General features: G+C 55.3%; 2 protein-coding genes across 2 annotated transcripts; both read left to right on the top strand.

The window, feature by feature from the left end:
• Window positions 1–11,285: 11,285 nt before the first annotated feature.
• On the top strand, window positions 11,286–36,303 carry LOC130473439 (protein-glutamine gamma-glutamyltransferase E-like). Its single transcript, XM_056844959.1, has 12 exons — window positions 11,286–11,646; window positions 11,852–12,094; window positions 14,676–14,794; window positions 15,462–15,590; window positions 16,913–17,090; window positions 19,080–19,215; window positions 27,183–27,286; window positions 27,984–28,229; window positions 29,244–29,540; window positions 30,811–30,971; window positions 32,300–32,433; window positions 36,156–36,303. The coding sequence occupies exons 1-12, from the start codon at window positions 11,286–11,288 to the stop codon at window positions 36,301–36,303; spliced, it is 2,256 nt and encodes a 751-aa protein (XP_056700937.1).
• A 12,582-nt stretch (window positions 36,304–48,885) lies between these two features.
• Window positions 48,886–64,266, top strand: LOC130494037 (protein-glutamine gamma-glutamyltransferase E-like). The gene is made up of 13 exons (XM_056867669.1): window positions 48,886–48,940; window positions 51,049–51,222; window positions 51,903–52,145; window positions 54,482–54,600; window positions 56,767–56,895; window positions 57,243–57,423; window positions 57,580–57,715; window positions 58,442–58,545; window positions 58,631–58,873; window positions 60,272–60,571; window positions 61,360–61,517; window positions 63,264–63,388; window positions 64,107–64,266. The coding sequence occupies exons 1-13, from the start codon at window positions 48,934–48,936 to the stop codon at window positions 64,264–64,266; spliced, it is 2,079 nt and encodes a 692-aa protein (XP_056723647.1). The 5' UTR covers window positions 48,886–48,933.
• The last annotated feature ends 5,037 nt before the right edge of the window (window positions 64,267–69,303 follow it).

Genomic DNA, 69,303 nt, shown 5'->3' with positions numbered 1-69,303 from the left:
GGCTGAGGGACTTGGGAAGGTTCAGCCTGGAGAAGAGGAGGTGGAGGGGGGACATGATTGGTCTCTTGAAGTATTTAAAGGGCTGTCAGAGGAGGGCAGGGAGCTGTTCTTGTTGGCAGCAGAGGAGAGGACTCATAATAATGGGTTTAAATTGCCAGCGAAAAGGAAATGGCTGGATATCAGGAAAATATTTTTTACAATAAGAGTTGTTCGACAGTGGAATCAGCTGCCTAGGGAGGTGGGTGAGCTCCCCCTCACTGGCAGTCTTCAAGCAGCGGCTGGACTCAAGCACTTGTCAGGGATGCTCTAGGCTGATCCTGCATTGAGCAGGAGATTGGAGTAGATGGCCTTTATGGCCCCCCTTCTATGATTCTGATTCCACAGGGGGGAGCAAATGGACACTCCACCTGCAACCACCGTGCAGTTTCCCTTTTGCACCAGGATAAACGGAGGTTTATTTTGAAGCCGGCTCAGAGGGGACAGAGGCAAGAGCCAGAGGAGGCTTCCTGCTGGGCATGCAGGACAAAAAACCCCTGTGGAAGCAGCCTGAGATGCTGGAAAGTAAACCAGCACGCCGAGTGTGGGGCCATAGTCATGTAGCAGCCAGCCTCTCCCCCTGCAAAGGGCACATTGTTTTGCACGGAGAGCAGGTAAGCACTCCAGCAAGTGTTAAGTCCGCGTGGGGAGGACACATGAGGTTAGAGACAGAGTTCCAACTACAACGTGTTTATTGAAGAACAGAACAGAACTGGAGAACTGTGTAAACCGGCCCCGCTTATATGCCCCCCTGGCCAACTGCGGCCACTCCCCCCCTGATCCGTGATAGGGGGGAACAACCCCGGGTTGCCAATGGCGTGTGCCGGCTTAGGGCCAATGGCAAGTGCTGGCTTGAGCCAAAGGCGCGTGCAGGATTAGGATCCTTCGTCGGGGACTCAAACTCCTAAGTTTCCCCCTGCATATCGGCCTAACTATGTACATACATAACAGCAAGAACTAGGTCAATGGGGTTCCTGGAGGCTGTTCCTTGGAGAAGTCAGCGTGCCCTGGGAACTGTCTGCGTAGTAATCAGCTGCAGCCGGTGCATCTCATTAGGTGATCTGAATATGCACCAAGCTGTTGTCCCTTTCATTTGGCTAAGCTGCCTCATTAAGGCTGCTTGCAAACATCCCTCAGCGGCCTGGCGGGGCTTCCGTGGAAGCCGCTTACTATCTGCTGAGAGATGCAGACGGCCTCTGGCTGAGGTCTCTTGCAGGGGAAACCGGCTGCGTGGGTTTGCCAGACACAGCACCGATTAGCTGGAATATGAGAGAGAGGAGTCAGCCACCTCTTCCCCGTTGCACCTTTTCAAAGATCTTAAAACTGATAGGCAGTTCCTTTTCTAAAGAAGGGGGCAGGCAGACACTTAACTGCCTAAACACAGAGGCTGGGCTGATGCCTGTGAGCTAGTACGGAGGAGAGGGGTCGCAGGCACACACACACACACACACACACACACACTCCCCTCCCTCGACTGAGAGCTGATTCCGCAGCCAGTGGGCAAGAGGTGGCCTTTCCAGGTGAAGGTATTTGGGACAAGTGCCTTGTGGCACCTTCAAGCTGAATGAGCTTATTGCAGCCAGAGGGGTCAGGAGGCAGAGGCCGCCTCCTTTCCTCGGCTGCAGGGACAGGCAGGTGCGGTCGGTGCGTGTGTTTCACATTTCTGGTACAATCCCAAGAAAAAATGAATCAGCTACTGCCGGATGAGTTTCCTGCAGCCCTTTCACAATGCAAATTGCAGACATTTGATGGTTGAAGATTTCATCAAAATAGTTGACAAACACAAGGCCAAATCCTGCCGCCTCCACCCCCACCCCCCTGTTTACTTCAAGCCAGACCTCCCAGTGCCGAGTGGGGCCCAGAAGCTGCAAGGAAAGGTTGGCAAACATCTCCGGGCTGTGCCAACTTCCAGCTCGGTCTGCTCCTGGGGCGAGTTGCTCCAGCCCTTCCGCCACTTCCCTAACGGGTTGGCTCTGAGCCATGACCAACCCAGTCACCTCCTACAGGTTCAAGAGGGAAGGGAAGGCCCCCGCCCCCTGCCCCCTTCATCAGATTGGGGGGCAGGGGGAGTCCACGGCCCATACGCAACACGCTCGGTGTGTCTCTGCACAGATTCACACCTCCCGCACAGGCTGTGCAGTGCCCTGGTGCGCGAAGCACACAGACAGACAGTTCTGTGCGTCACTAAGAGCGATTTATTTAATTACAGACAGGCAGGGCATAACTGAGAATGTGTGAAGCCGTCACAAAGCCCTCGTGGATTTCCCGCCCTGTCTTTGGGCCTCTCTCACTCCCAAGTCCTTGGAATGAAACGGCAACTGGCTCCTGCCTGAAAAGCCGTCGCCAACCTCTTGCTGAATCTCAGTGCTGCAAAACTGCTGGAAAGCTGCCGTCAAGCCCACTGCTGGGAAAAGCAGTCAGGCCTAACAAGCGGAGCCGGGGCTGGGGCAGAGGGTCCGTGACCAGCCATTCTTCCCTTGGCACAGAGATGAAGGATCTGGGAGGGAGGGAGGGAGGGGGGCTGTCAAGGGAGGCTGTGCACCCCTCACGTTTCCCAGCGGCTGGGAGGATAAATAGGAAGCTGACAAGCAAAGCCGGCAGCCATGGCGGAAAGAGATCCATTCTTGTGAGCAGCACCCAGCTTGCCATGCTGACGGCCCATGGCCGAGGAGGAGCGCCTTCCAGGCTGTGCTTTGGGTGCGACAGGGAACCTCCAAACAAGGTTCTTGCATTGGTTCTTGTAGGTTATCCGTGCTGTGTAACCATGGTCTTGGTATTTTCTTTCCTGACGTTTCGCCAGCAGCTGTGGCAGGCATCTTCAGAGGAGTCACACTGAAGGACAGGGTCTCTCAGTGTCAAGTGTGTAGGAAGAGTAATATATAGTCAGAAAGGGGTTGGGTTTGAGCTGAGTCATTGTCCTGCAAAAAATATCAAAGGTAATGTGCTCACCATTGTCCTGTAAGTAGCAAGATAATGTGCTAATGAGGGTGTGGTATGTTAATATGGAACCATTGTATCCTGAAGTGATCTGTTAATGTGTGAAATCCAAAGCTAATCTCCATGGCTATTGTGGACTGTAGTCTTTGTTAGTCTGGAGGTTTTCAGGACGGGAAGCCAAGCCTTATTCATTCTTAAACTCTCTTCTTTTCTGTTAAAGTTGTGCTGACGTTTATGAAATCTGACAAAATAGTTGGTAGAATTGTCCAGTCTTTCAGTGTCTTGGAATAAGACCCTGTGTCCTGTTTGGGTCAGTCCATGTTCAGCCACTGCGGATTTCTCAGGTTGGCCAAGTCTGCAGTATCTTTCATGTTCTTTTATCCTTATTTGTATGCTGTGTTTTGTTGTCCCAATGTAAACTTGCCCACAGCTGCAAGGTATACGATATACTCCTACAGAGGTGAAGGGGTCTCTTTTGTTTTTTGCTGATCGTAGCATCTGTTGTATTTTCTTGGTGGGTTTAAACACCTTTTGTAGGTTATGTTTTTTCAAAAGTTTCTCCATCCTATAAGTGACTCCTTTAATAAATGGCAAGAATACCTTTCCTATGGGAGACTGTTTTCCTGAGTTTTCTGATTTTTGTTTGGTTTAATGGCCCTTCTGATTTCATTCTTGGAATTCTTTCTTGGAAAAGAAAGAAAGAAAGAAAGAAAGAAAGAAAGAAAGAAAGAAAGAAAGAAAGAAAGAAAGAAAGAAAGAAAGAAAGAAAGAAAGAAAGAAAGAAAGAAAGAAAAGAAAAGAAAAGAAAAGAAAGAAAGAGCCATCACTTATGAGGATGTGAAACATAACACAACAAGATTTCCTGGAAACTCAGGGCAGGAAAGCCATCAGGTGAGGGTATGATTCTCCCTTCTCTGCGTCCAATTACCTTTACCTTCCAGCCACTCATGGCTGAGACAGCTAAGTGGAGCAAGAGGAAGGAAAGCCCAGTTAAGCCCAATTGAATCAGCCGTGAGGTGGAACGCTGATCTCCCTCTGACTGCCGCTGGGCCTGAGTCAGTGGGGGGCGGGGGCGGGGGGGGACCAAGAGGGAGTCACTCTTGAAAAGCTGGATGGAAACATTCGGGGAGGGTGTGAGTGGAGACCTGACCCTGATGCCCCAGGCTAGCCGGATCTCATCAGATCTGAGAAGCTAATCAGTAGGGTTGCCCACCTCCAGGTGGTGGCGAGCAATCTCCTGCTTTTACAACTGATCTCCAGCTGATAGAGAACCGTTCACCTGGAGAAAATGGCCGCTTTGGCCATTGGACTCTATAGCATTGAAAACCTCCCACCAGTGGCAAAGAGGGACCTGGTAACCCTACTAATCAGGGTCAGCCCTGGTCTGTACTTGGATGAGAGACCACCAAGGAAGTCCAGGGCCGCTACCCAGAGGCAGGACATGGCAAACCACCTCTGAATGTCTCTTGCCTGGGAAATCCTACCTGGTCGCCATAGGTCAGCTGTGACTTGACAGCCAACCCCCCCACCCCCCAGGGCAAATTAGGGTTGCCAGATCCAGGCTGGTAAGTCCCTGGAGATTTCAGGGGTGGAGCCTGAAGAGGGCGGGGTTTGGGGGGAGCCTCAGCAGTGTTTAATGCCCCAGAACCCACCTTCCAAAGCGGCCATTTTCTCCTGGGGAACTGATCTCTGCTGCCTGGAGACTAGTTGTAATCCCAGGGGATCTACAGCCACCACCTGGAGGTTAGAACCCAGGGGCAAATGCGCAGGCACAGGTAAATCATGCATCATGTCTGGCAGCCTTGCTCTGGGTTTGCTTTGGATGCTCAACTTCCGGTGTGAAAGTCAGTCAGGGCGGACACTCAGACCACACCTTATGCGCTCAAGAAAGCGGCCGCCGTGGATGAACTATTCTCAGTGTGATCTGGCCTCTGTGCTGGAAAACGGGAGGTCTGCAGTAGCCGGCAACCAGCGAAGGCCTCGGAGAGCATGGCATGGTTTGAGGGCTCTGCGCTTTTTGTTGAGGGCGCTCTGCGGTTGTGAGACCCCTGGCAAAAGGCCCTCTAGGCCCCTCGGCATGGGGGGAAGGGGTTGCTTCTGAAGGAGTCCAGATATGCCAACAGGAGGCACTTGGGGAGGGGAGGCACAGCGGGCACGCTGACCTCCAGAGTCCCTGGCCGGGAAAGACCAGCCAGGGCCCAGTGCCAAGTGCGCTTCTCCCCCCCACCCCCCCAGCGGGAAGGCCTGACCCCAGCACGGTGCAGACAGATCGGTCCTGGGATCACGTCAGAGCACCAGAGGGAGTTTCAGAAGTCTCTCTGCTCATGAGTGAAACATGAGGTTTATCACGAACCCAGGAGTGGCTCAGCCTGCTCCTCTCTGACTCATGAGTCGACACACACACACTCACACACACACACACACAGCTCCTTCCGCAGTGTGGTTCGACACATGGATGTTGCTCGAGGAAGCGCTTGCTCAACCCTCCTGCAGCGGTCTCCATCTGATGCAAACGGCTGGGATGCAGAAGGCCCAGCAAAGGCAGGAGACGCGAATGCAGCCGCAGCTCTGTGGAAGGCGGCGGTGGGCCCGGCAAGGCCGGTGGGAACACCCGCGACGCCAGCACAGATTGGCAACCCCAGCCAAGGTTTTAAAAGCCAGGCTTTTTGGTTGGGGCCATTTCCATGAGAAGACTCTGACCTTCCTCTTTGTGAAGTAAAACCGTTGACCCCCCTCGGGTCATGCCCACCCTCCAAGGGCTTCGGCACCCATGGAGGGCCCCCACCTGCCCCTGCCGGCCAGGAGAGAGCCAGCCAGGAGAGCAGAGCCCAGCACTCTGGGGCTGGAGGCCGCCTCCTCCTGCCCTCCTTCATGGGGGGGTGGGGGGCCAGCAAGGTAAGCTGGGCGGTGGCAGCTTGGCTGGGGTGCCGCTCGCCACCCGCCAGCCTCTCCTGGTGCCCCTCCCCCACCCCACCGCTCTCCAGTGCCCTGGGCAACTCTGCGGAGTGGGTGGGCTCCTCCGCCTCCCTTTCCACTCCCTATTTATACCCCCCCCCGGCTCACCGATGGTGACTCTGGACATCAGTGTCCTGTCCTCATAACAACGAGTGTGGTGTAGTGGTTAAGAGCGGTGGTTTGGAGCTGAGGCGTCTGATGTGGAGCACCGGGTTTGATTCCCCACTCCTCCTCCACATGAGCGGCGGAGGCTAATCTGGTGAACTGGGTTGGTTTCCCCACTCCTAGGCATGAAGCCATCTGGGTGACCTTGGGCTAGTCACAGTTCTCTCAGCCTCATGAAATGTTGCAACCCAATTATCTGTAGAGTCCAATAACTGACAATTGAGAGGAGGTTGGATGAAACTAACGCTCTTTATTTGATCAAAGATAGAACCGGGTGTGCGACTGCGTACCCAAATGCAGACGGGAGACCGACACCCCACCCCACCCCACCCCCAAGAGGCAAGCAATAAGATTTATAACTTTCAGGCAATTACGTTTTACAATAAAAGAGACTTTTCGAACATGCGATGTTCTCCACTTGCGATACATATTTCAGCGATCAGCAATTCTTCACACGCAGGCGCGTCTTTTAGCTTGTCAGTTTCACTATCCGGTAACAAGACTGTGCTGACTTCAGATCAGAGAGTTCTGCGCGTTCTCTGAACGGGAGGGGGAGAAAGAGCCCTTCAGCCTTGGGAAGGGGGGGGAGGTCTCAGCGGGCGATGCTCATGCGTGTGTGTTTACTGCTTTCAGGCACTAAAGTGAAGGAGGGGGGCTGGGGGCTTTGCTTGGTGCTTGCGTGTCTCATTCCCGTGTCCATGTGAATGCTGGGAACTTATTGCATGGGCACCTTCACTACCTCATAGGGTGTCTGTTGTGTGTGGGGGGGGGGAAGGGAAGGTGATTTGATTTTCCCTTAAGTGGCAGAGAAAGTCAGCATGAAAAAAACAGCCCTCCTTCTCCTCCTCCTTCTTCACCCCAAGAGATAAGTGAGGCGGGGGGGGGGGGAGGAAGGCAGCAGAGGCCGGCCTGCGCTCCCCCAGGGCGGAGTGTGTGGGGGGGGGTTTGACTCTGGCTCTCCTGGATCTTAGTCCTGCAACTCCTGACCACGAGCCTCATTCGCCCGGCTCTGCCCAGCTCCCTGACACCGTTGTCATTCTTAACTAACACCCCCACACACACTAACACGGGGCCCGGAAAGGGTTGGTTGAGGAAATTATTTCTCCGACAGGCGTTCATTCTTTGTAAGCACATAAAAGGTCTTGACTATTTAAAAACAACAGCAGCAACAACACTGGTGGTCCTTTCCCAACTGATGCTCCTCATTCATGGAGGGCAGGGACCGTGCAGTCCCAAGCGGCGTTGCTCCGTTCTACGTCCCTGGAAAGCAGCTGGCTTAGAACAGGGTAACTTTGCTTAGGACTGCACCGTCAACTTCTCCGAGCCCTTCTGGACTTCCTGAGCAAATCGTGTGGCCCCCGCTGACACACACACACACACACCCTGCCTTTCTTCGAAGCCCCGCCCAGCGCGGTTCCCGCTCTTGCTTGCCCAAAAGGCCGCTTCTGGTCTCAAAGGGGCACCGGCCCACCCAACACTGAGCAGGGAAGCCAGTTGACTGCCGCCCAAGACCCACCGGCTTGCCCCTCAAGACCCCCTTCCAGGCCGCACAACCACATACGAATGGCAGCCTGAGAGCCACTTCCATCCGCCAGCACTGGGGCTCAACTCCCCCCCCCCGCCCACCCCCCAGGCTTCCAGCCAATGGTCAGTGGTCCTGTGCTGTATGCAAGTATCAACCTAGTCAAACAATGACTAGTTGATACTGGCACACAGCTTATATGGGGGTCACATATAGCCCAGCATAAAAATGTAAAACCATCTTACCAAATATTGGTGTAATTAGTAATATATACAACCTATTACATACCTGGTCTGTCTTATATTGCCTGTATATGTAAATGTATTTGTAACACATGTGCATGTTTTACATGGGTTTCAAATAGACCACCAAGGAAGGCCATATAGGCCGAAACGCGTTTGGCACATGGAAACCTAAGGAAATGCCATTGTGCAGTTTAACGGTTTTAAAATAATTTTAATCTTGACATAGCGCTTCTAATAACATATATTTCCATTATTTATATATATTTTTCATCCCACCCAACCCTGGGTACCCAACTTCTGCTTTCTAGGTTGGGTTCTATTCCCCTCTTTTTTCTTCTACGATGAAGAGACGCCAGTGCTTGGTTTGACCTTTGGGGAGCGCAGCTGAGGCAGTACCCCCAGAGCCAGCCCCAAGGGGCTGCCCCCTTCGCCTGCATCTCTCTCCACATGGACGGCAGGGGCACCAGCCGGCCTCTCGGGAAAGGAGTTTCTCGGCCCGCAGGCTGCAGCGGCGCTGCCCGAGCGCTCCATCGTTCATGCGTGCACAGCAGAACCAGGGTGCATGAATATTTATCTCGTATAGAATCTGCATTCAGATAAGGAGCCTGGAGTCGCACTTGCGAGATCCCTGCTGCTGCTGCTGTCCAAGGCCATTCCTGCCTGCCTGGGCCCCTTTTCCTGGGCTCCTTTTCTTCCTCCTCTGCCCTCAGCAGGCCAGGAAACCTGGGGGAGGGGAGGACTCGGCTTCAGGGGTGCTTCAGCAATAGCCTCTCCTTCCCAACTTCAATGAATCTGGCAAAAGCTTTCTGTAATAGCTCCAAGTGTGCATTTCAGGCAAGTGCGCACACGGGCTGGCAGCCTCCTCCGCCACCTCCAGCCCACCTTGGCAACAGCTGAGAGCTGTTCAGAGCAGGCCTGGGATGAACAAGGGAGAGACACCAGCGCCTCACATCACCCTCGGAAGGAGTGTGGCTTAATAGGCTTGCACAACTGGCCTCTTCCTCATTGGAAGTGCTGGCCTTACAGTTGCATGAATTAGGTGCCTCTTTTGATTGCACCGGAGGGGGGCGGGGGCGGAGTGGAGGTTGCTTAAGAAGCTGGTGCCCCTCTGTTGCCTGGAAGGGCTCTCCTGAGTCAAGGTCTCTTCCTCCTTCCTCCTTCCTTCCCTGGTAGTGACTCCCCTCCATGCCTGCCCATGGATGTGGCACCAAGATCCCACTCCCTCCCTCCCCTCCCCTTTCCCCTGCAGTGGAGAGCCTCCCGTGCAAGGGCAGAGCCGGCCTGATGGCAGTCTGTCACCAGGAAGTTGACGGCACCTCTGCTGTGTCCCGGGAGCCTCACCCACCTCACAGGGCTGTCCCTGGCTCGGGTAGGAGGGGCCTCCCATCTGCTGCATATAAGAGGCTCCCTAAAACCCCTGGAGCTTTACCCTATCTCCACAAGCCGCCCTGAGGAGCCCAGGACCCACGGAGGGAGACACCATGGCCGGTAAGTGCCAGAAGCAGCAGCCTGGGTGTGGGCCGCAGGAGCAGGAGTGGCTTGGAGACCCCGGCATCAAGGACCGTCCAGAAGCATTGGGCATTCCTGGGACTGGTGTTGTCTCCCGTGGGCTGGCACTCTCCCTGCTGGGGCCAAATGCCCCTCAGTTAAGAGGGAGTGGGCATGGCCGTGTCCCTTCCAGGACTGGATGGGGCAAGTCCTGGCTGGTCAGTCAGGGCAGCAGAGCAGGCTGTGGGGCACAACTGCTGGAAAACACGGCCAGTTGCCCTCCCTCGGCAGACGGACTGATCAACAACAGGAGATAGGAGCACCATCGCCTGGGGCTCTCTGACCCACACCGGAGCACCCTGCTCGCCCGGCTGGGGCTTCCTGACTGCCCTGATTGCATGCATTTGCATCGCCAAGGTGTCTGAGCAGCCCCGCCAAGGCAGTGGCGGGAGCCTCCTCTGGCAGGTGCTGAGTCTGGCATGTGGCGAAGAGGAGCCGGCGGTGCTGAACTCTCCATGCAGGGAGGCAGCAGCAGCCGGCGGAGCACAGAGCGGCAGCTGCCTGAAGGCGACGTTCTCTCTGCGGCTGCCGCCTGTGCCCTGACCTGGGGCTGCCCTTTTCCTGGGCTCCGCTGTGTGTGCGGACAGAGTGGCAGAGGGTGACGGCTGCAGGGAGTGTGCGCTTCTCCCCAGTAAAAGGACCTTAATTATAGTGGGAGGCTGGAGCCGGCACTCGGCACGCAGGCCAGGGCTTGCTGGACAGGACCGGGCTCAGGGCCTCGGGGCCAATCCTTCTTTTGCTTGCAGCCGAGCCCAGCCCAAGCAGGACTCCTGGGTCCTGGGCAGGGAACCCTCCTGCGACGGTCCCCGGGGCTCCACCGGCAGCATCCAGCCTCGCCAGCTCGCCTCCTGGCACAGAATGAACGATGAAGCAAGCGCTCACTAAGCACCCTGAAGCCTCACTCAGCATTGCCAGGCGCCCGGCAGCCTCTGCTTCCAGGGCCTCCCGGCCAACAGGTGCCGGCTGGGGGATGGTTCCCTGGAGGGGGCACAGGCGGGCAGTGAGGGGCCAGAACGAACCCCTGCCAGGAATATGGGGCAGTGCCAGAGAACTGCTCTCTCCACACAACCCCAACACCGATTTCCTGGCTGATTTATTCACACGCTTCTGCCCCGTATCCTATACGGGGCCTTCAAGTGGTTTACCAGAAATGTTACAGCAATTTTTGTTCACACTACTGAAATAAGTCAGTCAGCACAAATACGGCAGCCAAAAGCTGTGTGGCCCTAAGCATGGCAGCAATCCCAAACCAGAACAGACCTCAAACGCCAGACCTCTTCCTGGAGGGGAGGGGGCACGTCGTGCTGGAGGGCCTGAACTGTGGTGCCCTCTTCCTACCCCCACCCCCACCTCTAGCAGCTCTGCGGTGCTTCACTGCCTTGACGGGCCAGGGTTTTGCTTGTTTGTAATGGACGTTGAGTTCTCATACTGCTGTGAGCTGCCTTGGGCTCTTCTGCGATGCAGCACACGGGGAACGAGGGCAGTTAATAAGCACGCTGCCCCCTTGTGCCCCCGCCCGCCCCCTTCTTGCTGCCCAGTGCCCAAGCGCCCCATGCCACAATACACCGCTGCTGGGGGCGGGAGGGGGCTGCAGTGCGAAGGGAGCCGAGCCGGCGTCAGGCCCAGCGGAGCCGTCCCGGGGCCCTCTGGCTGGGCGGGCAGTCAGCAGAATGACCTCCTGTGTTAGCCCCTCGCTCCAAATGCCTCAGGGGGCCCCAACCGCTCGCTCCTTCTCTGTAAATGGTTGGCGTAGAATGAGTGCAACAAATGCCGTGATGTTCTTGCTCCAGAGAAACAACCTCTGTAACCAGCCAGTGGGATTCAGGGGGTTAACTTGAGGGTTGACCCCAACCATCACCAGAGCTTGCGGGGGAGCTATGGTCAGCTTCTTTACCACAAAGGAATCCCTGGGAAGGGGGCCCCTGGGCTACTCACCTGGGGGTGGGGGGTGGCGTCTTCTCGTGCAGGCAGGAAAGGGAGCCCCCTCCCCATCCGCGGGGGTTGCTGCGGGGGCAAGGCCTGACTGCTCTGAGTCTTGCCTCACCTCTTCTCCTCGCCTTCTTCCAGCACTGAATCTAGCAAACGTTGACTGGAAATGGAAAGAGAACACCCTGGCCCACCACACTGACCAGTACAGCACCAAGGAGCTGGTGGCGCGGCGGGGACAGCCGTTTGCCGTCACTCTGACCTACCGAGGGACGAAGCCATCAGGGAACCTCACAATTATCGCGGAAACAGGTATGCTCCTCTTTCTCTCCCTCCTGGGCCTCCCTCTGCATACCCCTCCCTGCCACGATACAGCCCCTTGGGTGTAACCGTCAATCAATCAATCAATCAATCAATCAGTAGCAGATGGGTGGACCTCTGGCCCTGGCATGGGAGGCCCTCTCGGCTTGAGGGGGTGTGGCTTTCCTCATGGCGCGGTGGTCTCCTTTGTCCTCAGGGGCCACCCCTGCTCTTCAGGCCAAGACACGGGTGGCCTTTGCCGTGACCCGGACTCCACGCAGCGGCGCTTGGAGCGCGGTCCAGACCTCCGCTGACGCCAGCACGGTGACGGTCTCCATCTCGAGTCCCGCCAACGCCATCATTGGACGCTACAACCTCAGCATGACGACCGGCTCCGGGAGCAGCGCCCCCGCCGCCAGCCTGGGCACGGTGGTCTTGCTCTTTAATCCTTGGCTGAGAGGTACAAAATGAAGGTGGTCCTCGCAGTCACCCGTGGGCGACGGCAGTTGGCAGAGCTGTTGAGATCATCTTCTCCATGGGGGAGGGGGAGGTTAGCCCTTCCTTTGAAAAGGGGACATCATCATCATCATAAGCTGGAGCTTCCTGATCAGCTGCTTAGCCGGATGGAGAAAGTGAAAAGCTGTCTTGGCTGCGCGCCTGCCCTGGGCCTGCAAGGACAGGGAGGCATGCAAGGTCACGCCCCAGACTCCTGACAGAGGGGGGCGGTACCAGCTGAGCCCCGTCAAGGGTGGGAAGTTGAAGCCACCACCCCCGGACCACCCTGGCCCAGGCACAGAGCTTCAGTGGCATGACGGCATCCTTGTGGCCACCATGAGGATCCCGCCGCTACTTTAAAGCCGTTTAAAAACGCTGTGAGGGCCCAATGCTGACCAGGCCTGCAGCGCAAAACGCTCGTGCTCCTCCCCACCTTGTCAAGTGCTGAAACACCTGTGAGTGAGTGCGTGTGTGTGTGTGTGTGCAGTAGTTTCGGCGCTTGATAAGGAGTGCAGGGGGGTACCGGACCACCTCCGCCCGCTGTGTTGCCCTCAGTTTTAAACTACTCCTCTCCTTTGGCTCTCAGCTCCAGCATTTCCCTCCCCTTTCTCGCCCCAACCTCAGCTTGCTGACTGGCTCCAGGAGCAGTGCCTAAAGGGAGGGGGTTGAGGAGGGGGGGGAACCTCACCAGGGTACAATGCCAGAAAACCGCCCCCAAAGAAGCCATTTTCTCCAGGGGAAGTGATTTCTCTTGCCAGGATAAGAGTTGTGCCGTGAACAAGATCTTGGGGTACAGGTGGACCATAAGTTAAATATGAGCAGCGAGTGTGATGCAGCATCAGAAAAAGCTAATGCAATCTTGGGGTGCATCAACGGAGGCATAACATCCAAATCTGAATATGTCATTGTCCCGCTGTACACTGCATTGGTCAGGCCGCACCTGGAGTATTGTGGGCCGCTCTGGAGGCCTCACTTCAAAAAGGAGGTGGACAGAATGGAGCGGGAGGCAGAGGAGAGCCATGAGGAGGGTCAGGGGCCTGGAGACCAAGGAGCCCCACGAGGAAAGGCTGAGGGAGCTGGGAAGGTTCAGTCTGGAGAAGAGAAGGCTGAGGGGGGACATGATGACTTTCTTTAAGTATTTGAAGGGCTGTCCCTTAGAGGAGGGCAGGGAGCTGCTCCTGGTGGCAGCAGAGGATCATAGGAATCGCAATAATGGGTTTAAATTGCGGGCTGAAAGGTGCCAGCTGGATATCAGGGAATTTTTTTTTTACAGTTAAGAGTTGGAATTGGCTGCCTAGGGAGGTGTGTGAGCTCTCCCCCCCCCCCCCCCACTGGCAGCCTTTAAGCAGAGTCTGATCAAGCACTTGTCAGGGATGCTCTAGGCTGATCCTGCATTGTGCAGGGGGTTGGACTAGATGGCCTCTATGGCCCCTCCCAACTCTATTATCCTATGACTCACTGTAAGGTTGCCAACGACCTGGGGCACAAAAGATCCCTCTCCTTAAACAGAGGTGAATTTGTCATGGCCGGGAGGTAAATCACATCACATTAAGCCACAGTTGTGAAATGTGAAAGGCATTTCCCTCCTGAGTTGTTGGCAATCCTGAGCCACGGGGCAGCAGGCAAAAAAAAGCCCCACTTCTCAACAGCATCAAACCCGTGTGTGGAAATGGCCCGGCTACGAAGGGCAGGCTGGTTCTCCGCTCTGCCTTGCCTGGTCCAGACCCCACCCCCAGTTAAGTCCCCAGGACACAGGCAGGGCCTCCTTTGGCTGGCTGGCTGGCTGAGGACCACACCCACCCACCTACCCACACCCTCTTGCTATACCCCAATGCCTCCGGGGGGGGGCTGATGAAACTTCCCAGCCTCTCTGGCTAAGGCTGTGCCTTGAAGGTGCCCCCCCCCCCAGCTAGAGCCATCTCAGGATGCCAAGCAGCTGGGCCACACGGAGTGCGCAGTCGGAGGGGTGAGCAGATGGAGGGGGGGTCCAGCTCAGAGGCCTCATCAGGAACCTCATGGCGGGGAGGGGGGAGGAAGAGGGGGTTTGGCATCTGCCTCTCTTTCCTGGAAAGGCAAAACTTGTGCTGCAGGAGAAATGCTGGCACTCAGCTGAGCTCTTGGCTTTGGGGACGCCTCCCCGTGCCCCCCGCTGATTCCCATGCCTTGGGGGAGTCTATATGCGGGCAGCTCAGTGTCGGGACAGGTGCCCTTTCCAGGCCCCGCCTCTTGCAAGCATTAGGAGACCACAGGGTTGTGGTTGAGGTGTGCCAGCCTCCAGGAGGGACCAGGGTATCTCCCAGAATTACAGCTCGTCTCCAGTTTCCCTGGAGGAAATGGCAGCCTTAGGGAGTGGACTGTACGGCAGCGTCATGTCCCACCGAGGTTCCTCCTTTCCCCAAATCCTGCCCTCCCCAGGCCGTTCCCCTCAATCTCCAGGCTTTCCCCAGCCCAGCGAGGGCAACCGTCGGTTGGGGCTGGCAGTGGAGGCAGCTTCGTCTCTCCCACCCCGAGCCTCTTCGCTGCAGAGCGTGCGCCTTGTCTTTCAGGGGATGATGTGTTCATGGCAAACATTGCCGAGCGCGAGGAGTATGTGCTCTCCGAGTTTGGCCTGGTCTTTGTGGGCAGCGCAAATCACATCTCTCGGTCTGGGTGGAACTTCGGACAGGTACGTTCAAGGGGAGGAAACAACCTTCGACCAAGGGAGAGGGAAGGGTTCTGGAGGGGGGGGCTGCATCTGTTGAAGTTAGCTCTCTAATTTGAGCATCCCTGAGGACCCCCCCCCCCCGCCAACTCTCCCACCTCTGGATTTCACCATGGCCCAGAATGACTTCCTCTTCCCCACTTTCTTAATTGTACAAAATTGTGTGGAAGGAAGGAGAGGGCAGAGAATGACAGACAAGCAAGAGCTGAGGGTTCTTCCTACTGTCTCTGCTTTGGAAAATGAAGAAGAGTTTTTCTCCTGATCCTCTAAGCCGGAGTCACTGAATACCTTGCAGGTCCCAGCATTCCCCTCTGACGTGACACCCCCCACCCCACCCCCAGAGCTGGGCTTCAGGACCTTTGGAGAATTTCCAGAAAAAGCCCAAAGTTCCCCCAGAAATTCTTCAGCAAGGCTCTGAAAGACCCAGGCCCTTCTGAATGGAGTGGGGCCGCTCTTGCCTCAGCTCCATTTCAAACCCATGTCATTGTGGGGGTGGGGGGTAGGGGGGTGGGACTCCTGTCTCAACCATGGAGTGTGTTTAGAAAGAGCTACCTGGGCCAAGGATTTGCCGGCCACAAAAGGCAGGGCAGGACCAGCTGCCTGGCTGACATCTTCCTCCCTCCGCGCACAGTTTCAAGAAGGCATCCTGAACATCTGCCTGGCCATGCTGGACCGGAGCAGGAGCTTCACGCAGGACCCCCACAGCGACCTGGCTCGCCGCAACGACCCCAAGCACGTGGGCCGGGTGATGAGTGCCATGGTAAGGAGGGCCGGGCGGGGGGCTGTGGGGCTGCTCAAGGCCTCATGCGGCACCCCCTTGCCAGTGCTCCCAGTGAACCAAGGAGAGGCGACCCCTCTCCGCCCTCCCCTCTTCTTCCCACCCCTATGGAGGGAGGCCCCTCCTCACGGGAGCCAGATCTCCCCAAGGCAGCCGCGGACCAGGCGCTGGCCTGCCAGCCCTGAACTAAAGGAAGTGAATGGAGATTCAGCGGCACAGTCCGGGGGGAGGGAGGGGGGAAGTTCGGGCCCCAAAGACCCCATCTCAGGAAGCCAAGAGAGAGACTTCAGTGGCAGGATGCAGGGGGGGGGGCTGATTCCTCATGGTCCAAAGGTCTGTTCTTGGATGCCTTGCAAGAATGCAGCGTTGAGACAACCTTCCCCCCCACACTGGTGGAAACAAGAACCAGGCGACTTTGGGGAGTGGGGCGCAGTCTGAAGAACGGGGGGGGGGGGAATCCCACGCCCGAGAGGAGGAGGCAATAGTGAGGGAGGGGCTCTTCCCCAGCAGGGGCTCAGGGACAGGCGCCCAGGGCTCCGCCTTTCCTCCTCCAGTCCAGCTGTGCTTTGCTGATGAGCAGAAGCAGCACTTGGCAGGCCAGGGAGGGGGGCTGCTGAGTGCACACCCCATTGAAAGGGATGCCCCGCAGATCGTGGGTCTCCGCTGATGAGCAAATCTGGACATTCACCCTCTGCGCTGCACAGTTTCCACCGGCATCCGCCCCCGTCTGTGCTCGTGCCGGCGGGCTTGGCCCGGGCCTTGCTTGAGTGGGACGTCCATCTACATAGCCGTGGCAGAGGGGAGACGAAATTGCCTGCAGAGCTTGGCAAGAGTCGGGGGGGGTGCATTCCTTCCCCTTCCAGGCTCCTCAAGGGAAAGGTGCCCAAAGTTGGGAGGGGGGAATTCCCCAGAACTGCTGCGGAGCAGCCGGTGGGCGCGGGCCTTAGAGGACCTCTCCCTGCCTGCCTGCGTGGCGTAGTGGTTAAGAGTGGTGGTTTGGAGCAGCGGACTCTGATCTGGAGAGCCGGGTTTGATTCCCCACTCCTCCCCATGAGTGATGGAGGCTAATCTGGTGAACTGGATTTGTTTCCCCCACTCCTACACATGAAGCCAGCTTGGTGACCCTGGGCAAGTTACAGTTCTATTAAGAGCTCTCTCAGCCCCACCTACCTCGCAGGGTGTCTGTTGTGGGGAGGGGAAGGGGAGGTGATTGTAAGCCGGTTTGATTCTTCCTTAAGTGGTAGAGAAAGTCGGCATATAAAAACCAACTCTTCTTCTTCTTCCTCCTCCTCGCCTTTTCCCAGGTGAACAGCAACGACGACAAGGGGGTGCTGCAGGGCAACTGGAGCGGCAACTACGCGGGTGGGGAGAACCCCAGCAGCTGGACGGGCAGTGTGGACATCCTCCAGCGGTGGAAGGCCGCGGGCTTCAAGCCGGTCAAGTACGGGCAGTGCTGGGTCTTCGCCGGAGTGCTGACCACCGGTGAGTCTCCTCCGCCCTGGTGGGAGTGGCAGCCTCAGTGGCCGGGGGGGGAGGGGGCGTCTTTGCAGAGCAGTGGCACCAGAAGGCCAGGTGTGGGGGGGTCACAGGCTTGGCTTGGCTGTGCAGCATTCGGGGCTGCACCGGGACAGGAGCCCCTGCCTCACACCCTGGCCCCTCCGCCTTGCGCTCCCTCCTTCGGAGCATGTGCAAAGAGCCCCCAAGGCTGGCTCCAGCAGCACACTGGCCTGCCTTCTCCCTGCAGTGCTGCCTTTCCGCCCCCTGACTCCTCGCTGGCCAGTTCTCCGGCTCTCTCTTGGCATTCCTCGGCTTCGGTTGGTGGGTTTTGTTTTTTCAGGCTTGTGACGCTGGCGTGGTTCTCTCTCATGCTGGGCCGTGGACTGTCCGTGGCCCAGGGGCCGGCCAGAAGTCTTCTGCTGCACACATCCCATCCACCCATCCACCCCCGGGGGGCTAAGGGAGAGGGGGCAGGTGCTGAGCTGCAGAGGGGCCAGGGGTGGCTCAGGGCCACAGCCAGCCACTCTCCTCCCCACCCAGGGACTGCCCTTGGACGCCAGCCAGGCAAGGCGGATGGGAAGAGGGGAAAGGCCCCCCAGTCACACTGCAGCCCCTCCTCCCTGTTGCATTGCTGCTGGGTGCCCACTGCCCCTCTCCTCTGTAATGGGAGGAACGTGATCCCACTCCCCGCCCCCAGCACGGGCTCCCAAATGGCTGCTTTAGCAATTGGACTCTATGGCACTGAAGTCCCTCCCCTTCACAGACCCCGTCTTCCTCAGGCTCCACCCCAAAAACCTCCCACCGGTGGCAAAGAGGGACCTGGCAACCCGAGACTGGCAGTGGCTCTCCAGGGTCTCAGGCTGAGGAAGGTCTTCCCCAGGGGCTGCTCCTCTTCTGCTCTCACCCTGAGCCACCGCCCCTCCCTGCCCGTGCCTGACCGGGTGGGGCTGCTGCAACCTCCCCCTTCGGTCCACAAGGAGGGGACAGACCCTAACCCTAACCCAAAGGGCTCCCAGAACAGAAGAACGCAAGAAAGGCCCTGCTGGATCAGACCCAGGCCCAGCAAGCCCAGCAGGCCGTTCACACAGCGGCCAACCAGGGGCCTCCAGGAAGACCACAAGCAAGACGACTGCAGCAGCATTATCCTGCCTGTGCTCCACGGTGTGAGGCTCTCCAGCCACCATAGGCTATTCTCAAAAAGCCACTCGCTCAGACGGTCAGGTCAGAAGCAGGTAAACTTTATTGAAGAAGCAACAGGTTGAGCCAGGCCCTCGCAGAGGCAAAGCTGCCAGTGAATACTTAGAAAACAGTGCAAGGTTATAAACATGTCTACAAAGCAGGTGCCAGCTCAGTCCTTTGGGAAAGGAATTGATAACAGCGTCTAAGGCAGAGCGGAGAAGCGAGCATCAAAACAGAGACTTGGGCTTGCTCGTTAGCCGTTGCTTGCTAACAGTCAAGGACACGGGGGGGGGGAGGGAGTCACTGGGAGTGAGAACATCTCGGCAGAGGCCTGACTCATGTCAAGAGCCTTTGTGCCAGACCTTTAGCCGCTTGGACAAGCGAAACCGAAAGTAAGGCATGAAAGTACCTCACACACGGCACCTATTATATTAGGCCTGCTCCTCTGGTACTGGAGAGAATAGTTATGCATCGTGACTAGTATCCATTTGTACTAGTAGCCATGAATACTTGTCTCCTCCAGGAACATGTCCACTCCCCTCTTCAAGCCAGCCACCACCACATCCTGGGGCAGGGAGTTCCACAATTCAACTATGCGTTGTGTGAAGAAACATTTCCTTTCATCAGTTTTGACTCTCTCGCCCTCCTGCTTCAGCAGATGACCCTGCGTTCTGGTATTACGAGAGAGGGAGAAAAGCCCCTCCCTGTCCACCCTCGCCATCTCCCAGGCATCCTTTGCACCCCACCAAGGGAGGGCCAGTCCCAACAGCCTTTCTCTCCCTCTCTCTTGTTTAGTCCTCCGGTGCCTGGGCATGCCGACGCGCATGATTACGAACTTCAACTCTGCCCACGACACAGACAGATCCCTCACGGTGGATGTCTACTATGACGCCGCTGGAAACCCTCTGAGCATGGGAGCAGACAGCATCTGGTAACTGGTCTCTTTCCGCACTGCTCTGGCCCCCACGGGGCTTCTGTGCACACAAGCAGGGCCCAGCAGCAGGGCCAAGGAGAGGGAGGGAGGGAGGCCCCACAGCTGGAGTCTCCCCTTTCCCCACCCGCCCCTCCCCTCCCCACACCACCCATGCCAGTTCTGTGGTCTTCTGGCCAGGCAGGCCACCAGTAGCCCCTCCCTGGCTCCTCCCTCTCCTTCATGTCACCCCACCCCACTGTCAACCACCTAGAGCTGCAGAGCTTGCCACTCCCCCCACCCCTCCCTCAGCTCATTCAGATGGGGCTCTCCAGGTGTCTTTGGCTCCATGACCCTTCAGCCCCCGAGGCCGCCCTCCCCCAGAAATCCACCTTCGCCCAGTACTCTAGCAATAATCTTTGAGAATTCCTGGAGGACAGGAGAAGTTCCCGCAGACTGGAGGAGGGCAAATGTGGTCCCCATCTTTAAAAAGGGGGGGAAAGAAATCCCAAACAATTATCACCCAGTCAGCCTAACATCAATACCAGGTAAAATACTAGAGCAGATAATTCAACAGACAGTCTGTAAGCACTTAGAAAGAAATGCCGTGCTCACTGATAGTCAACATGGGTTTCTCTAAAACAGGTCATGCCAAACTAATCTCATATCTTTTTTTGAAAGAGTGACAAGTATGGTCGACGAAGGGAATGCTGTAGATGTAGTGTACCTTGATTTCAGTAAAGCCTTTGATAAAGTCCCCCATGATCATCTTGAAACAAAGCTAGTAAAATGTGGGCTGGACACTGCTACTGTTAGGTGGATTGGGAATTGGTTGACCAACCAAACCCAAAGGGTGCTCATTAATGGCACAACTTCATCCTGGAGAGGAGTGACCAGTGGGGTACCACAGGGGTCTGTCCTGGGACCGGTGCTATTTAATATTTTTATAAATGACTTGAATGATGGAATAGAGAGCATGCTAACCAAATTTGCAGATGACACCAAGTTAGGAGGGGTAGTTAATACCCCGGAGGGTAGGGTCAGAGTTCAGAATGACCTCGATAAACTGGAGAGCTGGGCCATAAGCAATAAAATGGATTTCAATAGGGAGAAGTGTAAAGTACTTCACCTAGGCAGAAACAACATAAGGCACAGGTACAGGATGGGAGAGAGTTGGCTTGACAACAGTACATGTGAAAGAGATCTGGGAGTCTTAGTGGACCACAAACTGAACATGAGTCAACAGTGTGATAAGGCGGCTAAGAAGGCCAATGCAATTCTGGGCTGCATCAATAGGAGTATTGTGTCTAGATCAGGGGAAGTAATACTACCACTGTATTCTGCATTGGTCAGACCTCACTTGGAATACTGTGTCCAGTTTTAGGCTCCACAATTTAAGAAGGATGTTGACAAGTTGGAGTGTGTCCAGAGGAGGGCGACCAGAATGGTCAAAGGTCTGGAATCCATGCCCTATGAGGAGAGACTCAGGGAGTTGGGTTTGTTTAGTTTGGAGAAGAGAAGGTTGAGGGGTGACATGATGTGTGTGTGTGTTAAGTGCTATCAAGTCGCTTCCGACTCATGGCGACCCTATGAATGAAAGTCCTCCAAAATGTCCTATCTTTGACAGCCTTGCTCAGATCTTGCAAATTGAAGGCTGTGGCTTCCTTTATTGAGTCAATCCATCTCTTGTTGGGTCTTCCTCTTTTCCTGCTGCCCCCAACTTTTCCTATCATGACAGTCTTTTCCAGTGACTCTTGTCGTCTCATGACGTGACCAAAATACGATAGCCTCAGTTTAGTCATTTTAGCTTCTAGGGTCAGTTCAGGCTTGATTTGATCTATAACCCACTGATTTGTTTTTTGGCAGTCCACGGAATCTGTAACACTCTCCTCCAACACCACATTTCAAAGGAATCTATTTTCTTCCTATCAGCTTTCTTCACTGTCCAGCTTTCACACCCATACACAGTAATAGGGAATATGATGAATTAATCTAGTCTTGGTGGCCAGAGTCACATCCTTACACTTCAAAATCTTTTCTAGCTCCTTCATGGCTGCCCTTCCCAATCTCCTTCTAATTTCTTGGCTGCAGTCTCCCTTTTGGTTGATGGTGGAGCCAAGGAATAGAAAGTCTTGAACAATTTCAATTTCCTCATTGTCAACCTTAAAGTTGTGTAATTCTCCTGTAGTCATTACTTTTGTTTTCTTGATGTTCAGCTGTAGTCCTGCTTTGGCACTTTCTCTTTTAACTTTCAGCAGTAGTTGTTTCAAATCTTCACTATTTTCTGCCAATAATGTAGTGTCATCAGCATATCTCAAATTATTAATGTTCCTCCCTCCAATTTTCATTCCACCTTCATATAAATCTAATCCAGCTTTCCTAATTATATGTTCTGCATATAGACTGAAGAGATAGGGAGATAAAATACATCCTTGTCTGACACCTTTGCCAATTGGAAACCATTCCGTTTCTCCATATTCTGTTCTAACTGAGGCCTCTTGTCCAGAGTACAGGTTGCGCATCAAAACGATCAGATGTAGTGGCACACCCATTTCCTTTAAAACTGGCCATAGCTTTTCATGATCCACACAGTCAAAAGCTTTGCTGTAATCTATGAAAAACAAGCTGATTTTCTTCTGAAATTCTCTCGTACGCTCCAATAACCAGTGTATATTTGCAATATGATCTCTAGTGCCTCTTCCTTTTCTGAAACCAGCTTGAACATCAGGCATTTCTCTTTCCATATATGGTAACAGCCTTTGCTGTAAGATTTTGAGCATCACTTTACTTGCATGAGAAATTAATGCAATGGTCCGATAGTTGTTGCAATCTTTGATGTCTCCTTTCTTGGGAATTGGAATGTAAATGGATCGTTTCCAGTCTGTGGGCCATTGTTTTGTTTTCCATATCTGTTGGCATATTCTTGTCAAGATTTTGATGGACTCCGTTTCTGTGGCTTGGAATAGCTCTATTGATATCCCATCTACTCCTGGTGATTTGTTTCTCCCGATTGCTCTCAATGCAGCTTTCACTTCACTTTCTAAAACTGTAGGTTCTTCTTCAAAAGATTCTTCTTGGAAAGAATCTTTTATCCTTTCATCTCTTCTGTATAGTTCTTCAGTGTATTGTTCCCACCTTTTCTTTATTTTGTCCTGTTGTATTTCCATGCTGATCTTTCAGCATGCCTAACCGTGCTTTAAATTTCCCTTTGATTTCTTGGATCTTGTGGAACAGATCTCTTGTTCTTCCTTTTTTGTTGTTCTCTTCTATTTCTTTACACTGGTTATTATAATAGGTCTGTTTGTCTCTACGTGCTAGTCACTGGGACGGTGCACCTAGACTTTTGATTCTATTTCTGTCACCTTCTACTTTTGCTTCTCGTCTATCTCTGGCAATTTTAAGAGTTTCCTCAGACATCCATCGAGGTTTTTCTTTTCTTTTGGCTACAGGAATAGTCTTTGCACATTCTTCCAGTAGTCATTACTTTTGTCTTCTTGGTGTTCAGCTGTAGTCCTGCTTTGGCACTTTCTCTTTTAACTTTCAGCAGTAGTCGTTTCAAGTCTTCGTTATTTTCTGCCAATAATGTAGTGTCATCAGCATATCTCAAATTGTTAATGTTCCTCCCTCCAATTTTCACTCCACCTTCATCTAAATCTAATCCAGCTTTCCTAATTATATGTTCTGCATATAGATTGAAGAGATAGGGAGATAAAATACATCCTTGTATAACGCCTTTGCCAATTGGAAACCATTCCGTTTCTCCATATTCTGTTCTAACTGTGGCCTCTTGTCCAGAGTACAGGTTGCGCATCAAAACGATCAGATATAGTGGCACACCCATTTCCTTTAAAACCGACCATAGCTTTTTGTGATCCACACAGTCAAAAGCGTTGCTGTAGTCTATGAAACACAAGCTAATTTTCTTATGAAATTCTCTTGTATGCTCCAGTAACCAATGTGTATTTGCAATATGATCTCTAGTGCCTCTTCCTTTTCTGAATCCAGCTTGAACATCAGGCATTTCTCATTCCATATATGGTAACAGCCTTTGCTGTAAGATTTTGAGCATCACTTTGCTTGCGTGAGAAATTAATGCGATGGTCCGATAGTTGCTGCAATCTTTGACCTCTCCTTTCTTGGGAACTGGAATGTAAATGGATCGTTTCCAGTCTGTGGGCCATTGTTTTGTTTTCCACATCTGTTGGCATATTCTTGTCAAGATTTTGATGGACTCTGTTTCTGTGGCTTGGAATAGCTCTATTGATATCCCATCTGCTCCTGGACATTTGTTTCTCTCAATAGCTCTCAGTGCAGCTTTCACTTCACTTTCTAAAACTGTAGGTGGTTCTTCAAAAGATTCTTCTTGGAAGGAACCTGTCATCCTTTCATCTCTTCTGGATAGTTCTTCAGTATATTGTTCCCACCTTTTCTTTATTTTGTCCTGTTCAGTTAATGTATTTCCATGCTGATCTTTCAGCATGGATAAACGGGCTTTAAATTTCCCTTTGATTTCTGTGGAACAGATCTCTTGTTCTTCCTTTTTTGTTGTTCTATTTCTTTACACTGGTTATTATAATAGGTCTCTTTGTCTCTACGTGCTAGTCGCTGGGACGGTGCACTTAAACTTTTGATTCTATTTCTGTCACCTTCTACTTTTGCTTCTCGTCTATCTCTGGCAATTTTAAGAGTTTCCTCAGACATCCATCGAGGTTTTTCTTTTCTTTTGGCTACAGGAATAGTCTTTGCACATTCTTCCTTGATAATATCTCTAGTTTCTACCCATAGTTCTTCTGGTTTACATTCACTTGAACTCCGTAATGCAAATCTGTTCTCCCAGCAAATGAGCTCAGGGGTACCCACGGCAGAGGGTCAAGGAGCACGCTCCCCCTGCACCCGAATAAATCAGGTGTGGGTCACTTGCATTTGCTACATTTTTTCAAGTCCCCAAAATAATAATAGAATCATAGAGTTGGAAGGGACCACCAGGGTCATCTAGTCCAACCACCTGCACAATGCAGGAAATTAACAACTACCTCCCCCTACATCCCCATTGACCCCAACTTTTCCCCCAGCATGCAGGATCCCACAATCAAAGCACTCCCGACAGATGACCATCCAGCCTCTACTTAAAGACCTCCAAAGACGGGGACTCCACCACCCTCCGAGGCAGTGCATTCCACCATCGAACAGCCCTCACCGTCAGGAAGTTCTTCCTAATGTTTAGGTGGAATCGCTTTTCTGTTAGTTTAAATCCATTACTCCATGTCCCAGTTTCTGGAGCAACAGAGAACAAGCTCATCAACGTGACATCCCTTCAAATATTTAAACATGGCTATCATGTCACCTGTTCAACGCATATAATAGGAACATGGAATGTGAGAAGCATGAATCAGGGTAAGCTTGAAATTGTTAAACAAGAAATGGAACATATGGACATTTCAGTCCTGGGAGTAAGTGAATTAAAGTGGACTGGATTAGGACATTTTCAATCAGAAAATTACAAAGTGTTTTATTCAGGGAATGACAAAAAGAGAAGAAACGGAGTTGCTTTAATAGTGAGGCAAGATGTAGCAAAGGCAGTCAGGAGCTGTAATGCAAAGACTGACCGAATAATATCAATCAGACTTCAGGGAAAGCTATCAACATAAGCATCCTTCAAGTTTATGCCCCAACTACAGATGCTGATGAGGAAGAAATTGAAAGTTTTTATGCCAGTGTTCAGGAAGAAATTGATCAAACAGCTAAACAAGATATGCTGATAATCATAGGTGATTGGAACGCAAAAGTAGGAAACAAAGCAGAATCAAATGTTGTTGGCAGATTTGGGCTAGGAGCACGGAATGAAGCAGGAGAACGCCTCGTAGAATTCTGTGAAGACAACAATCTGTTCATTGCAAACACATGTTTCAGGCAACCAAATAGACGATTGTATTCATGGACATCACCAGACGGCCAGTATAGAAATCAAATAGATTATATAATTGGAAGCAGAAGATGGAGAAGCTCTATTCTCTCGGCCAAAACATGACCAGGAGCCGACTGCGGTACAGATCATGAATTGGTAATATCGAAAATCAAGATAAAGCTTAAGAAAAACACCAAAACATTCATAGCACCAAAATACCATCTAAGCAATATTCCAGAAGAGTTTAAAGACCATGTAAGGAACAGATTTGCATTACTAAGTTCAAGTGAATGTAAACCTGAAGAACTATGGGTGGAAACTAGAGATATTATCAAGGAAGAATGTGCAAAGACTATTCCTGTAGCCAAAAGAAAAGAAAAACCTCGATGGATGTCTGAGGAAACTACTGACTACTGGAGACTTACCCAACTTAATGACTACTGGAGACTTACCCAACTTAAAGGTTGACAATGAGGAAATTGAAATGGTTGAAGACTTTCTATTCCTTGGCTCCACCATCAACCAAAAGGGAGACTGCAGCAAAGAAATCAGAAGGAGATTGAGACTGGGAAGGGCATCCATGAAGGAGCTAGAAAAGGTTCTGAAGTGTAAGGATGTGTCAAGGGCAACCAAGATCAAGTTAATTCATGCCATCGTATTCCCTATTACTATGCATGGGTGTGAAAGCTGGACAATGAAGAAAGCTGATAGGAAGAAAGTAGATTCCTTTGAAATGTGGTGTTGGAGGAGAGTGTTACGGATACCATGGATGGCAAAACAAACAAACAAACAAAAAACACCCAACAACAACAAATTAGTGGGTTCCAGATCAAATCAAGCCTGAACTGACCGTAGAAGCTAAAATGACTAAACTGAGACTATCAGATTTTGGTCACATTATGAGAAGACAAGAGTCTCTGGAGAAGACAATCATGATAGGAAAAGTTGAGGGCAGCAGGAAAAGAGGAAGACCCAACAAGAGATGGATTGACTCTATGAAGGAAGCCACAGCCCTCAGTCTGCAAGAACTGAGCAAGGCTGTCAAAGATAGGACACTTTGCAGGACATTGATTCATAGGGTCACCGTGAGTCAGAAGCGACTTGACGACACTTAACACACACACAGTGTCTTTCCTAACCTGGGGAATTCGTTCTGTCTGAGTTTCAATTGGTGTGGTTTTAAATAGCCTCTGAGCATCCTATAGGGATCTGCGTCTCTTTGTGTTTCCTTTTCAGCTTCCTTTTAACTATTGTTCCCATTTTTGCAGTTCCCTCTTTTGAAACCGAATGTTACAGTTTTGGACTTCGGGGGTAACTTCCTCCCGTTGACATGAATGCTGAACTGAATAGCACTGTGGTCACTCGGTGACCGGTTGGTGCCACAACCAGGGGCTGAGCCGCTCTCAGAACCAAGTCCAAGATCACGACCCCTCTGGCTGGCTCCGTGACCAGCTGTTCCAGGGCACAGCCATTTACTGTGCCTGGGAACCCCATTGCTATGACTCAAGCACAGGGTTACCCAGTTCACCCTTCCTGGCCTCCAAGCCCCAGACTCAGCTTGTAAGCCCCCCACCCACCCCGGGCAGGAGAGTGTCATTCTGGATCCTCCTAGACTTGAGTCCTGGATCACCTTAGAGACCAAACAAGATCCGCAAGGCATCAGCTTTCAAGGGTCACAGCTCCATCAGGTACAAGTGATCCCTGAGCCCTGATATCCCAGCCAGCGGGTGCTAAGAAGGGGGCCACTTCCAGAGGAGAGGAGTCACAAGGAAGGGAGCTCTGGAGGGCAGAGGCCATTCCGGTCTGCAGTAGAACAGCTCAACTGGAGCGCCGGAGGGGCCGGCAAGGTTTTCGGGGCAGGGGCTTCAGAGAGTTCGTCCTTCTCCCTTTGCTAGATACAAAGAAGGGAGGACTCCTCCCCCCGCCCCCTCTGCTGCTGCTGGGATGCTTCTTCCTCGGGCATCGCTGACTTCCTTAGGATCTGTTTGCTTTGGGCACTTAAGCTGGCTGAGAACTGGCTGGCTGCCCCCCCCCCCCCCCGTGGAAGACTCTTTTGGGCTCACCAGCTCACGCTTGCTTGCAGGAACTTCCATGTGTGGAACGAAAGCTGGTTTCTCCGAGCTGACCTGGCCCCTGCATTCAATGGATGGCAGATTTTAGACGCAACGCCACAGGAGAGAAGTTCAGGTAAGGGAGACCTGCTTTGGGTTTGACCTAGGCCAGCTTCTGGCATGGTTGCCATGTGGCAGAAATGCCCTCCGCTGACTACTGGGCATTCCCAGCACTCCCACTTGCCTGGCTTCCAAGAGCCAATTCACCCTTTCCTTTGCCAACTTGGCTACACAAAGAACCCAGCATGACGTGTCCACAAGTACATGTGATGGTGGGAATGGGACATGCGCACTGAAGGCACCAGGTTTCCCCGCAATCCTGCCCTGACTGTGGTTCCTCTGGCAGCACAGAGCCTGCGGGTTGCCCTTCCCACTCGAGGGTCTTCCTGGTTTGAGTTCCTCCCTGACCCCCCCCCCTTGGAAGATCACAAGAAGAGTTCTCTTGGATCAGCCCAAGGAGGGCCCCAATAGAGCATCGTCCAGATGCCCGAGGAAGCCCCCCCCCCCGGCAGAGACTTGGAGACCAAAGCCGCCCTGGTGCTACTGAGCCCCCCAGCTGCCTCCCTGGCTGGGTCTCCTCCTGCCCAAACCCAGCTAGGCTCGGGCCCATGGCCATGCCCTGCGAGCACTCCCAGCGAACTGCAAGAAGAAGCCACCCTTCCTTTGGGCCAAGGCCCTCATTCGCTCCTCCCCACTAGCTGCTTCTCTGGTATTGAAGGGGGGGCTTCCACCCCGTTTTTCTGCCCACGCACTCCCTTTTCTGAACCCTGCAGGCCTCTTCCAGTGTGGCCCAGCTTCTCTGATAGCCATCAAAGAGGGAGACGTGGACCTGCGGTATGACAGCCCCTTTGTCTTTGCGGAGGTCAACGCGGATCGCGTCACTTGGACACACAACCCGTCCACAGGAGAAACCAAGAGACTTTACACGGAAACCAAGTCTGTTGGCCAGTACACGAGCACCAAGGCCGTGGGCAGCTATGCCCGCGTGGACGTCACCAGCAATTACAAATACACCGAAGGTAAGGTGAGCCCCCTCCTCAGACAGGTGGGAACGCCTCCTGGCTCATTTCCAAATCTGGCTGCTGGACTTTTGCCCCCTCGAGGTGCCCTGCTTGGGGCTGGGGGGGGGGGCGTGTCTTCTGACTCTCCGCAACCCTTCCAAAGAGGGTCTGTAGCCGAAATCGTCCTGCAGGTAGAAGCAGAGTCGTCAGGATATCAGGGTGGGCAGCTCAAAAGAGCTTCCAAACGGCCTCTCATTTTCATAGAATCATAGAATTAAAAAATTGGAATGGGGCCTAAAGACCACCCAGCCAGACCCCCTGCACCATGCAGGATGAGACCTAAAGCATCCCTGACAAATAACCCCCCACCTTCTTCTTAATCACCTCCAAGAAGGGAGAGCCCACCCCATCCCTGGGCAACCGATTCCACCCCTGAACCACCCTTATCGTTAAAAGGTTTTTCCTAATATCACGCCAGTGTCTCCCTGCCTGTAATTTAAACCCATTATTACGAGTGCCGTCCTCCACTACAGACTGAAACAGCCCCCCACCCTCCTCTAAATGACAACCCTTCAACAGAGTAATCCTAGCCCCTCCCCCCACCCCACCTCCTCTTCTCCAGGCTGAACATTTCCTGAGTATTTCCTGGGTAGGGGTCACTGGGGAGTGGGGGGGGGGAGGGGAGGTAGTTGTGAATTTCCTGCTTTGTGCAGGGGGTTGGGCTAGATAACCCTGGAGGTCCCTTCTGATTCTATGATTCTATCTGCCCCGGAGGGGAACCGAGGAGGAGGTCTGCAGCCATTCGTGCCCCACGGGCCAACCAAGTCCTGGCAAAGAGTGGCCCGCAGGAGCACCGCCCCTCTCCCTTGGTGACCACGGGGGCTACAAACATGGCCCAGGGGCTAAGAGCCGGAAGGACTGTGGTGTCCAACTTACCATCAGCCCTGTGGAGGTGGATTCCTCTGGCCACAGCAGCCAGCAGGAAGGCTACTCACATGCAAGCCCTGTTCTCTCTCTCTCTCTCTCTTGCAGGCTCTGCTAAAGAAAGGACTGTCTTTGAAAAAGCTCGTGCAAAGCTGAATCTGAACACGATGAGCTCCACATCCGCAAAGCTGCTTCCTCCAAAGCCCAGCGTTTCGGGGAAATTCAAGGTGGAGCACACCCCGGAGGTGGGCAAAGACGTCCACTTGGCCCTGAAGCTCACCAACCACGCTTCTGAGCCGAAGACGGTGGAGGCGCACATGACAGCGTGGACCATCATCTACACGGGGATGCCCATCCATGAGGTCTGGAAGAACACCCAGTCTGTGACCCTGGGCCCCAAAGAAGGTGGGTAACCTTTCAGGCCCGTCCCAGTCCCCAGGTCACACTCCCCAGCCTGGCACGGCTGCTACACTGCGCCCCTTTTGCAGAGGGGCTCTTGCCCAGGGTGGGTGGGTGGGGGGTGGCTGTCACTGGGGTTTTCAGAGCAAGCACAAAGCAGACACCCTCTCTGTCTCGTGTTCTTCTGGTGAGTAGAAGGACGGGAAATCAGCCACCGTCAGGAGGGCTTCCACCAAACCCTGTGGACGATAAAGAAAGTAAAGATGTTTTGCTGCCACAGGGAGGGGGCACGGTCTGGTGAAGCATTTGCACAGTATTTGGGGGACGGAGGAGAGGCTGGAGGTGTGAAAGGGAGAGGGCAGGGAGAGGGGAGAGGTGGCAAGGCTGGAGATGACCCCCCCCCATGCAGGAGCCAGAGCCAGCACACCTGCTGCTGCTGCAGACGCGCACACACACACACACCGCTTGCCCATCCGGAATGAGGTAGTTGAGCCCCCTCCTCGGCCCCTGCCTCATGGGCTCCCCCTCCCCTTCTCTTATGACACCCCCCCTTTCTTTCCAGCCTCGGAGGCCTCCTGCCGTTCCCATTCTCTCTCTTTGTCAGGCAAAGTCCTCCTTGGCCATGTCTCTCTCTCTCTCCCTCTCCCTCCCTCCCTCCCCCTGACATGATGCCTGATCCTCTCCACCACCACAAGGGCCAGTGTGCAGTAGATGTTAGTGGGCCAGGCTAGGATCCGGGAGACCCAGGTTCGAATCCTCACCTGTACTACTCCTACCAGCGTGGGGGAAGGTGAGAGGATGCAGAGGGGGCCGGGCCTCTCTGTGCCCCCTGACATCGAAGGGTTGCAAGAGACCCACTGCAAAGAAAGAAAAAGAGGGGAAGATATTGTTGAGCACCCAAAGGGCGTGGCCCTGGACGTGCATGGAGGAGGCCCCGGGGAGTCCTGCCGGTCATTCTCTCTCCCCCACCCCCCATGTTTGTAAGACTCTTGTTCATGTAAATATAAAAATGTTTTTACCTCACGTTTCACCAAAAGTGCCCCCAAATCAGCTTACAATCAAATAAAAATACAATAAAAGCAGGCAGCTGAATTACTGTACCATTTGAAAAGAAAGGATAAAATATAACATCACGTAGAACAGGGACATGCCAGCAGCGTGAAGCATCTGATCCAAAGGGAACCCCCCAGCAAAGCCTGCCCAAGAGAGAGCAAGACACACCTCGGCTGGCGTAGGGGGCCTCTCTCGATCCTCTCCCGCTCTCCTCTGCCTCCAGAGAAAACCTTCCCTGTCAAGATCTGCTATGAGGAGTACCAGCAGCACCTGACGACAGACAACATGATCCACACCACAGCCTTGTGCCACACTCAGGAGGGGGAAGGGGACGTCTTGGTGGAGCGCATCGTCACCCTGGACAACCCCAGCCTCACCATTAAGGTCGGTGCCCCCCTACCCCTCCCCTTTCGCCTGCACGCTCCGGACCTGCCACGTCCAGGGAAATTAGTAAAAAGCTAAAAAGGCAAAAGCGATCTTGGGCTGCATCAACAGAAGCATAGTGTCCAGATCACTTGAAGTGATGGTATCGCTTTACTCTGCTCTGGTTAGACCTCAGCTAGAGTACTGTGTTCAGTTTTGGGCACCACAATTTAAGAAAGATGTAGACAAGCTGGAACGTGTCCAGAGGAGGGCAACAAAGATGGTGAGGGGTCTGGAGACTACGTCCTATGAGGAAAGGTTGAAGGAGCTGGATATGTTTAGCCTGAAGAGGAGAAGACTGAGAGGGGAGATGATAACCATGTTCAAGTACTTGAAGAGCTGTCATATAGAGGAGGGTGCCGAGTTGTTTTCTGTTGCTCAAGAAGGTCAGACCAGAACCAACGGGTTGAAATTATATCAAAAGAGTTTCCGTCTAGACATTAGGAAGAATTTTCTAACGGTTAGAGCAGTTTCTCAGTGGAACAGGCATCCTCGGGAGGTGGGGAGCTCTCCTTCCCTGGATGTTTTTAAGCAGAGGCTAGATGGCCATCTGTCAGCAATGCTCATTCTGTGACCTTAGGCAGATGATGAAATCATCTTGGCCATCTTGGCCATCTTCTGGGCATGGAGTAGGGGTCACTGGGTGTGTGTGGGGTTGTGAATTTCCTGCATTGTGCAGGGGGTTGGACTAGATAACCCTGGTGGTCCCTTTCAACTCTACAATTCTATTATTCTACTACCGTGAAGTGTGGAACAGCGCGGAGAAGGGGGACAAAGAGAAAAACTGGGGGAGACCTCTTTCTCCAACCATCGCCAGCAGGCACAGGGGGCAGGAGCAGGAGGCCCCCTCTGGGCAGAAAGTGGGGGTCACCATGCAGAACGGGCCGGTGGCACTTTTTCTGGGCATGTGGAGCAGAGGTGCAAAGGGAGGTTTCTGGGGCAAGAATGGCCCGCTGCACCCATGTCTCTTTCTCCACCCCGTCGCCTGCAAATTCTGCACGGGAGGCTCCAAAGCGCTTGGCTGGCTCTGTGCATCCTCCTGGGAGCTGCTTCACTCCTACAAGAATCTCTGCTTGCCAAAGGATCAGCCCCGGCAGAGGGGGCATCGTTGGGCAGGAGGAGTGGGCTTTGGGGGCCCCTCTTGGCCCTCCAAGGGGAGCCCGGGTGCCAGGAGGGCCTTGGCGTGCTGGAGCCCTGCCCACTGGCCACCCTGGCCTGTCTCCTTCCCCTCTCCCCGGCCCCGTGCTGGGGTTGGTGCTGAGAGCCTTTCTCTTTTTGCCTCGGGGCAGGTGCTGGGCCAGCCGAAGGTGAACGAGGCGGTGCAGGCGCAGGTGCTGTTCACGAACCCCCTGGCACTGGAAGTCAAGGACTGTGTGCTGCTGGTGGAGGGCAGCGACCTGCTGGCAGACAAGCTTAAACTGGAGTGAGTACCAGGGTGTCAGGTTGCCAACTCTGGGGTGGGAAATTCCTCGAGATTTTAGGGGTGGCGCCTAGGGAGGGCTGGTCGTGGGGAGGCAGTGAACCTCAGCAGGGCCCGATGCCGAAGAGTCCACCCTCCAAACTGACCGTTTCCTCCAGGGGAACTGATAATCTCCATAATCTGGAGATGAGTTATGATTCCGGGAAAGCTCCAGGCATCACCTGCCATCTGGCAACCCGAGCAGCACGTGGGAGGCCCCACCTTCCCGGGCCACGGTGACCACGGGACAGGGGAGGGGCTGTGTTTGAAGAAGGCTGCTTGCTTCTTTGGCACCTTCCCAAGGCCAGGCTGCCCTTTCCTAGCGCACAAAGCCAGCCCGAGCACAGGCAGCCCTTGGCATCACAACGGGCGTCTGTCTGCCAGGCAGGCCCAGCAGCCACAGAGCAAGAAGAAAGCCATGGGGAAGGCGCCATGAGCTCATCCGAGGGAGCCGCCTGCCCCCTGGCCAGCCCCTTCTCGAGCTCCTCCTTCGTTCCCCCTTTGGCAGAAAACTGAGCCACGAACACAGCTCCTCACCCTGGCACGGCAGTGGGCCGGCTCCTGGCTTCCCTCGCTCTTGGCTCGTCCGTGCCCTCTGCGCTTCTGAGCGGCCTTTGCCAGCCGGGGCTTGCTGTGATCAAGCCATGCATGTCCAGGCTACGGGCCTGTTGGCATCCCTGGCGACCTGTCCCTCCTTCCATTTCCTACACGTGCCCATTTGGATTGCCAGCGTATTCCTTAGCTTTCCATTGCCGGCACGTGGGCTTCTGTAGATGCCTCCTGCATTTCTTTGCAGTTAAGAGTGCTCGTGATCGCACCTTTGCTAACATCTTTTCCCAGAGGTCCCACTCAACTTGGGCTCCGTTCTCTGAGCAATTACCTGGCCATAGTAGCCTACCTAACATTTCTCAAAGATCAACGTGCCTGGTGTTTAAGGCGTTTGTCTGACTGCCCTGATGGTTGGCTTTCCACCTGGCCAGGAAGGCTTCCAGCACCAGTGTGGCCAGATCTGAGTCCTGCTGCATCACGGCATCTAACAGGATTTTTAGGGGATACGCTTTTGAGCGTAGTCATGCAGTCACTTCCCCCCTTCCCCCATCCCTGAGTGCTTCCTCCTCATTGGCCGAGTCTACCCTCGTGATGAAGACCACGCAAAGGACAGCCAGTCAGTCCCCTTGGCCCTCCTCCCACCTTCTGAAAGAGGGACATCCCGGCCCAGCATGACCGGAATCTGCTGGGCTTCCCGTGCTGAGCGGAGTTCCACAACAGACATCGAGGCCGTGGGAGCCTCCCCTCATTCTGGAGACCTCTGCGATGGTCCGTATCCTCTCCGGCATTGGGTGGTCTGTGGGAGACTCCAGCCACACTATTGCCTTTAGTTCTTTTGCCCTCTGTTCTTACCCAAATGTTTTCTCCACAAGGGCATCATGTTCACCCTCTTGGATTTCCATGCTGGACACAAAATGGTACCCCCCCCCCCACACACACACACACTCTCTCTGCTGAGCCAGTTTATTTTCAACAAGGAATACGGTTCAGTGGTTTCGTTCGACTCATGGGAGTCACTCCACCAAGCCTCCATTGTGCTAGTTGAACGGTAATGAGTGTAAGAATATAAGAACGTAGGAAGGGCCCTGCTGGATCAGACCAGTGAGAGTCCGTCTAGTCCAGTGTCCTGTCTCACACTGTGGCCAACCAGCATGGTGTAGTGGTTAACAGCGATGGTTTGGAGCGGTGGACTCTGATCTGGAGAACCGGGTTGATTCCCCACTCCTCCACATGAGAGGTGGAGGCTAATCTGGAGAACCGGGTTGGTTTCCCCACTCATACGCATGAAGCCATCTGGGTGACCTTGGGCCAGTCACACACTCTCAGCCCCACCTACCTCACCGGGTGTCTGTTGTGGGGAGGGGAAGGGAAGGTGATCGTGAGCCGGTTTGAGTCTCCCTTAAGTGGCAGAGAAAGTGAGCATATAAAAACCAACTCCTCTTCTTCATCATTATCATCCTCTGGAGGGCCAGACAAGCAGGGCATAGAGGCTGAGGCCTTCCCCTGACGTTGCCTGCCGGCACTGGAATTCAGAGTTTTGCTGCCTCTGGATATGGAGGCTCTGTTCAGGCACCATGGCTAGTAGCCATTGAAGTGGGCTTCCTGATGGAGGCGTTCAAGCGCCTCTTGCTTATTGCTCAGACTCCAGCATTATTGCGTAGATGCAGAGGGCCACAAATATTTTGCTCCACTGTTCGTTATTCCACTGTGGGCTTTTGAGGCATTCCCAGAGCTCCCTTCGTGGAGAAATAAGAGTGCCTCTCTATTCTGTGGTGGGCAGAGCTCATGCTGGAAAAAATGCTGTTTCCAGTTCTGGCTGCTTAAGGCAGCTAACCATATTAATTAAAAACATAAAACAGATTACATCAAAAACATCAACCCAAAACTTAAAATCACAGTTTGCGACTGCTTTAATCAAAGCAGGAAAAGGGAAGGGCTGCGAAAACCATGTTGCAGTCTGGAAAACCCATTTTCTGAGGGAAAGTTAGCCTGGGTACGTTTAGTCTGGAGAGAAGGCGGCCGGAGGGAGGCCCTGGTGGTGGACTTCACGTACCTGAAGGTGGGCTGCCTGGTGCAAGAAGGCAAAGCCATCTCCTCCGAGGCGCCCAGAGGGCAAAGTCAAGGTTTCACAGCTTCCATTACAGGGGGGCGGATTTGAGCTTCCGTTGCCACTGCCCTGATCTTCTGCATGGCCCCTCCCTTGTCTGCAGGGACTGGCAGCCGCAGCCCTGGGAGGGTCTTTCCTGGCACAGCGGTCTGAGACGCCAACACACAAAGCAAGTCTTGCTGTGCGGCCAGACTGTGGGGACAGGTCAGGTTTGCAGGGTGATCCAGGTGGGTGGTGAAGGAGGCACTCCTGCTGGGAGCGGCCAGCCTCTCCAGTGTAAAGAAAATACGAGGCAAAAGAAGAAGTGTTGGTTTTATTTCCGCCAGCGCTTTGCGTAGGCAAGGGAGGAGGGAGCCGGTCCTGTCGAAGTCCCTCTCCAGTTAGGGTCTGCAAACCCTGCTGAACTCCAGGTTGCCACACCAAAGTGTTCAGCGGGGAGGAAAGCGGGGGGGAGGGGCTTTTCCCTAGGTGGAGGGGCTTCATGGCAGCACATGGATGCCTTGGAGCTGCTGCGCAAGGGCCCTGATCACTTGGAGGGCCCGAAATACACACCCGGTCAGCTGCCAGGAAGCCCTTTTGCCTTTCCATTGTTACCCACCCCCATCCAGCTCAGGAGCGGCACACATGGCCCATGCCTCTGTCGTTGCAACACCCTTGCAGGGTAGGTGGAGTGCCAGCAGTTCACCCTCTGGCTGGCAGGGCTGAGCAGAGAGTGGGCTCTGGGTCTCCCTCGCCTCTGCGCACGTTGCTGCCGCTGCACCACAGAGGGCCGCTTCTGAGAGGAAGGGTCCTCCGCTGGAGAATCCCCTTCAGGGACGAGCAGAGCTCAGCCTGACCCTGTTTGCCCAGGGAGGCCCTGCCCAGCTAATGGGGCAAGGGAAAAGCAGGTGTGCCTTGCCAGAGTGCCCACGGCGGCTGCTCAGAGGGGGCTGAGAAGCAGCCGGGGGGGGGGGGGCTGGATGCCACAAAGGCTGGCTCTCCCCCTCTGCCTGATCTCGCTTGACCTTCCGCCTTTGCTCTTCCTTCACAGCGCACCTCCGCTGGGGGCCAAGCGGCAGGCCGCCGTCCAGTTTGCGCTGACCCCCACCAAGGCTGGCACCAAGCAGCTTCTCGTCAATTTCTCCTGCGACAAATTTCACGACGTCAAAGCCTTCGAGACGCTGGAGGTGGTGCAGTGAATCTGAAGTGCGCGGTGGCCAGGCGGCAGGGGAGGGGGCCACTGCTGTGGCAACCGACACTGGAAAATGCGCCGGCCGTGGGCCGTGGGCGCCTGCGCAGCAACCTTGAAATACACCTGGTCCTCTTTTGTCCTCACGATGTGACCTCATGTCCTGATTCTTTTGACAAATCCCTCTGGCCACAGAGCTGGGCCAGGCCAAGGTGGGGCCCTGCAGTAGGGTTGCCAACCTCCAGGTGGTACTACAAATGCACAGTACTGCTCAATTATGCAGAATTTCTTATACCTTTATCAACATGGTGTACAGTGCCAAAAAATTAAATAGAAAGTGAACAGTGAATTCCTATAAGCCTAAACATACATACATATACACATACTATATACAAATCAACTAGTCCCAAAGTCGGGAGATGTTGGCAACAAAGACAATGCTTGCTGAATAGCAAAGGGAAAAGTTGCAACAAATCTTGAAGTCTTTCATATAGCTGTGTCGCTTTTCTATTCGAAGTAGCTGGCAATGAAGTTGATGAGGTGCACAGAAGTTACACCGTAGGTGTGCAGAAACGCCTCCTTGTTCTAGAGCGTTTTCACCAATAAAATTGGCTTCATCAGCCTTCTCCAAGAACTTAATGGTTGCAAAGAATTTTAAACGGCGTTCTGATCGACTGCCCATGTTTCCTAAGCTTTCTCCAACCATTAAGTTATTGGAGAAGGCTGATGAAGCCAATTTTCAGAAGGGAAAGGGGGTCTCTACCATCTGGGAGGGTCCATTGAGGGGCTTATCTGCCCACCATGAACCTCTTTACTCCTTTGGTAAATCTGTTGGGGTGGGGGGCGCCATTGCCATGCCTGGCAGCAGGAAGTTCCCAGAGTGATTAAGTGATGCATGTGTTTGGCCCCCCGAGTGGTCTTGCAGGGTGACCCCCCCAGCGGTAGGCTTAAGGAGAGGGAGAAGAGGGTCTCTCTGGCCTACCTGACCAGCCTTCATTGGCTCCCTGCAGAAAATAGATGCAGTGTCTTTTGCCCTCTCACCCATTCCTGTCGGGGGGGGGGGTGTTCCTTTGGCTCTGGACTGGCCACAACTCCATCCCCTGTGGCCGCCAGCCAACCCTCCTGGCCTCCCCGGCCCCCTTTGTCCTGGATGAATGACCACAGGGAAGGGACTGCAGTGAGCGGTGCTGGGACGGGGTGTGCGGATCTCATCCCACCCCCCACCCCCACTACATTTTCAGACCACTTCCAAATGGCGGCAGCGTCCCCGTGGCAGACATGGGGATGCCCTCACATGCAGTGTGGCCCTGAGAGTTCATCCTTACCCTTAGATCTCCAGGTTGGGACGTAGGGTTCTCTAGCTCAGAAGGATCTAAGACTGGCGATCCACCCCCTCCCGTGGACAGAATAGCCTCTATTCAAGGCAGATGTTAGTTTGTTTTGCCAAGAAAAGGAATCTTTTCCCCCCTTGCAGAAGAGTCATTAGCTATGGAGCTGCTAGGATCGCCCAAGAAACTGTATTAACCCTTTCCCACCTGGACCGTGGAGAAAAGTATTCCCTCTGTACTACAAAAGGGCTGGGGCGGAAGTGGCGACAATGGAGGGGTTAAAGGGGGCAGGGCCAGAATGTGCGGGGGAGGGGTGAGTTCTTAGCCAGTGTGTCCTCATTTCATCCCTGCCGACTGTAGAATCCGGCCCCGACCATGCGGAGCAGGAACAACTCCAGCGTGTGGCTGGATGGCTAGGCCCAGCTGGTGCAACAGACCATCCTGTGCCACCAGGTGGGCAAGTACACCACTGGTTGGATGTCTGCCTGCTTGCCCGCACCCCGGGGGGGTCATCTGGGGCAGCTGCCTGCTTCGGCCTTGGTCGGCTAATTTTTAAGTTTATAATTTTGTATGGCCCACGAATGATGTTATAAATATCCAAATGGCCCTTGGCGGAAAAAGGTTCCCCACCCCTGCATTAAATGATGAAAATTACATAGTAATCACTTACAGAAACCTAATACACAACAATGTGGACCACAGTCCCTAATAATTTATCCAAGTAACTTTGTGTTTTGACACACAACCTGTACTCTGGACAAGAGGCTACTGTCCAGACAGAATATGGAAGAACAGAATGGTTTCCAATGGGCAAAGGTGTCAGACAAGGATGTATTTTATCTCCCTATCTCTTCAATCTAGATGCAGAACATATAAGGAAAACTGGATTAGATTTAGATGAAGGAGGAGTGAAAACTGGGGGGAGGAACAATAACAATATGAGATACCATATTACTGGCAGAAAATAGTGACGGCTTAAACAACTACTGGTGAAAGTTAAAGCAAAAAGTGCCAAAGCAGTACTACAACTGAACATCTAGAAGACAAAAGTAATTACTACAGGGGAATTACACAACTTTAAGGTTTACAGTGAAGAAATTTAAATTGTTCAAGATTTTCTATTCCTTGGCTCCATCATCAACCAAAAGGTTGCAGCCAAGAAATCAGAAGGAGACTGGGAAGGGCAGCTGTGAAGGAGCTAGAAAATATTTTTAAGTGCAAGTATGTGTTGCTGGCGACTAACATCAAGATAATTCATGCCATAGTATTCCTTATTACTAAGTATGGGTGTGAAAGTTGGACAATGAAGAAAGCAAACAGGAAGAAAGTAGATTTCTTTGAAATGTGGTGTTGAAGGAGAGTTTTATGGCTTCTGTGGACCCCCAAAAAGAGAAACCAGTGGGTTCTAGATCAAATCAAGCCTGAATTTTCCCTAGAAGCTAAAATGACTAAACTGAGGCTGTCGTACTTGATTGCATTATGAGAAGACAAGACTAGTGGAAGAGACAATAATGCTAGGAAAAGTTGAAGGAAGCAGAAAAGAGGGAGACCCAACATGAGATCATAGAATCATAGACTCATCATAGAGTTGGCAGGGACCACCAGGGTCTCTAGTCCAACCCGCTGCACAATGCAGGAAATTAACAACTACCTCCCCCCATATCCCGAATGACCTCAACCCTCCGCCCTCCATGCAGGATCCCACAATCAAAGCACTCCCGACAGATGGCCATCCAGCCTCTGCTTAAAGACCTCCAAAGACGGGGACTCTCGTCTTTGACTGGATTGACTCGATCAAGGAAGCCCCGGCCCTCAGTTTGCAAGACCGGAGCAAGGTGTCAGGAGTCAGGAGTCGTGCGGTCCAGGCAGCCTCTTGACATGAGTTAGGCCCATTTCTGTTCAAGAGCATCTTTCGGTTTTGTTTCCCTGCGCTGTTCAAACTATCCCCGCTCCCTGCCTTCCCCACCCCTGCTCTGACCTTGAGTTGCAAGCAGGCAACTTCAGTATTATGGCTTGCTCACTCCCTGCTTCCCACCAGGCACTGTTATCTCCCAATTACCAGGCCTGCTTGATCTTGCACCTGGGGTTGCTTTGTGCTTAAAGTTATGCTTTGTTGAATGGATGGTCATTAGCAGCTTTGAACCTGTGGATTGCTTATGCTGTACCTGCGGCTCCTGAATAAACGTTTACCTGCTTTAGACCTGCCTGTCTGAGCGAGTGACTTTTTGGGATTGCCAAGGTTGGCTGGAGAACCTCACACAAGGCTATTAATGCTGGGACGTTTTGGAGGACATTGATTCATAGGGTCACCATGAGTCAGAAGTGACTTGATGCGAGTTAACACACACACAACTTTGTGAATCACTTTGTACAGTGCAATCCTGTTGCCTCTGCACAAGAGCATTGCAGTAACCATTCCCAGTCGGTGCAACAACACCCACATCTTGCACTAGGTCGTGATTTCTGCCATCAGCCTAATACAGAGTCGCTCTGCCTCCGGCTATCTCTGTGGCCACCTGGTCATTCATGCAATCTGGAAACCTCATTTCTACATCATTACTTGAACACGCATTTGCCTAGCCGGTGTGAGGGTAGCTGAAGTCACCCAGTATAACAACATTTTCCATGTTAGTCACTTCCCTTATTTCTATCCCGATCTTGAGATCTGCCTCATGATTTTGATCGGGGGAAACAGTACACCCTCACTTTGAAGTAACGCTTAGGGCCTAGTATCTCCACCCATTCTGAGCGGGAGTTTACTCCCCTAAGGTTATCTAGCTTGTTTGATTCTTTGATATCCATAGCAATACCTCCCCCAGCATGCCCCTCCCTGTCCTCTCAATCCAGGGATAACACTGCATCCCCATTGATTTCCTGCCCCCTTCCACCAGGTTTCTGAGACACCCACTATAACCATTTTGCACCAAGCACCCCAGATCCCCTTCCTTGGCTTGGAGGCGCCTAGTGTTAGCATATAGGCAGTAGTAACTTGCTTTCCTTCTCTAAGGATCCCCGCTTCCTTTGAGACTCAGGTTTCCTCACAGGTCTCCTCCTTTACTGCCCTCAACTCATGCTCAAGTTTTGGTCCATGCCCACCTAGATTTTCCTAAGAGTTAACACCCTTTGAGATGAATCGCCCCAAACTAGACACACTCTGTCTCCTATTGGCTTTCCCCTTGGAATTAGTTTAAAAACTGCCACCTTTTTTATATTAAGCCCAAACAGTCAAGTTGCCTTTTGGTTCAACAAAGCCCATCTCTGTTTACTTGTTTGTTTATGTTCAAAATTAGTATCCCACCTCTCCATCCTTACAAGGGCCACCAAGGTGGCTAACAATCTAAAACATACATGAGAAAATTATGTTAAAGAACCATTAAAAATCAACTCCTCTCTTGAACACACATCATTAAAACAATTTTTAAAAGAGTTTAAAATAGAGTTGGAATACATACAAAACATAAAAGCATTGGTTAGGAAGGAGGGATCATTAAGAGAATGTCAAATGAAACAAAAGGGGTCTTCATCCGCTGGCAGCAGAAGGGGTCAGACAAATCCCCCTGGGGAGAGAGTTCCAGCGCTGTGGTGCCATGGCCGAGAAGGCCCCCGTCTCCTGGGCTGCCACCTGCCTAATCTCAAAAGGCGGGGGCACCTGAAGCACGGCCGCCGAAGACAACTGTAGAAGTCAGGCATGTTCAGAAGTATTTAGGCGGTCCTTCAGGCATGTTGGTCCCAAACCATATAGGGCTTTGAAGGTCAAGACCAGCACCTTGAATTGTGCCAGAAACAGATCGGGAGCCAGTGCAGGTGGGCCAAGGCAGGAGTGACGTGGTGATCCTTCCGACCCACCCCACTCAACATCCTGCCTGCCGCGTTCTGCACCACCTGAAGCTTCTGAACACTTCTCAAGGGCAGCGCTCCATGTAGAGTCATCCATTGCAATAACCCAACCTGGATGTAAGCAGCGGGACAATTCTGGCAGTTCGGCCAGGGTCTCTCTCCGCTTCTCCCCTTCCCTCACAGCCAAGAGTGCTGTGCGTTGAGCGCGCACCCACAATGGCTGACCCAGGGGAGCCTCGCAAATTGTTGAGGATGCGTGGGACCGTCCCCCCCAGCAGCATCCGGCGAGCACATGTGGGTGACCCCACCCACCCTTGGCAGGGAATCTGAGGGGGAGGGGGTGCCTCCTGGGGTGGGGTTTGCCCACTGCCTCTTCTTGCTATATGCAGGGCCCCCTCCCCTGCAGGCAGGCTTCCTTCCACCCACGGGCCCTGGTCCGGCCGTCTCACTGCACCCAGGCAAGACTGCCAACAGCGTGGCTGGGCAAGGGGGAGGGAGGGACCGTGGGGGTGGGTGGGGCTTGGTCTCCCCCTCCCCCCTCGAGCTGTCTTCGGCTGCCCCCGGTTCCCCTGGGAGCCCTCGGCCAAGGCCACGCGGGTTCCACTTCCGGCCCATGGAATTCCCTCCAGGACAGAAGCACACTCTTGCAAGGGGGGGGGGAAGGGGCCCCTTCAGCTTCTCCCCACCAAGCCCTGCCCATGACACACTGACCAGCAGCCTTGTAAGCCCTTTCCGTCTGGGTAGGGCAGAGAGCCAGCATGGTGTAGTGGTTAAGAGCAGTGGTTTGGAGCGGTGGAGTCTGATCTGGAGAACCGGGTTTGATTCCCCACTCCTCCACATGAGCAGCAGAGGCTAATCTGGTGAACCGGGCTGATTTCCCCACTCCTACACACGAAGCCAGCTGGGTGACCTTGGGCTAGTCACAGCTCTCTCAGCACCACCTACCTCACAGGTAGGCGTCTGTTTTGGGAAGGGGAAGGGAAGGCGGTTGGAAGCCAGTTTGAGTCTCCCTTAAGTGGTAGAGAAGGTCGGCATATAAAAAACCAACTCTCCTTATCTTCTTAGGGAAGCAACCATCATCCGTGCTGAAGCTTCACAATAGCAGGGAGAGCGGAGCCATCCCCCAAGTGGCAGCAGGGCCTGCCATCCTCTCCTCTTGCTGCCCCGCAAAGGGCTTGGCATCAGAGGCTGTGGGTGGTGGGCTGGCCTGTCCTTTGCCCTCCTCCCCTCTGGCCGCACATTCTGCACCACCCTTCCCTGGCTCGGTATCGTACAGGGAATGCAGCCACCCCCGGAGGGCGCCACTCACAGCGGCTGCCTCTACCTGCCTCCCCTGGCCCACAGCCACGCTGGCAGCTGCCACCCGACACGCTCCTGGCCGGGCTCTGCAGCACCCACAAAGCCCCTCCCAAAGGGGGGACAGGCAGCCAGCAGCCCCCAGGCCTGCCCTTCCATCCGCGTTCGTTCCGCCGCGGCACGTCTGGGATCTGGGGCTCTGACTTCCACTTCCATGTGCAGAGCTGGCCGTGCAACGGGCGTCTCGGAAAAGCCCTGCAGGTAATGACAGGCACGCCTAGGCAGAGCCGGGGTGCTGAGGCCAAGCGCTCCCCAGATGCAGGGGGCCAGGGCCACAGCACCGCTCAGCCAGCTCAGGCCTCGGGACCAGGAGCAGGGGAGTGGGCGGGGGAGGGAGGCGCGGACTGGAGGCTGCGTGGGCCAGGGTGGGTGCGTCAGGTCGGTGCTGGGTGTGTGCTGCTCTTTGGTGTTAGAACGGTGTAATTAGCCGGAGCTGCTGCTGATCGTGTCTGGGATGCCTGTTTGCTTAGCGAGTGTCTTGCGATGGCGTTGGGCAACCTCGACTGTTAGCCAGCCAAGTGACGGTCATCAGCATTATCAGACAAGCATAATAATGCGCCAGGGCTGTGCGGTCTTGGCCCAAAGTGTTCTGGTGGAGCTCCCACCCCACATAAAACTACAGCATGATTGGCACAGGACCAGGGGGGAGTGGGGGTCTCCTGGCCACATGTCCCTCAGCCTTGCCACCCTGCTTCCGAGAGGTCCTCAAAAAGTACATCACAGAGCTGGAGAAAGCGCAGAAGAGGGCAACCATGATGATGGGGGGGGGGTAGGAGCCTCTCCCCTGTGAGGAAAGGCTGAAAAAACTGGGACTTTTCAGGTTAGAAAAGTGACGACGACAAAGGGGGGGGACACGATGAAATTATCCACAGGGTGGAGAAAGTTGACAATGGGAACTTTTTCTCCCTCTTCCAAAATACTAGAACTTGAGGGCATTTAATGAGGTTGGGTGGGCAGGAAGACACAGGACAGACAAAAGGAAATACTTCTTCACACAGAGAGTGATTAAAAAGTGGAATTCTCGGCCAGAGGATGAAGTGACGGCCACAGGCATGGACAGCTTTAAAGGGGGGTTAGATACATTCAAGGAGGAAAATCTATCAGTGGCTGCTAGCCCGGGTGACTAAAGGGAACCTCCACATTCAGAGACAGTCAACCTCTGAGCACCAGTGCCAGGAGGCAACATTTGGAGAATGGCCTTGGCCTCTATATGCCCTGTTGTTGGCCCTCCAGAGGAACTGGTTGGCCTCTGTGAGAGACAGGATGCTGGACAAGGTGCCCCCCCGCCCACTGGCCGGATCCTGCGGGGCTCTTCTGATGTTCTTATGTCCTTCATGCTCCAGCCCGGCCTGCTCACAGGCAGGGAGATCTCACCTATTTGACTAAGCACCTGGGGATGCTGTGCTGCTGACTGCCCACTGCTTGTTCCACTGGTGGCCTGAAGAGGCAAACAATCCTACCTGTGACCTTCCCAGGTGTCCTGGGAATGGCTGTGCCCAAAAGCCTTCCTTTGCTGCCGGACGAATGGGAACAAACCAACGACTCAGTCCAAGAGGCAAACAAGTCTCTCTGGTGTCCGTGGGCTGCCTTGCCTACCTGCCTGGCAAGTTGTTGAGGGGGATCAGAATACGTGGACTCCAAAAGACCTCTGGGGCAGGAATCCAACGTCCCTCGTTTATTTCTTTAGGATACTTCTCTGCCGCCTCTTCAGAATCCTGCTCAAGGTGGCTTGCAATTAAATCACCACAACATTAAAGCCAAGCCATTTTTAAAACGCTCACCGTCCTTCACTCCCCCCCCCACCATGCACACAAGCATGGACCTCAGCCCCTCCCACCCTCCAAAGTCAGTGCGGCAGGAGCAGGGGGGTGGGGCAGAGCAGCACTCGGGTGATCCCTCCAGCCTCTCTCTGGCAAACTGGACGTGGGGGGGAGGAATGGCCCCAGAGGCCTTGGTGATGCTTCTGGGGTGTCAGGGATGATGCCTGGTTTCCAGATGGGGCAGGGGCCCCGTGGGATGCACCCTTGCCCAGTTCTCTCGCTTGCGCCCCCTAGCTTCCGCTGCCAAGAGATCCCCCCAGGGGACCATCATGGGGTCCAGCCGCACCTCAGCCAAACCACTTAGAGGCATCCGAAGGTAGCAGAGCCATGCTCCACTGCACCCCCCGTGCCCCCTCCCTGGCAGATTATTCCTGACACCCCTGGGATCATCCGGGCCCTCCTGTGGGAGCCAATGGGCCAGGCCTCTCTGGTGGGTGGCACCCCACCAACGCTGACCTCTGACACCGCCGGCCAGCCTTCTTGAAGCACAGTGGGCAAATCAGAGAGACCCTTTTGGCCGGCCCTTTGCCAAGGCTGTGGCCCCTGGCCAGCCTGTTCCCCTTCTTCCTGGTGCGCCGTCGGGCCAGCGTCGTCTGCCCTGGGACCCCCTAGTTGAAGCAGACCTGGCCACAGCCAGCAGGGAAGAGGTAAGGGGGCTCTTTCTTCCGGCCTTTCCCTCAAAGCCACAGAGGAGCCAAAGAAATGTGGTCCCTCTTCTACAGCCTCTGAAAATCCCAGCAACGGCCACACCGGGGAAAGCAAAGTTGTCCTAAGCATCAGGTGCATTTGCTGCTGCTGCTGCTGGGAAGACCGCAAGAAAAGCCCATCTTGTTCTGAGATGCCACCCCCCACAAAGGGTCCCTCCATGCCCCTGGCGACCCCTCGGGCAGTTCTCTACGTGGAAGATCTCTGAGGCACGCCTACCAGGTGGGAGCTGAACATGGACCACCGGGTGCCGCTCTTGGCTGTGTGTGTGTGTGTGTGTTTAATTGGCCATTTTGAAACCTGTCCCGTTGGCTCGGTCGGCCTCCCAGGGCAGCCTGGTCTGGGCCGGGAAGAGGGAACACTTCTGGCACCCCCAGCCAGCCTGGCAACCGAAGAGGCTGCGGGTCTCACCCGGCCGGCCCCGGGGCCTCCCCGTCAGGGAGCAGAGGCTGCAGCAGCCCCACACCCCTCCCTCTCCCCCCACCGACAGGACCCCAGAAGGCAGGCAGGCAGGCAGGCAGCAGGAGGGAGAGCCGGCCCCCCCTAGGGGGTCAAGAGACGGGATTCCTCCCCCCCCCCCACACACACACACACAGGGCAGATGCTGGATCAGCCCATCCGATTTGCCAGGGAGCCTGGCAAGGCTGACCGAAATCAAAGCTGGCCAAAGGGAGGCAGGCGGGCAGGGAGAAGGGCGGCACTCAGACTGGGCCCAGCTCCTTGATGCCCAGGGGGCTCCCGATTCTGGGCTCTGGCTGGCAGCCCCACGGAGTCAGGCCTGCCTCCTGGCCGGCCCCCAGCTCCACGCCCAGCCTCCCTCCTTCCCTGGGTTGCCCGTCCCCCCCCCCCCGCACACACACACACACACAGGCGCGCGCGCTCCCTGAGGGGCTGCTTCCGCGCGGGCGAGTGGAGGCTTGTCCCGGGGAACGCACCGCCACGCCGGCGGCCCCAGCAACGCCTTGGCGGGGAAATTCAAGCCAGGGCAGGAGGCAGCCGTCCGCCCCCCCCCCCGCCCCCCCGCCCCATACGTCTCGCTTATTGAATCCGACCCAGGCGCCAAGAGCGGCGGCGCGGCAGAGGGCGGCTCCAGCCGCCGCCCGAAGACTGCCCGTGGGGGGGGGGGCTCCCCCCCCACCTCCCAAGGCGGCTCATTGCACTGTCAAACCACTCTCAGTCCCCCCCCCCGCCTACCCTCAGCCCCCTCTCCCTTTCCAGCGGGCCCCCGGAGCAGCTGCCTGCCCGCCCGCCCTGGTGGGCGCCAGGGCCCTCCCGAGGCTTGCCGAGAGCCCTCCGGCCCCGGCCCTCCTCTTCTCCAGCCCCGGGGCCCCGCAGCCCGGCCCGGCCCGGCTGCCCTTCTGGAAGCCGCCGGGGGGGTGCGGGGGGGGCCAGCCCGGCTTCCTCCTCCTGGCCCGGGCCAGCCTCCGGCCAGGGGGGACGGACCCCAGAAGCCCCCCTCGGCGGGGGCCCAGAGCGCCCTGGCCAGCGGAGCCCCGCCGCCGCCCCCGCCCCGGCGGGAGGGCTTCCCGGGGCCTGCCGAGGTGGGGCGGGAGGGCCCCGCCGCTGCCCCTCGGCGGGGCGGCCCGGCTCCGCTGGCGGGCGGTTTCCGCGCAGCGCAGCGCAGGCAGGCCGGCCGGCTGCGGCTGGGCAGCGCGGCCCACCAACCGGCCCGGCGGGCGGCGCGATACCATCTGCGCCGCGCAAGGCGGCTCTGGGCGCGGCCGGCAGCCGAGGCGGAGGCGCCGCTCGCTCGCTCCGCTCCGCACCGCCCCGCAGCGCCCCGCCGGGAAGGGGAGCGCGCCGCCCCCTCCGCCCCCCCGCCCCCCGGCTGCCCGTGGCCAGAGGGGGGGGAGCCGAGGGCGCCGCCTGGGCAGGAGGGGCCGGAGAGGGAGGGCCCCTTGGCCACCTTCTGGGCACTGGGGGGGTGGGGGGGAGGTCGCTGTGAATGTCCTGCCTTGGGCCGGGGGTGGGACTAGATGGCCCCGGTGGTCCCTTCCAGCTCCATGACCCAGGAGGCTCCTGGGCCAGCCGCAGCCCGGCGGAGCCCCGAGAGGGGTGGCCCTGCACAAGTCCCTGCGGCTGGCTCTGCAGCGGCAGGCCAAGGCCCCGCTCCGCTCCGCAGGAACCGCGGCTGGGGAGGCCCTCTCGCCCCACACCCACCAGGACCCCCCAAAGGGAGAGCGTGGAGGGCGAGACCCACTCAGGGCAGCCACAGGGACCGCTGCGCTTCCCCCCCTCGGCTGCTGTGGGAGAGGCCAGCTGGGCCCGGCCGCTTCTTCTCGGCCCCCCGAGCCCTTTGCCGGAACCCCCGGCAGGAGGAAGAGGAGCAGTGGCCACGCACCTAAGGGGCGTCCCACAGACGAGGAGAGCCGGACCGAGGGAGGGAGGGAGGGAGGGAGGGCGGGAGGGCCAAGCCAGGAGGCCCCTGGGGGGAAGGAGGGGCGTTGGGCCAGGCTCTCTCTCCCCTGCCGGCTGTGGCTCAGTGGCCTCCCGGCCTCCATCCCCACGCGGCATCTCCAGGTAAAGGGACCAGAGGCCAGTAGGCTAGGGGAAAGACCCTTTCTCTGCCGGAGACCCTGGAGACCCGCTGCCGCCGGTCGGAGTAGACAAGACTGACCTGGATGGACGGGGGGGGGGGGGCATCTGATTCAGTAGAAGGCAGCTTCATAGGTACATATATGGCATGCAGAAGGTCCCGGGTTCAATCCCCAGTGGCATCTCCAGTTCAAGGGACCAGGCAAGTAGGTGATGGGAAAGTCCCCTGCCTGAGACCCTGGAGAGCCGCTGCCGGTCTGAGTAGACTGACTTTGATGGATCGGGGGGGGGGGTCTGATTCAGTATCCTGTAGTTTCAGGTGTTCCCCCTCCAGCTGCACAGGCCCTCTGTGCAAATGACCAAGCCCCTGGGAAGAGCCTGAGTCAGGTATGCGCAGGGACGCATGCAGAAGCACAGTGCGGTCGTCCGCCCAGACAGAGAGCGCACTCCCCTTTCCATGAGTTCCAGTGGCACGTATACGAGGCAGGCCTCTGTGCTTGGCCTCCCTCACAGGGTTGTTGTGTGAAATAAATGGAATAACCCTGTCGACTCCAACCTGAGGGCAGGATCCCAGTCTCGCAGGCACACCCCACAGCAGAAACTCAGTAAATTGGTGCCCTCTGACTTGTAAATGGGACTCAGGCGGACCTGCAAAGCAAGAGTCCCCATGGAAAGCAGGAAGTGAAGGTTTGCAAGACAAGCAGGAAGCGCCCCGGTCCTGCCGGTCTTTTCTCCCTCTTCCCCGCCTGGCAATTTCCTCATCGTTGGAGGTGACTCTTGGCCTTGGATTCCACACGTAGGAAGTCTTGCATGTCATCCATATGCAAGGGAATGCGCTTCCTCTGAGTAAACAAGGAGGACTTCTCCTCCCTCCCACAGCAACGCCTCCCAGCAAGCAGGAAAATTGCTCCTGCAGAGCCCCAGATTAGAGGAACTGGCTAATTGCACCTGGATGCTTTGACAGGGCTGAGCGGCGACAGCAGCAGCATCACACCTCCCCGGGAGCGCTGGCAGGAGGATGCACTAGAGGTCCCTGGCTGGGCTTGAGAAGACAGGAAGATGGCAGGTGAGTGCTGGGGCACGGGGCGGGGGGTGAGGCCCACAGCCCCAGTGGGGCATTTGCTTGGCACCCTTTGCCAGGTGTAGCAGGGGTGGGGGAGGCAGCGTGGCCCATGGGGAACCTTGTTGAGTGCCTTTTTCTCCAGTGGCCCCTGGAGGCCCCGAGGCACCACAGCCCGAGACCTTCTCCTGAAGGTGCAGTTGACCTCAGGGGGATCCAGCCTGTGCGCCTTCACCGAAGGACCAGCGGCCCTTCCGGACACCCCCTTGCCAGGCTGACGGAGCCAGTGGGCTGCTGTGTCTTCAGTCTGGGACCCCACCCTGTGTCCTCCAAGTGGCGGAAGTGCCCTCCGGAAGGGGGTCCAACCGGTGCTCTGGACAGCCTCCCCCCCTCCCCCCCCACTACACCAACAGAAGAGAGCAAAACCACCTGGGGACCTTCCCTTTTCTGCTCCAGATCTAACTCTCCCAGCCCCAGTCTTCCCTACGTGGGCCTGGAGTTCTCCTGGAATTATAGCTGACCTCCAGACTAAGATCAGTTCCCCAGGAGGAAATGGAGCTTCGGAGGAGAAGGTGGCCGGGCATCACGCGCCCCCCTGCGGAGCTTCCTCCACTCCCCCAAATCCACCCTGCCCAGGATCCACCTTCAAATCTGCAGAAGTTTCCCAGCCTGGAGTTGGCAACCTCTTTGGGCCCCTCCCTTCCCCTTCGCTGGGCAGACCTGCAGATGGGGACGCCATTGATTTATATCTCCCCAGAGGGCTTCCATCGCTCTCCTCGCCTTCATTTAATCCTCACAACAACCCTGTGAGGTGAGCTAGGCTTAGAGTGTGCAACTGGCCGAGGGCTGCCAACCTCCAGGTGGGGCCTGGAGATTTTCTGGCATTACAAATGGTCTCCAGACTCCACAGATCAGTTCCCTTGGAGAAAATGTCTGCTCTGAAGGGTGGGCTTTATGGCATCAGTCCCTCCCCAGGCTCCACCCCCAAAATCTCCAGGAATTTTCCAACCTGGATTTGGCAACCCTGGTCACTGTCCTAAGGTCACCCAGCAAGGCCCAAGGTCACCCGTGGCAGAGCGGGAGTTCAAACCCGGATCTCCCCGGTCCTCGCTGGAGACTCTACCTACGATGGCTTGTGCTGTGGGCACTTGATCTGTACCGAACAGCTGTGCCCACTTTTCCTGACCGGAAGCCCCACCTGCACCCAGCCTCACGGCCGGCCCGGCCTTCCTCTTGTTCCTACCCTCTGGCTGTGAATGGCAGCGCATCAAAACAGTGCTTGGCCTTTTCCTCCCCTGGCCGAGGCGCTCTCTACTCTCTCTCTCGGGCTGCCCTGCCTGCCCCCTCGGTACCTGCTGGGCTGTGTCAGAAGGGGCCAGGTCCCCTCTGCCTCTGCGCACACGTTCCTTCCCTCGAGCATGAGCATATGAACACATGAAGCTGCCTTATACTGAATCAGGTCCTTGGTCCATCAAGGTCAGTATTGTCTACTCAGACCGGCAGTGGCTCTCCAGGGTCTCAGGTGGAGGTCTTTCATATCACCTACTTGCCTAGTCCCTTTAACTGGAGATGTCGGGGATTGAACCTGGGACCTTCTGCATGCCACCAGAGGCTCTAGCGCTGAGCCACAATGCCTCCCCAGGAGCATGATGCGGCAATGCCCAAAGGCACAAAAAGATAGTAGCGCGTCCCCACGGTGGGCTTGTCCATCCATGGTGAACCAGTGGCTGAGATGCTCCAGGGCTTTGCAAGGCGGCACTCTTAGAAAGAGGACAGCCAGCACGGAGCCTTCCGAGACTCCCAAAATTCCCGTGGGCACACAATCAACGAAGGCAGGGCTTTCCCCTTTGAAGTGCCTTCCCTTGTGTGGGGGCGGGGCGGGGCAGGGCAGGGCAGCAGCTACACTCTTTCCTGGCTGCCGGTCTTGGGGGTGTGTGTGTGTCAGGAGCTGCAATGTTCAGAGCAGCGGTCCTATAAAAGGGCCCCTGTTTCAAGATGCCCCCCGCAGCCTCGCAGAAGGCTGACAGCCTCTGTGGTGAGGAGGGAAAGAGATTCTGCCACAGCTGATGTAACCCTGGTGGGCCTTGCCCCCCTTGCAACTTTTTATTCCCTAGATCTGACCCCAACCCAGATATGCTGGCAGGTCCCCTCCAACTCAGAGGCACATCACACCAACCGCTTCGTCTCTTCGGATCTGATTGTGCGCCGTGGGCAAGGCTTCAAATGCACCGTGTACTTCAACAGGACTCCTCAGGCTGGGGAGAGCTTAGGTTTCATAGCTGAAACAGGTAACCTCACCCCCCCATGGGATGGGGGGTGCACCTCTTTTGCTGCAGGTCATGTGGTCCTCTGCTGCCCGACATCACACGTATCCGTATCCCGTGTCCCGATGGGGCTCTGCCTGGCCTTCTGCCCCCACACTTCTCATCTTTCTCTGCCCCCCTGTATGTGTGTGCGCGCCTGCCCACGGGAGAGGAGCACAGCTGTGCGTGTGCCTGACAACCACCTTCTCTTCCTCACCCAGGGGCCCTGGGGGGGTGAGCCTGTTGCAGCAGAAGCCCCACTGGGAGAGACTCCGAGAGCGAGGGAGAGAGCCGCGCATTTCCTGGCCTTTTGGTCCTTTCCTCTCTGTGGCCCCCGGGGCCCCCGGGCTCTCTGTTTTTTCCAGCATTTCCTGCTTCCCCCAGACCTCTCCCTGCAGGCCCAAGGGCACAAGACCGGGGTGCCGCCCCTCCACCCATCCCCACACGGTTAGCCTGACGCATGAGGGCCCCACCCTGCTGCCGGCTGTCTGTCTGGCTGGTGCTGATGGCCAGAGCCAGGGCAGGTTCTAGGTTTTAGGGGCCCTGGGCAGATAGTACTCAGGGGGACCCCATGCCCACTGCTAGGCCCCCCTTTCTTGCCTGCCCTCTTGTGTGCCCCACCAGCTTGAGCATCCGACCTCCTTTGCCTCCCTTCTCCCTGGCAGGGAAATCCCCTTCCGAGGCCAACCATACCAGGACCACCTTTGCCGTCTCCAGCGCGCTGGCCGAAGGCAGCTGGAGCGCAGCGCAGGGCACCCAGAATGCCAACTACGTGAACTTCTCCATCTCCAGCCCCCCCACCGCCTCCATCGGGCGCTACAAGCTGAGCCTGCGGGTGACCTGTGGCAACAAGGTGACCGCCCGACTGCTCGGCCAGTTCATCCTGCTCTTTAACCCGTGGTGCGCAGGTAAGGGTCCCGCCTGGGCAGAGACAGGCGGGGGGGGGGGCATGCCTCAGCTCCGGGGGACGCCCAGGCAAGGGAGGGGCCTTCCGTGGCAGGCACTTTGGTGCTTGGTGAACAGGCTGGTGACCTTGTGGGTGTTTCACCAATGACTCTGGTGGCACGGTCCTGTCGTGGCTAAAAACGGGGACCTGGCAGAAAGAAACTGAGCAGGAGGGGGCCCTTGCCAGCCAGCCCAGCTCCTGCTTGGGACCTGCCCCACAGCGACTGCAGCTGGGGCTGCTTTTCCCATCCTGCCTGTCCCATCTTTGAGTCAACACACGCAGCCACAACACTGAGTGCTGCCCGCAGTTGGGGCTGTGTGTGGCCAGTTGCTCCATTTTCCATCCAGTATCTATGCAGCAGCCCCACCCCCAGAACAACAGTGGTGGCAGAGTTATACATATCTAAACCTCAGCTGAGAAAATGACAGAACCTCATCACCGTAGGCTGTCCAATATAAAATTTCCCCTATTGGTCCAAGCCCAATTTTTAAGCCTGGATTGGCCCATAAATGTTAATTTAGCAGGTAAAAATGGATCCAGTTGATATTGCGACATTCTGCACCATCCCTCTCGAGCTGCAGAAACTGCTGCTACACGACAATGCTCCCCCGCCCAATATTCTCTCCCCCCGCCTGCCCGGGCTTTCCTACCTCACTGCCCACATGGGCAGCCTCCCCTGTCTGTCCTGCTTCTGGGCTTGCCCCCCCCCCCCCCCCGCTGTGCTGCGATCTTTCCCAAACCTGGTTTGGTGTGTGGTTGTTTTTTAAGATTCCCATGAAAGCACCCCTGGAAACCATGTGGATGGGAAATGTTCATTTTTTTCAGGTCCTGCCCACATCGGCACTATTTTCCTGCCTCACCATCCCTGGCCACAGTTTCCTCCCCCTCTAGTGGAGGCCTTTTCTAACCAAATCAGGAATTCTTAGATCACTGTAACAGTATAAGATGGTAACAACCAATTGCAATAATGTACTAGTTCCCAGTTTTCATTTTTTTTTAAGTAAGTCTTTAGTCTTTATTGTTGTGGCGTTACACAGGGAAAGGTGCAGGCTGCACATTTCCCCTTACAATCTGCAACAAAAAAGACTAGAGACATACTTTGTTTAAAATGAAAGCTGGGAACTGATACTTTGGTGCAATAGATTGTTATGACATGATAACATAACAGTGATCTGACAAGTCCTGATTTTATTGTCAAAAAGCTGTCTAGTGGAGGGGGAGGAAATGGTTGCTGCAGGTGGTTAAGGCAAAGCACGTGTGGGTGCCTCTTCATTCGCGGCAGCGACTACCGCTCTTTGGAGGAGAGCCCTCTCCCTGGAAAGCCACTGAGGCCAGGAGAGGGTCCTGCCGTGCTCTTCTGCCCCAAGCCCGTCTGCCACAACTTTTCCAGGGGGGGCTTGGAAGAGACGGACAAAAGCCCGTGGTTTCTTCAAAAAACCAGCAGAACCCTCTGACACTCTGCTGCCAGGCCTAGAGGTATTGCTGTGCTTATGAGCTTGCCAGAAATGTACAAGGTGAATAAAAAGGGGGATTTTAAACATTTTAATGCACTTGTGAGGAGCCACTTTCTTACAGGCACAGCTTCTTTAATTACTGCTTGCCTATAAGCTAAGTCTCCTGCTATGTGCAGAGATTTTCTACAGGTGAAAGTGATCTTGGAAAAAAACCCAGTGGTAATCTTGTGAGGGCAGCTGCCCCTGATTTGGAGGACCAGCTATTCACCTATTCTAAAAAGAAGCTCTCCTTGAGTGGGAGGTGTCCAAGGCCCATCAAGTCCAGCAGTCTGTTCACACAGTGGCCAACCAGGCGCCTCTAGGAAGCCCACAAGCAAGACGACTGTGGCAGCACCATCCTGCCTGTGTTCCACAGCACCTCATATAATAGGCATGCTCCTCTGATCCTGGAGAGAACAGGCATGCAGCATGACTAGTCACACATTTGTTTGTCTTTCCAAAAATCCACAGACGGGGCTGTGCTCCCCCAGGTTCCTCCCAGCTCCCACCCTGGCTGGAGGGGTCCAGTGGATTATCCAGATCCCATCACCCAACCAACTATGGGCAAACTATCAGACTAGAAATGCCAATAAGGAAAGTTTTGAAGAATCCTCCCGGTGGGTGCTATCTTGCCAGCCCCACAGAGCCCCCTCCCCCCCGGCCCTCTCTGCCGGTTGCCCTCCTCTCCACTGCCTGGCCCTTCTCTTGCCTGCGCTCGGGCGGGGGGGGGGCCTCCCCCTCGGCTGTCCTCAGCCAAATCCTGCTTTGCACAGGCCTTCCGTCACCGCAGCTCTCTGTCCCGCAGGTGACCTCGTCTACCTCGCAAATGAGGCAGAACGGCAGGAGTACGTGTTGAATGAGAACGGAATCATCTTCGTGGGAAATGCTCACTACATTGAAGCACGAGGATGGTACTATGGCCAGGCAAGTGCCGAATGTCCATGTGGGGGGGAGGGGAGGCACAATGGGGCACACAAACCCGGTGTCTTCCGTGGGATCCAAGTACCCGTGGTATTCAAGCACACAAACCCCGGTGTCTTCCGTGGGATTCAAGCTCACCACTTTAAGGCTCCAGGATCCCGGGGGCAAGGCACACGCGGAAGGGGCTGGGAAGACTCGCCACACAAAATGGTGTGCGGGGGAGCCCCACTGTGGAGGGGGGGAACTTAACGCACTTGACGTCAGGCGGGACTGCTCAGGTGTGAAGGGGGGCCTCCATGGGCTCAGCTGCAGGGTCTGGAGCAGGAGGGGGGGAGGAGGAGAGTGGGCCAGGGGTGCCCCCAAACGGGCATGTCGGCTGGCAGTGAGAAGAAGATGGTCCTGGGGGTGGGGGGATGAACATGTGATCCGTGGGGTCAGGCAGGGGCCGAGCAAGGCCGGCATCCCTCGGCCGATAGCACGGCAAGGTTTTCTGGGGCAGGTGTGTAACCCTGTGCGCACGCCCCTCCTGCTCCACATGGAACGGTGCCGCCCTTCATTTCCTATGCAGATGCATCTAAGGAATGTCTGGCGGGGATTCCACCGTGCTTCCTCAAGCAGAGGTTTGGGGTGGAAGTTTGGGCTGGGTGCCTGCTTTGCATGCAGATTTGGGGCCCAGGTTCCATCCCTGGCAGCATCTCCAGGGTCAGACAGTGGGCAACGTGCAGGTCCTTGGTCAGAGGAGACCAGACTGGCCTCTGGATGGGGGGGGGCATTGTTTGACTCATAGAATCATAGAGTTGGACAGGACCACCAGGGTCATCTAGTCCAACCTCCTGCACAATGCAGGAAATTCACAACTACCTCCCCCCCCACACCCCCAGTGACCCCTACTCCATGCCCAGAAGATGGCCAAGATGCCCTTGCTCTCATGATCTGTCTAAGGTCACAGAATCAGCATTGCTGACAGATGGCCATCCAACCTCTTCTTGAAAACCTCTAGAGAAGGAGTGCCCACCACCTCCCGAGGAAGCCTGTTCCACTGAGGAACCGCTCTAACGGTTAGAAAATTCTTCCTAATGTCTAGACGGGAACTCTTTTGATTCAATTTCAACCCGTTGGTTCTGGTCCGACCTTCTTGGGCAACAGAAAACAACTCGGCACCCTCCTCTATATGACAGCCCTTCGAGTACTTGAAGATGGTTATCATATCCCCTCTTAGCCTTCTCCTCTTCAGACTAAACATACCCAGCTCCTTCAACCTTTCCTCATAGGACTTGGTCTCCAGACCCCTCACCATCTTTGTTGCCCTCCTCTGGACCCGTTCCAGCTTGTCTACATCCTTCTTAAATTGTGGTGCCCAAAACTGAACACAGTACTCTAGTTGAGGTCTAACCAGAGCAGAGTAAAGCGATACCATCAGTTCGTGTAATCTGGAGACTATACCTCTGTTGATGCAGCTTAAGACTGCATTTGCCTTTTTAGCTACCGCATCACACTGCTGACTCATGTTCAATGTTTGGTCTACTAAGACCCCAAGATCCTTTTCACACACACTACTGCTCAAACAAGTCTCCTTCATCCTATAATTATGCATTTGATTTTTCCTACCTAAATGCAGAACTTTACATTTATCTCTGTTGAAATTCATTTTATTGGTTTTAGCCCAGTTCTCCAGCCTGTCAAGATCACCCTGTATCCTGCCTCTGTCTGACTCAGTAGTGGGGGGGTGCTCAATAATCTCCCGCTGCCCGAACAAGCAGTGGGTGCGAAACCCCAGCTGGGAGATGTGAGATCTTTGGGGCAGAAAGCACGTGGGAGGGCTGTGAGAGGAGCCTCTGGGAATGCTGCCGCCTGTGCCCTCCTGAGTTGGGTTGGGCAGGGGCACAGGTGAGTCTGTCCTAATTTTCAGGCCTAGGAAAGGGGGGGGCAACTGCCCATCACTCAAAGGCAGCCCTTGAAACGTGTGGGGAATGTTCTGCTGGCTATTGGGGCCTGGCTTTGAGACCCTGTTCTGGATACAGCCCCTTCTTTGCCGCCTCAGGCCCATGGCCAGGTTTCCCCACTTGGCTCACCAGCACAATGGAGGCCCGAGTCTCTCTCTGTGGGGCTTGCGTGGGAGGGACGGAGACCGGCCTCGGGCTGTTCTGAGGCTGCCCTTTCTGCTTCCAGTTCCAGGACAGCATCTTGAACCTCTGCCTTCTTCTCCTGGATCTGAGCCTTTATCACCGCCAGGACCCTGCAGGAGACACGTCCCGCAGAAGCGACCCCAGATATGTGGGGCGAGTGGTCAGCTCCATGGTAAGGCCTCCTGTTCCCATTAAGCGGGGGGGGGGGGCATCCCACACTCAACGCCCCCCCCCCCGCAGCTTCTAGAACCTGCCCAAGCAGCTAGCTAGATTGCTAGTTCCAGGTTGGGAAATACCTGGAGATTTGGGTGTGGAGCCTGAGGAGGGCGGGGTTTGGGGAGGGGTCAGTGCCATAGAGTCCACCTTCCAAAGCGGCCATTTTCTCCAGGGGAACTGATCTCTGTCACCTGGAGATCAGTTGTAATAGCGGGAGATCTCCAGCCACCACCTGGAGGTCGGCTACCCTGCAAGCTGCCCCCCCTCCTCCTCACTCCCTTGTGACTTCTGCCCCCCCCCCAGATCAACGGTAACGACAATGACAACGGGGTGCTGGAGGGGAAGTGGAACGCAGACTTTTCCCACCACGAGAACCCCTCCCGGTGGGACGGGAGCGTGGCCATCCTCCGGAAGTGGAAGCAGGACAACTACAAGCCGGTGCAGTACGGGCAGTGCTGGGTCTTCGCGGGGGTGGCCGGGACAGGTATGCTGGAGGCAGCCCTGCGTGTGTGTGGGGGGGGGGGGCTAAGTGTATGTGGGGGGGGACAGGCTGAGATAGCACCAGAGGCTCTTGGAAGGTACCGATGGGATCCTGCCCTGATGGAGCCCTTGGCCTCCTCCTCCTCCTCCTCTCTTTCAGCCCTGAAGTGCCTGGGGATACCCACTCGGCTGGTCACAAACTTCAACTCTGCTCACGACTCAAACGGGAACCTGAGCATTGATAAATATTACGACCCCTCAGGAAAGAGCCTCAAAATTGGCCAAGACTCCACATGGTAAATAAAATTTGCTCAGGGGCTGGGGATGTGGGGTGTGTGTGGGGTGTGTGTGTGTGGATTGGCCGGAATCCCAGTAGTTCCATGAGAACATACAGATGAAGTCCTGTATCGTGGCAAGAGAGTCACCAGGTGTATCATCAGACAGGCAAATGTACATTTACCCTAGGGATAAGTCTGGCTTTGGGGGATAACCTTCCAATGGGTTTTTATGCATGGGAATTTAACCTTGGGCTTGACGCTCTCTTGACCCACTCTTTTCTGATCCAAATTCTCAAAATCCTATACATGGTGGTTGTTGGCCCTGAATAAATTCCTGGAGTATCAGGAGTACTGCAGAATCACCGGCAGAAATCGAGAGTGTCTGAGTCCCCGCCCCCTTGAAAATGATGCTTTGTAATTGGCTGTAGTTTTTATTGTTAGAAAGACATCACCACCACCACCACCCCACCACTTTGGTACACCAGCTCTACAGTCAGTGAGGACATTGACTGAGTGATGTTATCAGGACGTTCCAGCGCTGCTGTGTGTACCCGGCTGGGCAGGTCGCTCTTCCCAGGGCAAAGGGTTGGCTCCAGGACCCAAGTCTTGTCCCCAGCCCAGGAGAGGGCAGGTTTCATCGGAACGTGTCCCAAGCGGTCTGGGTGTCCAGGCCGGCCACACAAGGCGGGCCTTTCCATGACTGCCGGTGATGGGAACCAACCTTCTGCTCCTTCCTGTCTTCAGGGACTACCATGTCTGGAACGAAGGCTGGTTTGTCCGAAGAGACCTGGGGACGGCCTACAGCGGGTGGCAGGTGATCGACGCCACCCCACAAGAGAGGAGCCAAGGTAAGGAATGCCCCACTGGGCTCTTTTCTTGGGGACGCCTACCTTCTCCGTCAACCGCGCCTCGACTCCGGCATTGTCCTCACAGGGCTCTACCAGTGCGGGCCAACGTCTGTCCAGGCCGTCAAGCAAGGAGAGATCGAGCTGTCCTACGACACGACCTTCGTGTACACGGAAGTGAACGCGGACATCAACCGATGGGTCGTCAATAAAGATGGGTCCCGGGTCCGGGCTTATTGCGACACCTGCTCCATCGGCACCCACATCAGCACCAAAGCCGTGGGCAGCAACCAGCGGGTGGACATCACCAACACGTACAAGTACCCAGAAGGTGGGTGCCGCCACTGTCGCCTTGAGGCCTCTTCTCTCTGCTCTTGAGCTCTGGCATCTCCTGGGAGAGCTTGCCGGGTGGGCCGGGCAGTCGTTGGGGGTGATGGAGCCTGCTTGGGGCGGCATTCAGACTTCAGCATCCGCTGAGCTATAGCCAGCAGCTGGGCCTTCCCCTTCCTCGCAGACACGAGCTCTGCAGAGTGCTGCTTGGCCGGCCCCTGTGGCGATCCTGAGACCGCTCCCTGCCCCGTGAGACTTTTAAAAGTTTTTTTACCACCCCCACACAGAAATAGGTTTTTGAAAACATGAATAAAAAGCTCTAAAAAATACCGGTTCAGTCAAGAAACAGAGAGGCCCACGGAGGCGCCTGAGGAAAAAATGTTCTTCAGCATGAGGCAAACGACTCTGCAGAAGCACAACAGAGCTGGATATGTGGGGCAACAGAGGGGTGGAAGCCGGGCGCAGCTTGGGGGGGAGACCCTCCAGCGTCTGCAGGGGGTTCTCCTTTTAAAGTGTGTGTGGGGGGGAGGTTGTCCACCAAGTGTTTTTAGAAAGAGGGCGGAGTCAGGTGGGGCTGTTGCCCAGCAAGGCTTCTGATTGGCGGTTGGAGATCGGACTGGCTGTGCAGATTTTTAAAAATGTTGCTTTGGCAGCAGCGGCCACCACAGCAGGAGGGGTTTGCACTGGGGTGCCTGAAGGTCAGCTGTTTGAAGCTCTCCTTCCCTGGAGGCTTTTAAGCAGAGGCTAGGTGGCCATCTGTCAGCAATGCTGATTCTATGACCTCAGGCAGATACTGAGAGGGAGGGCACCTTGGCTCCTTAGGCAGCTGATGAGAGGGAAGGGCATCTTGGCCATCTTCTGGGGTCACTGGGGGTGTGGAGGGGGGAGGTAGTTGTGAATTTCCTGCATTCTGCAGGGGGTTGGACTAGATGACCCTGGTGGTCCCTTCCAACTCTATAATTCTATGATCTTCTGGGAGTGCAGAAGGAGTTGGATTTTTCACTGGGATGCCTTCTGAGCACCCTCCCACAGGACGCCACAGTGTAAGGCATGGCGACCCTCGTTTCCTCTCTGTCAACCGCATTAGGTCAGGAGCCAGAGTGAACAATGCACAGAGAATAGCAATACAGAACTAACAAAAATAATAAAATTGCATCTTAGCTATGAAAGGTTGGCTCCTAGCATTTTTTCAGGTAGGAACAACGCCCCCAACATGGCTTTCTTATTCTATTACCTTAATCAGATCATGAGACAGAGGGCATCTTGGCCATCTTCTGGGGATGGAGCAGGGGTCGCTGGGGGTGTGTGGGGAGGTAGTTGTGAGTTTCCTGCATTGTGCAGGGGGTTGGACTAGATGACCCTGGTGGTCCCTTCCAACTCTATGATTCTATGATTCTAGGCTCTGCAGAGGAAAGGAACGTTTACCGGAAGGCCTGTTCCAAGCTGCCGAGATCCAGCAGCAGGCCGAGGAGCGAGTCCTCCAGCTTGGTCACTCAACCAGAGCTCTATGGGAAGTTCAAGCTGGCTCAGCCCCCCATGCTCGGGAAAGACATCGAGCTCATCCTCACGCTGGCCAACTTGTCTTCCGTGCCAAAGACCGTCACAGTGAACCTCAGCGTGTCGACCGTCCTCTACACGCGCACGGCTGTCCAGGAGATCCTGAAGGAAACCACGACTGTGAATTTTGATTCCCAAGAAGGTAACAGGCATTCAGAGTCGGAGCCACAGGAAGTGGTTGTAGTGTTGCATATGGGGAAGGGTGCAACCTACCTGGGTGCCTGGTGGAGGTGCGCGTTCTCCAGCTCAAAACCAGCTCAGCCCCCTGCAAATGGCCAGGAGTTAGGGAAGAAGACACAGTATGTATTTTACATGGATCCAGCCGGTGGTCACCTCAGTCACGCAGCAGCTGCAGGGAACATCAGCTGCAGGGAGCGCCCTGCAGTTCCCCTCTGAGGCGGAGCAAAGGGGGTGTGTGTGGTGGGGAGGTGTCTTTGCTGCTCTTCAAAGGGGAAATCCCTGGAGCTGCACAAGTTGTGCTCTAAATAAACCTGGCCTTGTCAGGGAGCCACCCCAAGAAGTGGGGAGGGGGAAACCTATGGCAAATCCACCGTGCAGAAGCACCTGACAATCTTCTCTCTTGAGTGCAATAAATGAACAAATGCCAAGATTCAGGGAGGGGCCTCAGAGGTTGCAGATTAGACCCCCGGGTTGTTTTTGGCCCCCAGGAAAGACAGGTAGTCCCCATTTTCTCCAGGGTGCTAAAAGCCACATTGGGGAGGGGAGGGAGTAGCCAAGAGGAACCAGAGAGAGCCAGATGGGTGACCGTGAACTCCCCACCACCACCACCACCACCAGCATGGGTCTGTGCTGCTGGCAGCCCAGAGGGCTCCTTTCGGGGAGAATCAAGCCCCAGAGGGAGGGGGGCTGGTCCTTGTGGCCAACCCGTGGCCTTGGAGCTGGAGAAAGGTGTCTCACTTCCCCTTCCAGAGAAGCAGATCCCCTTGCGCATCACGTATGCCCACTACGGAGCGTCCCTGACAGATGACAAGAAGATCCTGGTGACGGCCTTGTGTGACGTTCTGGAGGGCGTGAAGCTGCTGGTGGAGAAGGCCATCACCTTGGAGAGCCCCAGCATCTCCATCGCGGTAAGAGCTTCTTTCCCCATCGGTAGGACTCATTCTGCCAAGAGGGAATAGTCCTCCAGGCGGGGGGGGGGGGGGGCGTCTGCACAGTGGCCAGGGTTGGCATAATCCAGAAAGACACACCTGTCCCCTGAGGCCAAAGTACCTGCGCCCCCCCCCCGCCATAAGCACACCTCCTATCCCACAAGCCCTGCCTTCCACCCGCACGTTATTCCCAGGAATCTCCCTCAGAAAGGGCGGTCGAAGCACCTGGGCATGTGTGGAGGGGAAGGGGTGCGTTTGGGCAGCTCCTGCCCTCATCGGTGTTGTTTTCTGTTCCCCACACCTGCTGCTTCACCCCATCCCTCCCCCATGCTACTGGTGGGCTTGCGGGGAAGGGGCTGCTTTTAAAATCAGTCACTGACCTATTGCTATAATAATAAGATATAAGGATGGCAATTAACATAACACCAGAGCTTAAAATTCGGTATATGTCCATGGCTAGCCTGACCTTGTCCGACCGCGGAAGCCAAGCAGGGCTGTCCCTGGTTAGTGGTACTTGGATGGGAGACCCCCAGGGAAGCCGAGCATTGCTATGCAGAGGCAGGCAGATGGCAAACCCCCTCTGGGGGTCTCTGGCCTTGAAAACCCCACCAGGGGTCACTGTAAGTCGGCTGTGACTTAACCCCAAAAAAGCCCCCTAGTGTGTATACTCCTTTAGACTCCTTTGAAATGTGGTGTTGGAGGAGAGTGTTACGGATACCCTGGACTTCCAAAAAAAACAAATCAGTGGGTTCTAGAGCAAATCAAGCCTGAACTCTCCCTAGAAGCTAAAATGACTCAACTGAGGCTGTCGTACTTTGGTCACATTATGAGAAGACCAGAGTCACCGGAAAAGACAATCATGCTAGGAAAAGTTGGAAGCAGCAGGAACAAAGGAAGACCCAACAAGAGATGGATCGACTCAATAAAGGAAGCCACAGCCCTCAGTTTGCAAGACCTGAGCAAGGCTGTCAAAGACAGGATGTTTTGGAGGACTTTGATTCATGGGGTCGCCATGAGTCGGAAGCGACTTGAGGGCACTTAACACACACACAGTGTGTATTCAGAGGCGGGGGGGCAGTTGGGGGGCTGAGGGAAGGACAGGCAGGGGAAATGACCGTGTGCCTACTCAGAAGGAAGGTGGGGGGATCTCTCTGCTCCCAGCAGCTTGCAAAAGCACCAGAGGGGGTCCCTGCAGCTGTTCGCCCACCTCTGGGAACTTTGCCTGGGCACACGCTCAGGCAGCCCACTGGGGGTGGAAGTTTGCAGGGGGAGCGGAAGGTCCCTCTGCTGCCAGCTGCAAAGGGGGGGGGCTTTTGGCCCTTGAGCAGTTAGGTAGAAGGGAGACCTCCAACAGGGGCAGCCCCCCCACCCCCAATATGAGCGGCTCTTGCCCCAAGCCCCTCTCCACCACAACAGTTATGGGTAGAGGGTTTTGCAGGGGGGGGCCAGAAGGGCCATGCTGATTGAGGCTGTGCTTTGGCTCAGGCAGGGGGTGGCCAGGGCGGGCCGCTGCTAGGAGTCTGGCCAGGCTCCTGCGGAAACCAAGCCGCGGGAGAAGCCCCGGGATAGGGGACCACGCTTCACTCGGATGCCCAGAGGAGGCTGCAGCGGGCTTCGCCGGCCTGCCCAGCCTTTGGGCCGCTCCTGAGCAGAGGGGCCTGCCTTCCGCTCCAGGCCTGAAGGGCTGACACTCGTGGCTTCCTCCCCTCCCCTCCCCTGCTGCAGGTTCCCCCAAATGTGGAGGTCGATAAACCCTCCACTGTGGAGATCTCCTACACCAACCCCCTCCCGGAGCCGGTGGATGACTGCGTGCTGCTGGTGACGCTCATGGGCCAGGCCGTCAAGATCAAGTAAGTGGAGCCGGGGGTGGGGGGTCAGTCCCTATAGGTCCCGACAGAGAGTGCAATCCCTTCCCCTCCCAGACCCAAGAAGGACTTCAGCCCCCCAGCAGGCGGCTTCCCATTTGGGTCTCAATGGAGCCTCCTCCCAGGACGGTGGTCCCGTCCTCCTTCTCCCCCACCCCACCCCCCGCTGGCTTGTGTGCCCCCAGAGGGCTTTTGGCCTTTATTGTCATCAGCAGTTTATACACTGACATAGTGTTTCAACACAAAAAGGATATATAGCTGCTACCAATGGGGGCGGGGGTCCTTGGCTCAGTGGAGGAGCCTCTGCTTGGGCACGCAGAAGGTCCCTGGTTCAATCCCTGGCAGCATCTCCGGTTAAAGCAACCAGGCAGTAGGTGATGCGGAAGACCTTGCTCTGCTTGAGACCCTGGAGAGCGGCTGCCAGTAGGAGTAGACAATTCTGGCCTTGATTGACCGAGGGCCTGATTCTGAATAAGGCAGCTGCATGCATTCAGTGGTTTTCAAAGAAACATTAAGAAGCCTGCCAGTGGTCAGGAATGGTGGTGGAGCCAGATGTGGCCCTGGATATGGGTGTGTGTGTGTAAATACAGACACACACACACCCCGCACTCTTCCCAAACCTGCTTTGGGTGGAACCTTTTCAGAAACCAGCTCTGAGCATCCCTTACCTTGAAAACCTCACCGTTCTCTTTCTCTGTTCCAGTGTGGCGGGACTGGCGCCTGGGGAGCAATCCAAGATCTACTTTGAATTCACACCCCGCACGGCTGGAGCCATGCAGATGCACGTGGACTTCTCCTGCAACAAATTCCATCACGTGAAGGGCTTCGTGCTCATGCAGATCGCTCCTTCGACCTCCCAGTGATTGCGGGGGGGGGGGGGCGGTTTTGGGGAGGGTGGCTGTCCCATTTCCAAGCCAGGCTGGGGGGCACACTGCCCTTGTGCTACCATTAAAATCCTTTACCAGGCAGAATAAGTTTTGGGTGTCTGTGTGTGTTGTGGGAAGGATGTGGTTTTGTTCTCGATGTGGGTCCCTTTCCTTCCAAGGAGCCCCTCCAGCCCCACACAACTGCCCTCTTCAGCTGACCCTGCTGAGCTTCTGAGATCTGACAAGATTGGGCTGGCCTGGGCTATCCAGGTCAGGGAGTCTAGAACATATTCTGTATTAATTCTGCTCCAGTTTTTATAGCTGTTCTTTTCCTTGCTCAGTTGTTATAGCTCCAGAGGTGTAGCCGTGTTGGTCTGCAGTAGAACAGTTAGATTTGAGTCCAGGAGCACTGGAGGGTCGAAGCTGCCAGGACTCCCTGACTTGGATGGCCCCGGCTAACCTGACCTCGTCAGATCGAGGAAGCTAAGCTGGGTCAGTACTTGGATGGGGGACCACCAGTGAAGCCCAGGGTCAGGCAATGGCAAACCACCTCTGCACGTCTCTTGCCCTGAAAACGCCAAGAGGGCTTGCCAGAAGCCGGCTGTGATTTGACGGCCAAAAAAGACGTTACAGAAACAGGGTGAAATTCACATAGAAAAGAAGTGGGCTGGAAAACAATGAAGCTCCCTAGCACAACTCACTCACTTGATTCTTGCTACTGTTTCACTACCTAACCCCTGTTAGATCAGACTCCCCCCCCCCAGCCTTGGTTCGGGGATCCACCCCCCCCCCAAGAAGCCCCTCTACTGCCCAGGTGGTTTGACGTTTCCTTCCCCAGTCATCTACACTTTACCTCCAGCAAGCTGGGTACTCATTTTACCAGCCTCGGAAGGATGGAAGGCTGAGTCAACCTTGAACCGGCTACCTGAAAACGACTTCCGTTGTGATCGAACTCAGGTCAGGAACAGAGCTTGGACTTCAATACTGCAGCTTACCACACTGCGCCTAATTTCCAGTCGGTATTTTTCCACCTCTAATTTAAACCTGTTGTGGCAAGTCCTATAATCCTCTGCTGCCAACAGGAGCAGCTCCCTGCCCTCCTCTAAGGGACAGCCCTTCCAATACTTAAAGAGAGCGATCCTGTCCCCCCTTGGCCTCCTCTTCTCCAGGCTGAACCTTCCCAGCTCCCTCAGCCTTTCCTCGTGGGGCTCCTTGGTCTCCAGGCCCCTGATCATCCTCGTGGCTCTCCTCTGCACCTGCTGTCCACATCCTTTTTGAAATGAGGCCTCCAGACCTGCACACAGGACTCCAGGTGTGGCCTGCCCAATGTGGTGTGGCTTCCAGGTGTGGCCTGACCAGTCTAACATGACATGTCATTCTGGCTTAAACAGAGTCTTGGTTTTCCTTGCTTACTACAATCTCTAATAGTTCTACAAGACCTACTTTACAAACGTTTTGATTAGCTATTCTTAACATGTTCTACCAGACTAGCCTTGGGCCCCCGTCTGTTAATTTTGACTTAAACTTGCCACCTGGCTTATCGGCGTGACCCTCTGACCTCCCTCATCCATCAATGCATTCTTTGTACCTGCTAATTCTGCTTCAGACACTTGGCAGGGCGCTCGCTTTGAAGTTTCGTGACCGGCTGCACCCCCGGCCTTTCTGCCCCTGTTTTCCCCCACAGGCTCGAAAGGTTCTGTAATCTTCCCCTTAAGCAGGACTCCTAACACGATTTAATTCCACGTATCCAAAGAAGTGAGCTCTGACTCACAAAAGCTCGTGTCGAAATAAATAACTATTAATCTCCAAGGTGCCACTGGGACTTTTCTCGTGCGGCTGCTCCACCCCTCAGCCTCAGGCCTCGGATCGTGTACAAGGTGTCACTTGGCACCAATTCCTTGGAAGCTTTGGAAAGTTCATCTCTCCCCCGCCTCCGCCCCCCCCCCCCCGCTTTGGCTCCTGCTCTGCTACCTGCAAGCAGCCCAATGGGAGACCGGCAAGGAAGCCCAGGGTGGCTGCTTGTTTGGGGGGTGGGGGGCAAAAGGGCCGGCCTCCTCTGCTTGTCTGTTGCCTGGAACACCCTGCGGAAGGGGCGGCCATCATGTAGGGTTGCCAGCTTTGGGTTGAAGAATATCTGGAGATTTTGGGAGTGGAGCCTGGAGAGGGCTTCCGGGAGCGGAAGGACCTCGGTATGGCAGAATACCATAGAGTCCACCCTACAAAGCAGCCCTTTTCTCCAGGGGAACAGATCTCTGTCACCTGGAGGTTAGATGTAAAAGCAGGAGATCTCCAGGTGTGGTGTAGTGGTTAGGAGCGGTGGTTTGGAGCGGTGGAGTCTGATCTGGAGAACCGGGTTGGATTCCCCACTCCTCCACATGAGCAGCGGAGGCTCATCTGGTGAACCGGGGTGACCTTGGGCTAGTCTCAGCTCTCTCAGCCCCAGCTACCTCACAGGGTGTCTGTTGTGGGGAGGGGAGGGGAAGGCAATTGTAAGCTGGTTTGATTCTCCCTTAAGTGGTAGAGGAAGTCAGCATACAAAAACCAACCCTTCTTCTTCCGGTGGTTGGGCAACCCTAGTGCCGTCAGCCACAGTGTCTTCTTCCTCCAGGGAAGCCAGAGAGGTATACAAGGATCTTCCTGCCTCTGGGTTGCCAACCTCCAGGTGAGGCCTGGAGAGCTCTATATTCTAAGCCTGCAGCTGTGCCTCAAGGGACCAGGGGCCACTTCCAGGCCGTGGCCGCTCCCCCCACAAGGTTGTGAGCTTCCTGGGACCATCTGGCTGACCACTGTTGCAAAGAGCATGTGGGCTTGGCTCATCCTGCGGGCCTCTGAAGGAGGACTGGCTCTCTCATTACAACTCTCCCCCCAGACGCTTGCGTTCCGCTTCTGGCAGACTTCTGGTGGTGCCTGTGGCCCTCGGTTTAACTTCGGTTTAGCATAATACTAGAACACGGGGTCATCTGCTAAAGCTGGAGGGTGAGAGATTCAAAACAGATAAAAGGAAGTATTTTTCCACACAATGCATAGTTAAATTGTGGAACTCCCTGCCCCAGGATGTGGTGACGGCTGCCAACTTGGAGGGCTTTAAGAAGGGAGTGGACATATTCATGGAGGAGAGGGGTATTCATGGCTATTAGTTAGAATGGATACTGGTCGTGCTGCATACCTATTCTCTCTAGTATCAGAGGAACATGGGTGTGGTGGAACACAGGCAGGATGGTGCTGCTGCAGTCAAAGTCTTGTTCGGGGGCTTCCTAGAGGCCCCTGGTTGGCCACTGTGTGAACAGACTGCTGGACTTGATGGGCCTGATCCAGCAGGGCCTTTCTTATGTTCTTATGACCAGGACAGGGGCTTTTTTGATTGTGGCCCCAGCCTGGTGGGATGTTCTGCCTGAAAACGAGTGCCCTGCGGGACCTGTCTTAACTTCCACAGGGCTTGTGAGACAGAGTTATTCTTCCAGGCCTCCCACGGAGGCCATCGCACCGGGTCTCCCACCAGCTTCTCTGATCGTCACGCCGGAGTGCCAGGGCATTAAAATGTTTTATAGACTATTTGCATTTTATTAATGTTGTGCATCTATGTTGTTAACCACCCTGAGCTCCGATTGCTGGGGAAGGGGCAGGATAAACGTTGAATGAAACAATAGTAACAACAACGACAACAACAATGATAATAAATGAATGACACGCCAGGGCCCTTTCCTTCTAGGCGGAGCACGAGCCGCCCTTTGCAGACGGGTCTGGCTGGCCCAGTCAGTCTCTGCCTCTCAGGCCCTCTCCCAGCCAAGGACCCCACAAGGGCAGGCAGAAGACCTTGGAGGAGTCGGGCTGGTTTTGCTCATGGCCCAATCGAGGCCAGGAGCTCAGCTGCCTTGGGGCAGGCTGCCCGGGGGCGGGGGGCTGCTTTTGGAGCTTCCTCGGTGACGGAGGCTGGGGGTTAAATTTGAGCATCCTTGCTTCCGTGCAAACTGGCAAGCCACTCAACACCCCCTTTGGCCACTGGAGCCAAACGTCACCACCTCACCCCACAGCCAGGAGGTAGGCGGTCTGATGGGGCCCTGGCCTTGCCCGCCCTCGTAGAGGTCAAGCTGACCCAGCTGGCTCTCCAGGGCGGGTGTCTCTCTCCACCACAGGGGGGCTGGCTGGCTGGCTCCTGCCCCATTGCTGCCCCCCTCACCAAAGTGAAGCACCAGGACTGGCGCCTCGCCTTGACTGACATCTCATCCAGGGAGCCCAACGGGAAGATGTCAGAGGGACAGAGGGAACGTGGCTTCCCGCCCTCTCTGCTTGGCCAGCTGCCAGCCTTGGGAAAGGGTAATGAAGATGCCAGTTGAGAAAGAAACATGCTGGCTGGAGGCTGGCTGGCACACGCAGCCTGACACGGAGTCACCCACACACCCTGGCAGGGTGCTCACCGTTGCCCGGCCTGAGCAGGCTTGGGCCATCAGGCAGGTAGGCGCAGGGAAGGGGGCCCCACCATGCCCATCCACTCCCCGAAGGCCGAGCCCAGCCAATCACAGCTCTGGGCCTCATGCCGTCTCAGCTGCTTAGTAGCCCAGATCTAGGGATGCCAACCTCCAAGTGGTGGCTGGAGATCTCCTGGGATTACAACTGATCTGGGATTACAGCTGCTTGTAGATTTAACAAGGAAGTGGAATGCCTTCTCAGGCAGAATCCCCTATCCTGATGCAAAATATTACCCCTCCTCCCCTGTTTGTGTGTCTCTGTGTTTATCTGTTTTATTTTTAAAATATTGTATATATTTTTATCTGCCTTGGCAACCCTAAGATGGTGGAAGGGTGGCATGTAAACGTTTTAAATAAATAAATAAAATAGCCCAGTGAGCTTCATAGCAGAGTGAGGGTTGGAAAGCAGGGGGGCTCCTTGGTCACAGGCCAACCTGCCCCCCCTTCCCGTCCCCTCATGTTCCCTGCAAATGCTGGAAGGGAGCCCAAGTTGGGGAGAGCCTCTGCAGGAGGGTTGCCAGCCTCCAAGTGGTGGCTGGAGATCTCCTGCTACCTCAACTGATCTCCA

The sequence above is a fragment of the Euleptes europaea genome, chromosome 2 (genome assembly GCF_029931775.1).
Source record: "Euleptes europaea isolate rEulEur1 chromosome 2, rEulEur1.hap1, whole genome shotgun sequence".
NCBI classification, from domain to species: Eukaryota; Metazoa; Chordata; class Lepidosauria; order Squamata; family Sphaerodactylidae; genus Euleptes; species Euleptes europaea.
This window is presented reverse-complemented; position numbering and strand designations above follow the sequence as displayed.

What these genes read in the sequence shown, in the direction of transcription:
- LOC130473439 (XM_056844959.1), top strand. Translation starts at nt 11,286, where the DNA reads ATGGTCAGCTTCTTTACCACAAAGGAATCCCTGGGAAGGGGGCCCCTG. An exon ending in CTGGGTGGAACTTCGGACAG is followed by an intron (nt 14,795 to 15,461) that starts GTACGTTCAAGG and finishes CTCCGCGCACAG; the next exon opens with TTTCAAGAAGGCATCCTGAA. An exon ending in GCCGGGTGATGAGTGCCATG is followed by an intron (nt 15,591 to 16,912) that starts GTAAGGAGGGCC and finishes GCCTTTTCCCAG; the next exon opens with GTGAACAGCAACGACGACAA.
- LOC130494037 (XM_056867669.1), top strand. An exon ending in GGCGAGTGGTCAGCTCCATG is followed by an intron (nt 56,896 to 57,242) that starts GTAAGGCCTCCT and finishes CCCCCCCCCCAG; the next exon opens with ATCAACGGTAACGACAATGA. An exon ending in CACGTACAAGTACCCAGAAG is followed by an intron (nt 58,874 to 60,271) that starts GTGGGTGCCGCC and finishes CTATGATTCTAG; the next exon opens with GCTCTGCAGAGGAAAGGAAC.